The sequence below is a fragment of the Mus caroli genome, unplaced genomic scaffold (genome assembly GCF_978045245.1).
Source record: "Mus caroli unplaced genomic scaffold, Mus_caroli_1 scaffold_11, whole genome shotgun sequence".
Classification (NCBI taxonomy): Eukaryota; Metazoa; Chordata; class Mammalia; order Rodentia; family Muridae; genus Mus; species Mus caroli.
Window position 1 is genome coordinate 97,657,833 of NW_028227266.1, and position 60,948 is coordinate 97,718,780.

At 43.8% G+C, this 60,948-nt stretch overlaps 4 protein-coding genes and 1 pseudogene across 4 annotated transcripts; 4 read left to right on the forward strand and 1 right to left on the reverse strand.

The window, feature by feature from the left end:
• The first annotated feature begins 6,013 nt into the window (after positions 1–6,013).
• LOC147002130 (proline-rich protein 23A3-like) lies at positions 6,014–6,730 on the forward strand. The gene has a single exon (XM_085828322.1). The coding sequence runs from the start codon at positions 6,014–6,016 to the stop codon at positions 6,728–6,730; it is 717 nt and encodes a 238-aa protein (XP_085684448.1).
• A 9,133-nt stretch (positions 6,731–15,863) lies between these two features.
• On the forward strand, positions 15,864–16,580 carry LOC147002131 (proline-rich protein 23A3-like). The gene has a single exon (XM_085828323.1). The coding sequence runs from the start codon at positions 15,864–15,866 to the stop codon at positions 16,578–16,580; it is 717 nt and encodes a 238-aa protein (XP_085684449.1).
• An 8,984-nt stretch (positions 16,581–25,564) lies between these two features.
• LOC147002132 (proline-rich protein 23A3-like) lies at positions 25,565–26,281 on the forward strand. Its single transcript, XM_085828324.1, has one exon. It carries the CDS (start codon positions 25,565–25,567, stop codon positions 26,279–26,281), a length of 717 nt encoding a protein of 238 aa, XP_085684450.1.
• A 22,507-nt stretch (positions 26,282–48,788) lies between these two features.
• Positions 48,789–50,721, forward strand: LOC110302425 (proline-rich protein 23A3-like). The gene is made up of 2 exons (XM_085828325.1): positions 48,789–48,802; positions 49,866–50,721. Exons 1-2 carry the CDS (start codon positions 48,789–48,791, stop codon positions 50,719–50,721), a joined length of 870 nt encoding a protein of 289 aa, XP_085684451.1.
• Positions 50,722–56,245: 5,524 nt separating this feature from the next.
• On the reverse strand, positions 56,246–56,692 carry LOC110302577 (translationally-controlled tumor protein-like; annotated as a pseudogene).
• Positions 56,693–60,948: the final 4,256 nt, after the last annotated feature.

Sequence of the window (60,948 nt, forward strand, 5' to 3'; positions counted from 1 at the left end):
TCTCTAACTGTACTGAAATGCTGATGATAACTTGTAAAATATTCGAAAAACTTTCTTGCCCTTTCCTAGGGTAAAAAGCTGTTGGGTTAGGCAATTGACACCTTACATCAGGGGATTAAGTAATGTGGCCTTTGTTGTATCTCAGCAGGAACTGGGCAGCTCTAACTTTCAGCCTCCCAGTAAGAAAACACAGGAAGATAAAGGAAAACTGAGAAAAGTGATTACAGTGTTTATTACTAAGTTGTAAAAAGTTTCCTATGAAAGCTGTCTAATGGGAAAAGCAGAGACATTCTAAGTGGGGAAAGGGAAAAATACAACCAAAGTAAAATTTCCTCTAGACAAAAAGAAAAGGAAAATTTTCTCTTCTATTCTCTTTGATCTCAATACTTACACATCTTTCAGAATATATAATTAACTATTGCAAAGTTGATCACAAGTTCACACAAAAAATCAAATCATAAATTGAAATAGAAGTTTACAACAAAGAGTGTTTATATGCACATCCATTAGGAGTAATTATCTGCCTAAACATCCATTACCTGTCAAAAGCCCAAGGTTCACTGAAGATTTAAAACCAGAACTAAGTTATCAGTGAAGTTTTGTATAGATAAACTCAGTCAATATTTTGGCTTCTATCCTAGCACCCATAATAAACCATTATATCTCCTTTTAGCACCTTTGGTTAATTGTTTTACAACCTCTTGGAATGTGCTCTGAGTAGGAGTAAGTCTTGGTAAGATTTAAGATTAATTAACTGTTGACACTTGAGAGACTGGCAGAGTTCTCATTGCAGCTTTGACTATCAGAAAAAGACTTAATAGCAGTTCCTAATACAAAAGTCCCTTTTAAGTCTCTATAAAAGAGCATAAAAATCACAGGTATAATTTTAGGAATTCTTATAGGGTCATGATTAAGACTTAAGAAGTCTTAATCTATTTGTCTATATAGCATCACTACAAGACAGTACATCTTTGTGGATCTGTAGAGATACTCTCCAAAGGGGTGTGTTATTAGTTAGTGAATGTTATATATGTTTAATAATAGCAAGAAAAGCATATTAATAGCAAGAATCTATCCTAAAATGAATCCCTTACAGCCATGCATAATAACCCATTGCAGATCATAGAATAATCTGAAGCAGGCCATCTCAGGAAGATCACCTGCTATATTACCTTATCCCATTATGTCTCCTGACACCTGGGTGGCCAAACATGGAATTAAAAATGATCTTTTCAATACCTTGGACCAATTTCAAATCAAGGGATCCTTCTGGGGGCCAGCTGGTAAAGTGGGCTTTTCAGACATGCAGAATCTGGTTAGTTTACCTTTCTGAATAATGACCAAGAGATTCTCCCCCACTTCCTTTAACACCCTTAAAATGACTAAGAAGCAACCCCAAAAGGGTTTAAGGTGTCTGTCCCATGTTCATGTGCCTGTCAAAGTCACTTTGTAACAACAACATCAAAACACACACACAAACACACACACACAAATGCAAGGCAGAGACACACAAACATAACCTTCACTCTCTACTGAGCACAGACAAGAAACAACCAGAAAGTAATACTCATGAAAAAGACCTCACTATAAATAACACCAAAGCACAAATTCAACCTTCTCTCTCTATCAGGAAGAAATGAGAAATCACAGAAAGTGGTGCACACCCACAAGAAAAGAACAATATTGATGGGTGTCTCTCAGCTCCCCTGAGCACAGGCCCACCCCAGACTGAAAATCAGGACATCTCCTGGCCTAACCACAGCCACGGCTTCTAGACACATTTGTCCTAACCAAAAACCAGCCACGGAAACCAATTCCAGGCCTTGTTCCCAAAAGGATGGGATCATTTAGAATCAGTGAACAGAAAAAGGCACAATCAGAAACAAAAACCAATCAAAACCAGAAAAAAGATACAGCCTGCAGTAACAAGAACCAACCAGAAGGTGGCACACACAGACAACGATGTGGTTGCTGTCCCTCAGAATCTGTGAACAGAGACTGCCAGCAACAAAAACAAAAACCAGAAAATGATACAGTAACAAGAACCAGAATGAGACAGTCACACACACATGATAACCCTCAGTACTGCACAAATGTTTGCTAAAACCTGGAAATATCACCATAGCAACATAAGTCATTTATCTTTACACAAGTTTTCATTATGCTTTGTAGATCTCACAAAAAGGTTCTAACATTCAGACAAATTAGCCTCCACACAAATCACAAGCTTTTGCCACTCTCAAGACCTTAACTGCTCAGACCACATAGAAAACTTCTGACACTCCAATTCCTCACCAAGGTTTAAACCTAGAGGAATTACCATGGCAACTGACACCACCAAGTTCTACCCAAATAAATCATCTGAGCATGGCTGAAAGACTTACCACATTTGCCTCTACACAAGCTTGCTTCCATTCCACTCTGCAGATGTAACACAGAAAGCTAAGGCCAATTCAGTCCTCAGACAGCCAAGAAGCAGGAAGTTTAACACAGTGTTACAAACATAAAAACACAAATACCTAGACTAGTTTTGCTGTCATCAAGGACCTCCACATTGATATTCATGAGAGTCATGAGGACTATCCAGACCAACACACCAAAATATAGTGACAGGGAAATGTTAGTGATCCCAACAAAACAAGAGACAGAAGCCAGACTTATGCAAACTCACATCAGGTATTTTATTATATTTGTGATAGCTTGGGTGCCCCCAATGCACCACCATCGTGCAGGATGGTTTTGGTAAGTGTGGGGGGAGGAGGGGAATGAATATCTGTCAAGGTAAGGGTTTATATTATGCAGCAAGCCGGAAATACTTGTGCAAGCATTAAATTGGAAAGCTACAGTGGACTTTAAGATGCTCTGAGTCATACCATAACCTTGATTTCTACTCCGCGTTCCATAGGTAGAGGATAGGAAAAAGGTGGGCTTGAAACTTAGGGGCACAAATTTATTGGCAGAATAAAATTGAGGCACTGGTCTTGTTGATCATGTTGCTGGAGCTAGGCTCAGGATTTGTTCAGAGCAACATGGAAACTAATGATAGGTACCAGAATGTTAATTTACTTGAGTTTAAACTTAGGTCAGGTTCTATAAAATGGAATCTAAACTTAATAGATTTGGCCTCTCATCTGAAGAATGGTTCTCCACCTATGGCTCTCAACCTTCTGTGGTATTGTATGACTCTTGTCACATGATCTCCTATCACATATCCTGGATATCAGATATTTATATTACAATAAAAACAGTAGCAAAATTATCTTATGAAGAAACAATGAAAATACTTTTATGTCTGAGGAGGCTGTGAGTTACCACAAATGAGGAACTGTGTTAATGGGACCCAGCATTAGGAAGGATGAGAACCACTACCTTCAAAGGACTTACTAACTTTGCAGCATTCATATGACTTTTAGCCACCTGTGGATCCGGGTCTGGACACTCTGACACACTCTTCTCTCCAAGGTCTTGCATGCCTACAGGGCATATGAACTGACAAAGACATACTAACAGGCACATAAACAAATACATATATGGTTTTATTTGTAAAGAAATGAGAAAATGAGAAGTTAAAAGGTTTTGACACAGACAGGAATGGTGGCTGTTGTTGCTTATCAGCTTGTCTCCCTGTGGGATTGACAAACACAAAATGGATGTGGTACACCAGTGTGGGATGTTTCATGATTGAATCATTTGAAATGGTAAAACCCTCCCTGAATCCAGTTCTTTAGAGGTGGAACTATCTTGGCATAAGTAATCTAGCCCTTGGCAGAAGAAGAGAAGTCACCCAGAATTTCCAGGTTATACTCAGCTATATTGTATGTTTTAGGCCACCTGGGTTGGTTACATGACATACTTTCAGCAAAAGAAATAAGAAAAGTATTTTCAAAGTCCTAAAAGTAGAGTGGGACATAATTAGGAAAACAAACAGAGCCAGCAAAGAGGACAGGGCAATGGGGCATGAGGAATACCAAGGTCTATGTTACACACATCTGAGAATGACATCAAGAAACTAAAGGAGAAGAGAACAAATGCAGGGGAGTCCTTTGGGAGATATTTTCCAAAATCTTTACTCAGTAGGGCCGACAGAACCATCACAGGACTGTCGTCCTGTCACTGAACATAATTTGCCAAAGGATGTCAAAATATTCTTGCAGTAATTGCATTGATCTAACAATTAAATGGTTAGAAAACTCAATGAAGACACAAATGAAAAAGTATGGTAAACTCACACATCATAGCTCAGGGCTACAGAGCAAGTACATTAGTCACCAGACTACCTTAGCCCAGGACTCTTAAATATAGTCAATAAATAAATAAATAGTAGACATAGCAAAAAAAAACAAGCTATGCTGCCTCCTTGAGCTGAAGAGTTTGTCTAGTATGTGAGAGGATGAGTTCTAACAGGGGAGTGAAGGGACAGAGGAAAGAGAGAGACCCCAGAAAACAATTTCAAGTCTCAGATACATACAAATGCTGAAAAATGCCACTTAGAAATCAAGCAGACCTGAGTTTATCATTTTCAACACAAACATAGGATTTCATTCTGAAAGTTTTTCTCATTCTGAATGGCATGTGGGGATGAACTAATGTTCTCAGACATAATTCAATCAGGCCAGGATACCCTTGAGGTCACTGTGTATCCACACTGGCCTAATTGTCACTTTGTAGCAGGCTGGCCTTGAACTCATAATAGTACTGTTATGGGCTCCCAAACTCTGGGGTTGTGGATGTTCTAAACTATTCACAGGAATACTTTTTTGATGTTTCTGGGGATGCAATCCATTGAGCTCCAGCACTCTAGGAAAATACTCAATCACCCATGTATTTTCCCAGACCAATTATCTCCTTCAGGATAATACAAATTTGAGGTCGATTTTCTAATGGGAAAATAGTCACATAAAAATAACTTAGTTGCCGGGCACTGATGGCACAGGCCTTTAAACCCAGCACTTGGGATTACAGAGGGAGTTCCACGAGAGTCAGGGATACACAGAGAAACCCTGTCCCAACCCACCCACAACCAAATAAGTAAGTAAGTAAGTAAGTAAGTAAGTAAGTAAATAAAATTTGTTACTCGCTTTAAATACCAAGCTTTACCTCCAAGGAACAACAGAAGTTTCATTTTGGTAATTTACGTTTTATTTCATAAATAAAGAGAATTTCTTGGTGGCGATGGGACAAAGAGGTGAGAAAATCCTGATCGGGTGGTAAAATAATGATGCAACAAATAAAGGCAATACAAACCAAAGGGACCTCCAAGGACTGATTCTTTCTCTAAACCAAGAATGGCCAAAATTCCCCTGCCTCACCACCCTACGTGCCTCCAGAAACACACAATCACACACACACACACACACACATACAGAGAGAGGGGGGGGTTCAAAATAGGAGTGGGAGAAAGAATTCATGACAAAAGGGCATGAAATTAATTTTTGCGTGTGATGCCACAAATAAAGGAAAATAAATAAAATAACTGATAGCCTTGTTTTGAACCTGGGAAAGCCCAACACTCATTCCCCTGCCAACACCTCTTCCCCTCCCCTCCCCCAGCATACCTGGTCACTAGGCCCCGCCTTTACTGGGCAGAGCTTTCTTTTTTTTTTTTTTTTTTTTTTTTTTTTTTTGGTTTTTCGAGACAGGGTTTCTCTGTTTAGCCCTGGCTGTCCTGGAACTCACTTTGTAGACCAGGCTGGCCTCGAACTCAGAAATCCGCCTACCTCTGCCTCCCGAGTGCTGGGATTAAAGGCGTGCGCCACCACGCCCGGCTAGGGGCAGAGCTTTCTTAGAAGCCAGACAGACACATATAAAAAACTCAAATCCTTTCCCAGTCAACACTTCTGATCAGCTAGTCCTTCTGATCACACCTGCTCTCTCCCAGAGTGCCCAGAGTCTCCTGTAAAAGCCTCCAGACAACAGTTGTACCTGCAAGAAGTACAGCTCTCAGGACCACCATTTGCATCACACCTTTTTGGGCACGAGCTACCAACTGCCCACATCACCCAACATTGTGGATATGAAGCCCTGCAGCACCAGCACTGACCCTGAACCCAGTTGTGCCGAGTGCCCTCGACTCCACCTAGACCAGCCTGCTCAACACGACCTGGAAATACCTATGGAGACTACCAGCGACGAGTTCACCTCCGAGATATTCCTGGCCTCTGGCTCTGTCCTGCAGCTGCCCCTGGATGACTTCAACATGCACATTGAGCCCCGGCCCAACTCGATCCTGCAATTGTCGCTCCCAGGACACACCAACCTCATGGTTCCCGAGGGCCTCCAGGACTGCACGTGGCCAGGCCAACCTGAGTTCTCCCGTTCCCGCCCGCTTGCATCCCCTCTCCTGAACATGCCCCGGGACCTCATAGTCATCCAGCCAGAATCCTTCAGTGCTTCGGTAAGAGATAGCGAGGGCTTGGAATATGCCTCTCCCTCAGGGATGCCATGGATGAACGCTCCAGATGGCCTGGACCCAGAACTTGATCTCTCATTTTCTTCATTAGATGGCGGGAGTCCTTCAGCCTCTCCTGGTTCAGAGAGTGTTGCTTCGGGGTCCACCTGGAGCCTCCAAAGTAGCATGCTGGAGCAGCTTCCAAACTCACCACTGCAACCTCTCCCTCCATCTCCTCCTCCCAGCCACCAAGAACAGAGCCCTCTGAGTCCCGCGAGCCCTCTGAGTCCCCCCAGACCTAATCGCCCTCCATGCAAGGCCAGGAGACGCCTCCTCTTCTAGGAAAAATTCAGTGCTCCAGCAATACACAGCGAAATGGACAATTAATTGCCTCGAATCCCAGACCTCCTGTGAACACCCAACAACCTAATGTTGAGCCTGTGTGGACACTGTGCTTTCTGCTGCACACTAGAGACAGGAGATAAAGACTTCAAGAAGAGTGGAGACACTACAGCACACCTTGGATGTTTAAAAAGAAAAATCTGCCTTTAAAAACCAGAAGATGGATTGTCAAACTTCAGGCTTCATCTCAAAACCTTCCATTGTCACCTGATGTGCATTGGTGAATCCAATAAGAATCCTGTGAGCCTACCATGTTTCCCGGAAACAAAAAACCACTGGGTTTGCTGCCAGTGTCTGCCTGTGACTGAGGGAAGACTTGTCCTAGTCGGTTCAAGCTGCTCTCCTTGGAAACTGATAATACCATAGGAGGAGAACATGGTCCAGCCCTGAATGAATGATGCTGCTTCACTCCTTCTCATCCATCCCTCTGCCTGCTGGAGTGGTCTTCACCTGTCAGTCTCCTGAGAGGGAGACTTGATGCAGATTGTCACCAGCTGTTTTCAGCAGACACTGGATGGACATTTCTTTTTGACTGAAGTTTCACAGTGACATAACCATTGGAGTCATGGAACGTGTTTGCGTTACTGTTCCCAATTCTATTTTACTTTTAATTTAGCAATAAAATTTTTTCTTCTCTAAACCAAACTTACGTGAAATATTCAGTTGTTATAGAAATTTCATCAAAATGTATGGAAATAGAATATTACTTGTAAAGTTTAAGGCTGTGTGATAATTTGTGTTCTGAAAGCTTTTATCTTTAAGACACCATGTGGGAACAGCTTACAGGTGCACTTGATCACAACATGAAAATAACCCAGAAGCACCAAGGTCTGTCAGCTGAGGATGAAGCTGACACTTGGGAAGCTGAAAGAATGGGTTGGTCCTGCCGGTGGTGGCACACACCTTTAGTCCCAGGACTCAAGAAGCAGAGGCAGGCAGATCTCTGAGTTCTAAGCCAGCCTGGACTCTAGGTTTAGTTCCAGAACAACCAAGGGTCTAAACAACAAAACCCTGTATAGAAATAAAGAAACTAAAGAGAATAGGAGAATGTAAAGGGTTCTTTGGAAAGTCAATTGTGTTGGATGGTGTTTAGCTAAGTCAGACTCATGAAGGAACTTTTCCCAGAATCTGAGGAGAAAGGATGTGCTAAAGGAAGCAAAAGAAAAAACAGGCCTGCCGGGCTTGGTGGCACACGCCTTTAATCCCAGCACTCCGGAGGCAGAGGCAGGTGGATTTCTGAGTTCAAGGCCAGCCTGGTCTACAAAGTGAGTGCCAGGTCAGCCAGGGCTACACAGAGAAACCCTGTCTTGAAAAACCAAAAAAAACAAAAAAACAAAAAACAAAAAAGAAAAAGCAGGCCAGGCAATGGTGGCACACGCCTTTAATCCCAGCACTTGGGAGGCAGAGGCAGGAGGAATTCTGAGTTCAAGGCCAGCCTGATCTACAAAGTGACTTCCAGGACAGCAAGGGCTATACAGAGACACCCTGTCTCGAAATACAAAACAAAAGAAACAAAGAAAGGAAGGAAGGAAGAAAGAAAGAAAGAAAGAAAGAAAGAAAGAAAGAAAGAAAGAAAGAAAGAAAGAAAGAAAGAAAGAAAGGAAGAAAGAAAGGAAGGAAAGAAGGAAAGGAAAAAAGAACACACAATAAAGGATTCTTTCTTAACTGCCAGCAGGTATTGGTCCCCCTTACATTCTGTAGTTAAGCTCCATAGCTTTGTCATAACTCCATAGAGAGAAATGCACAAAAAATAGTTCTGGTGGTGTGCTGCATTTTCTTACCACTTCCAGAGACTCAGGCTGATTGGCAGAGTGAGGTCAGCTGAGACAAACTCACCTGCTGAGGCAAGACACATGCTGATGCAAGGCAAGACTTGTGCTTAAGACAAAACCTGTGGAGGACCCCAGATGTTTGGAAGGAGGGTAAAAGGACTAGACAGACAAACAAACAAACAAAGAGGCTGTTTTTGGCTTGCTTGCATAGCAAAACACTTGTTGGTCTCTCCTCCTCCCTGATCTTTGCTCTGCCATGAGAGGCACAGCTCCTAATATCCCTGGTGGTCCAAATCCCTTCTTCCTGACTGTTCCTGCTAGGTCCTGCCACCTGCTGCTATCCTGTATCTACCAAGCTGGATTGATGGTATATCTGAGAAGTCATTGCCAGTGGGTCTTCCTGCTGCTGTGGACCTGTGAATCAAGCTGCTTCTACTGACCAGTGAACTCAACAACCAATTTCCGTACAACACAGATGACAGTTGCTCCAGAGAACCCTTTTTAAACAGGTCCACTTCCCCAATATCCTGTCTTTTCCACTACCTCTGGTGGGTGCTGGCCTAAAAGGGAGGTTAAAGCATTTCAGAACCAACATTAAAATAAACACTAAAACAATTGAAGATAGAAAAAAGAGAGAGGCCAGTATTCTGCTAGCAGCCTTCAGATGAAGATGTAGCATAGAACTCTCAGCTCCTCCTGCACCATGCTTGCCTGGAGGTTGCCATGCTTCAGCGGACTGAATTTCTTAACCTATAAGTAAGACCCAGTTAAATGTTCTCTTTATAAGAAAAAAGAAAAGAAAAGAAGAGAAGAGATAAGAATGAATTGGTATTTCTCTTTTCCTTCCTCTCCTTTTTCTTTTACAAAGTTTATACCAACCTTCTCATAATCCTTCTATAGCAAAAAAAAACAAAACCTAGGAGACTGCAGAATGTTGGGAATAATGGCATTCAGTAGGAAAGGTTAAAATCAACAAGTGAGTGTGATAGGTCAATTGATTGGTTCTGCATATGAAAAGAAAAAAAACCCGAAATGGATTACTATCCACATTTTCAAACTAAACCTTTAAGTCCAACATACTTAAAAGGCTTAAGTTTACTGGCTGAGGTGGTATTTACCTGTAATTTCAGGGTAAAGCAGAAGGAGCAGAAGCTAAAACAGAATCTCATCTAAATATAAAGTTCAAGGCCAGCATTTGGCTCCATGCACCCCTGGAGAAAAGGAAAGGGGGAAAAAACACACTGGAGGCACCAAGTATGCCAGCAGGTGGGAAAGTGCTCAGAAAGCCCACTCACTAAGGACAGTCAGAAGTCCCTGAAGCATTTAGGACCTACTCACATAGCATTAGGAGGGCGACTTGTGTTGAATTTTAGGTCAGGTTCTCTGAAATGCAGTCTAAAAATAATAAATTTGGCCTCTCATCCTTGCCCCTTTCTTTTGTGACTAGAAGTCAAAATCATGGGACTTCCCGACACTTCTTGAAAACAGTGACAGGGTTGTGGCTTTTTGGTGTCCCTGGGGCATGGGTAGGGCCCATCAGTGGGAGACAGGAAGCTCTCTTGAGCCTGAATTCTCCTCCTGAAGTCCGGGGTCTTCTTCAACTGCACACTGATATGTGGTGGATCCACATTGCAAATCTGAAGCACAAGGACCCCTTCTGGAAAGCTCTAGTGAGTCTAGGCAGTGTCTCTTGACTAGGGCCCAATCTCTGGGCTAAAGTTGGTAGAACCCTGGAGGTGGACCTGTTTTATGTAAATCAAGAAGCTTAAGCCAAAATGTACAAAATGTCATTGTACACCCATGTAATTGTGTAATAATTAGCAATCGTCTATTTCTTTAATAACTTCTGTCAGTAGATGAAACAATCTTAACATTAAAAGAGGTAAGTACCAACTGATATGAGGAATGTTGTACCCTAAATGGCTAAGGAAAGAAGAGTCATTCTGTCATCCTCAGTCTCCAAGGTCAATTTTATTATGGTCCCTTTTAAGATTCTATTAATCGTCTCTGCCTATCCTGAACTCTGGGGCTATTAGCACAATGAAATTTCTAATCAATCCCATGAAGACTAGATAATCTCTAACTTAACTGGGACACAAAGGAAGGTCCATTGTCTGACCCAATAAGCTTAGAAAAAACACACCTTGGAAGAATTTCTTTTAGTAGTTTCTTTGTTACCATCCGCACAGTCTCATGCTTAGTTGGGAAAGCCTCAGTCCATCCTGAAAAGGTATCTATAAACACCAGCAAGTATTTGTATCTGGGAAGTCCACTTCCCAATATTCTCCTGGCTTGGTGCTCAGGGATTCTTCTCATTGGCAAATACATTAGTCAATTAACAGACCTTACATTTTGTGACAATTTCAGTTATTTTCAAATTGGTATCTCTATCTAATGTGGATTGGCAGACTAAGTTCTGCATTCTGCAGGGTCACGTTTTTGAAGAACAAAGGATCTTGTTCTATATGCTTATACCCATTTTCTCTGGTACAAATAGTTGTAGTCAGCTGTCCTTTGTCATCTTTTATGACACTGAGATATGGGCAGGGTTGGTTTGTTTTTCTTTGTTTTTTTTTTGGGGGGGGGCTCAGATCACATTTTCTGTCTAGTCAGAGAGTATGGGATCTCCTCAGCCTAGGGCAATCAAGGATATGAGGAGCCCAGTTTTTTATTTATTTATTTTTATTAGATATTTTCTTTATATACATTTCAAATGCTATCCCAAAAGTTCCCTATACCCTCCCTCTGCCCTGCTCCCTATCCACCCTCTCTTGCTTCTTGGCCCTGGCGTTCCCCTGTACTGGGGCATATAAAGTTGGCAATATCAAGGGGCCTCTCTTCCCAGTGATGGCCGACTAGGCCATCTTCTGATACATATGCAGCTAGAGATATGAGCTCTGGGCGTACTGGTAAGTTCATATTATTTTTCCACCTATAGGGTTGCAGATACCTTCAGGTCCTTCAGTGCTTTCTCTAGCTTCTCCATTGGGGGCCCTGTGTTTCTTCTTATAGATGACTGTGAGCATCCACTTCTGTACATGTCAGGCACTGGCATAGCCTCATATGAGACAGCTATAACAGGGTCCCTTCAGCAAAATCTTTCTGGCATATGCAATGGTGTCTGGGTTTGGTGGCTGATTATGGGATGGTACCCCGGGTGAAGTAGTCTCTGGATACTCCATCTTTTCGTCTTAGCTCAAAACTTTGTCTTTGTAACTCCTTTCAGGGGTACTTTGTTCCCTCTTCTAAGGAGGAATGAAGTATCCACACATTGGTCTTCCCTCTACTTGATTTTCTTATGTTTTGCACATTGTATCTTGGTGTTCTATGTTTCTGGGCTAATATCCACTTATCAACGAGTGCATATCTAATGACTTCTTTTGTGATTGGATTACCTCACTAAGGATGATATGCTCCAGATACATCCATTTGTCAAAGAATTTCATAAATCCATTCCTTTTAATAGCTGAGTAGTACTCCATTGTATGAATGTACCACATTTTCTGTATTCGTTCCTCTGTTGAGGGACATCTGGGTTGTTTCTAGCTTCTGGCTATTATAAATGACGCTGCATCAATGAACATAGTGGAGCATGTGTCCTTATTACATGTTAGAGCATCTTCTGGATAGATGCCTAAGAGTGGTATAGCTGGGTGCTCTCAAGGGCTCATCAAGAACTGCCTGCTATCCCAGCTCCTGAAGATCCAGAGCCCTCTTCAAGCCTCCTAGTGCATACAATTACATACACCGACCCCAAACACAAACACACCAGCATAGCCAGTGTAGCCTGAACACTGGGTTCTCTTCTCTCAAAAAGTTAGAATAAAAAGGGGCGAATATGAATTCAATGTAAAATAAAAATCTCAGAGACAAGAACTAGTATAAATACATCAACTAAGATGTTGTTATTATTGTCATCAGTTCCAAAATCAAATATATAATGATAAGTGTGAAACATCCTAAACAAGTTAATTGTGTGAAATTGCCTCTGCTTACCCATAACTGGAAACAGAATTTCTCTCAAAGCAAAGGAAGGCACCTGCACACATGGGTGACACTCAAACACACACACAATCACACACATGCACAAACACATACAAATCCAGTGAAGATGACTGAGTTCAGTGGAAAAGGCAAACTTTTTAATAACATATAACAAGACCATGCTTTTGTACATGAAAACTGAAATTGAATCACTATCTTGGCTTTACATAATGCATGACTTCCGGATCAAGACGTTAAGTCGATTGGGTGTGGTGGTGCATGCTTGTAGCAAGATCACTGAAGGCACAAAGAGAAGACAACCAAGATTCAAGGCTGCACTGGCTACACTGCTCCTTCCTGAGTGGGAACCACGAGGTGAACTGTGAAAGGTAGCATGTAAAACCACAAGGAAAGGCCCAGTGTGTGGAGCCCCGCTGAGAACACACATGAAGGCCGATGGCTGAAGGCCCAGGGGTCAGGAGGTGCATACACTCTCAGCTACAAAGACCATTCAGAGACAACCAGGGCTACATGAGACAATGGGTCAAAGAAAGTAAAAACAAAGAATTAGGGACTGGAGAGATGATTCAGCCCTTAGAAGAATGGTTCTCTACCTAAGGCTCTCAGTCCCTCTGAGCGTTTGAATGATTCTTGCACATTGATCTCCTATCACATATCCTGGATATCAGATATTTACACACTATATCAATATCAACAGTAGGAAAATTACAGTTATGAAGTAGTAATGAAGACACTTTTATGTCTGGGCAGGGTGTGTGTCACCACAAATGGGGAACTATATTAATGGGACCCAGCATTAGGAAGGATGGGAACCACTACCTTTAAGGGACTTACTAAGTTTTCAGCTTTCATATGACTTTTAGCCACCTGTGGATCCGGGTCTGGACACTCTGACACACTCTTCTCTCCAAGGTCTTGTATGCCTACAGGGCATATGAACTGACAAAGACATACTAACAGGCACATAAACAAATACATATATGGTTTTATTTTTAAAGAAATGGGAAAATGAGAAGTTAAAAGCTTTTGACACAGACAGGAATGGTGGCTGTTGTTGCTTATCAGCTTGTCTCCCTGGGGGATTGACAAACACATAATGGATGTGGTACACCAGTGTGGGATGTTTCATGATTGAATCATTTGAAATGGTAAAACCCTCCCTGAATCCAGTTCTTTAGAGGTGGAACTATCTTGGCATAAGTAATCTAGCCCTTGGCAGATGAAGAGAAGTCACCCAGAAGTTCCAGGTTATACTCAGCTATATTGTATGTTTTAGGCCACCTGGGTTGGTTACATGACATACTTTCAGCAAAAGAAATGATAAAAGTGTTTTCAAAGTCCTAAAAGTAGAGTGGGACATAATTAGGAAAACAAACAGAGCCAGCAAAGAGGACAGGGCAATGGGGCATGAGGAATATCAAGGTCTATGTTACACACATCTGAGAATGACATCAAGAAACTAAAGGAGAAGAGAACAAATGCAGGGGAGGCCTTTGGGAGATACTTTCCAAAACCTTTACTCACTAGGGCCGACAGAACCATCACAGGACTGTCGTCCTGTCACTGAACATAATTTGCCAATGGATGTCAAAATATTCTTGCAGTAATTGCATTGATCTAACAATTAAATGGTTAGAAAACTCAATGAAGACACAAATGAAAAAGTATGGTAAACTCATACATCATAGCTCAGGGCTACAGAGCAAGTACACCAGTCACCAGACTGCCTTGGCCAAGGACTCTTAAATATAGTCAATAAATAAATAAATAGTAGATATAGCAAAAAAAAAAAAAACCCAAAAAACAGGCTGTACTGTGTCATTGAGCTGTAGAGTTGGTCTAGTATGTGAGAGGATGAGCTCTAACAGGGGAGTGAAGGGAGAGAGGAGAGAGAGCCTCGAAACAATTTCAAGTCTCAGACACATATAAATATAACAAATGCTGAAAAATGCCACTTAGAAATCAAGCAGATCTGAGCTTATCATTTTCAACACAAACAAAGGATTTCATTCTGAAAGTTTTTCTCATTCTCAATGACAAGTGGGGATGAACTAATTTTCTCAGACATAATTCAATCAAGCCAGGCTAGCCTTAAGGTCACTGTGTATCCACATTGGCCTAGTTGTCACTTTGTAGCAGGCTGGCCTTGAACTCATAATGGTACTGTTATCGGCTCCCAAACTCTGGGGTTGTGGATGTTCTAAACTATTCACAGGAATACTTTTTTGATGTTTCTAGGGATGCAATCCATTGAGCTCCAGCATTCTAGGAAAATACTCAATCACCCATGTATTTTCCCAGACCAATTATCTCCTTCAGGATAATACAAATAAGAGGTCGATTTTCTAATGGGAAAATAGTCACATAAAAATAACTTAGTTGCGGGGCACGCCTTTAATCCCAGCACTTGGGATTACAGAGGGAATTCCACCAGAGTCAGGGATACACAGAGAAACCCTGTCCCAATCCACCCACAACCTAATAAATATGTAAGTAAGTAAGTAAGTAAATAAATAAATAAAATTTGTTACTCGCTTTAAATACCAAGCTTTAACTCCAAGGAACAACAGAAATTTCATTTTGGTAATTTACATTTTATTTCATAAATAAAGAGAATTTCTTGGTGGGGATGAGATAAAGAGGTGAGAAAATCCTGACTCAGGTGGGAAAATAATGATGCAACAAATAAAGGCAAAACAAACCAAAGATACCTCCAAGGACTGATTCTTTCTCTAATCCACCAGAAGGCCCAAAATTCCCCTGCCTCACCACCCTACGTGCCTCCAGAAACACACAATCACACACAGAGAGAGAGAGAGAGAGAGAGAGAGAGAGAGAGAGAGAGAGAGGTTTCTAAATAGGAGTGGGAGAAAGAATTCATGACAAAAGGGCATGAAAATAATTTTTGCGTGTGATGCCACAAATGAAGGAAAGGTAAACTATAACTGATAGCCTTGTTTTGAACCCAGGAAAGCCCAACACTCATTCCCCTGCCAACACCTCTCCCCCTCCCCTCCCCCAGCATACCTGGTCATTAGGCCCCGCCTTTACTGGGCGGAGCTTTCTTAGAAGCCAGACAGACACATATAAAAAACTCAAATCCTTTCCTAGTCAACACTTCTGATCAGCTAGTCCTTCTGATCACACCTGCTCTCTCCCAGAGTGCCCAGAGTCTCCTGTAAAAGCCTCCAGACAACAGTTGTACCTGCAAGAAGTACAGCTCTCAGGACCACCATTTGCATCACACCTTTTTGGGCACGAGCTACCAACTGCCCACATCACCCAACATTGTGGATATGAAGCCCTGCAGCACCAGCACTGACCCTGAACCCAGTTGTGCCGAGTGCCCTGGACTCCACCTAGACCAGCCTGCTCAACACGACCTGGAAATACCTATGGAGACTACCAGCGACGAGTTCACCTCCGAGGTATTCCTGGCCTCTGGCTCTGTCCTGCAGCTGCCCCTGGATGACTTCAACATGCACATTGAGCCCCAGCCCAACTCGATCCTGCAATTGTCGCTCCCAGGACACACCAACCTCATGGTTCCCGAGGGCCTCCAGGACTGCACGTGGCCAGGCCAACCTGAGTTCTCCTCTTCCCGCCCGCTTGCATCCCCTCTCCTGAACATGCCCCGGGAGCTCATAGTTATCCAGCCAGAATCCTTCAGTGCTTCGGTAAGAGACAGCGAGGGCTTGGAATATGCCTCTCCCTCAGGGATGCCATGGATGAACGCTCCAGATGGCCTGGACCCAGAACTTGATCTCTCATTTTCTTCATCAGATGGCGGGAGTCCTTCAGCCTCTCCTGGTGCAGAGAGTTTTGCTTCGGGGTCCACCTGGAGCCTCCAAAGTAGCATGCTGGAGCCGCTTCCAGACTCACCACTGCAGCCTCTCCCTCCATCTCCTCCTCCCAGCCACCAAGAACAGAGCCCTCTGAGTCCCGCGAGCCCTCTGAGTCCCGCCAGACCTAATCGCCCTCCATGCAAGGCCAGGAGACGCCTCCTCTTCTAGGAAAAATTCAGTGCTCCAGCAATACACAGCGAAATGGACAATTAATTGACTCGAATCCCAGACCTCCTGTGAACACCCAACAACCTAATGTTGAGCCTGTGTGCACACAGGGCTTTCTGCTGCACACTAGAGACAGGAGATAAAGACTTCAAGAAGAGTGGAGACACTACAGCACACCTTGGAAGTTTAAAAAAAAAATCTGCCTTTGAATACCAGAAGATGAATTGTCAAACTTCAGGCTGCATCTCAAAACCTTCCATTGTCACCGGATGTGCATTGGTGAATCCCAGTAAGAATCCTGTGAGCCTACTCTGTTTCCCGGAAACAAAAAAACCACTGAGTTTGCTGCCAGTGTCTGTCTGTGACTGAGGGGAGACTTGTCCTATTTGGTCAAGCTGCTCTCCTTGGAAACTGATAATACCATAGGAGGAGAACATGGTCCAGCCCTGAATGAATGATGCTGCTTCACTCCTTATCATCCATCCCTCTGCCTGCTGGAGTGGCCTACACCTGTCAGTCTCCTCAGAGGGAGACTTGATGCAGATTGTCACCAGCTGTGTTCAGCAGACACTGGATGGACATTTCTTTTTGACTGAAGTTTCACAGTGACATAACCATTGGAGTCATGGAACGTGTTTGTGTTACTGTTCCAAATTCTATTATACTTTTAATTTAGCAATAAATTTTTTTCTTCTCTAAACCAAACTTATGTGAAATATTCAGTCATTATAGAAATTTCATCAAAATGTATGGAAATAGAATATTACTTGTAAAGTTTAAGGCTGTGTGATAATTTGTTTTCTGAAAGCTTTTATCTTTAAGACACCATGTGGGAACAGCTTACAGGTTCACTTGATCACAACATGAAAATAACCCAGAAGCACCAAGGTCTGTCGGCTGAGGATGAAGCTGACACTTGGGAAGCTGAAAGAATGGGTTGGTCCTGCCGGTGGTGGCACACACCTTTAGTCCCAGGACTCAAGAAGCAGCGGCAGGCAGATCTCTGAGTTCTAAACCAGCCTGGACTCTAGGTTTAGTTCCAGACAAACCAAGGGCCTGAACAACGAAACCCTGTATAGAAATAAAGAAACAAAAGAGAATAGGAGAATGTAAAGTGTTCTTTGGAAAGTTAGTTGTGTTGGATGGTGTTTATCTAAGTCAGACTCATGAAGGAACTTTTCCCAGAATCTGAGGAGAAAGGATGTTGTGCTAAAGGAAGCAAAAGAAAAAACATGGTTGGCAATGGTGGCACACGCCTTTAATCCCAGCACTTTGGAGGCAGAGGCTGGAGGAATTCTGAGTTCAAGGCCAGCCTGATCTACAAAGTGAGTTCCAGGACAGCAAGGACTATACAGAGACACCCTGTCTGGAAATACAAAACAAAAGAAACAAAGGAAGGAAGGAAGGAAGGAAGGAAGGAAGGAAGGAAGGAAGGAAGGAAGGAAGGAAGGAAGGAAGAAAGAAAGAAAGAAAGAAAGAAAGAAAGAAAGAAAGAAAGAAAGAAAGAAAGAAAGAAAAGAACACACAATTAAGGAATCTTTCTTAACTGCAAGTAGGTATTGGTCCTCTTTACATTGTGTAGTTGAGCTTAATTTGTCATAACTCCATAGAGAGAAATGCACAAAAAATACTTCTGGTGGTGTGCTGCATTTTCTTACCACTTCCAGAGACTCAGGCTGATTGGCAGAGTGAGGTCAGCTGAGACAAACTCACCTGCTGAGGCAAGACACATGCTGATGCAAGGCAAGACTTGTGCTTAAGACAAAACCTGTGGAGGACCCCAGATGTTTGGAAGGAGGGTAAAAGGACTAGACAGACAAACAAACAAACAAAGAGGCTGTTTTTTGCTTGCTTGCATAGCAAAACACTTGTTGGTCTCTCCTCCTCCCTGATCTTTGCTCTGCCATGAGAGTCACAGCTCCTAATATCCCTGGTGGTCCAAATCCCTTCTTCCTGACTGTTCCTGCTAGGTCCTGCCACCTGCTGCTATCCTGTATCTACCAAGCTGGATTGATGGTATATCTGAGAAGTCATTGCCAGTGGGTCTTCCTGCTGCTGAGGACCTGTGAATCAAGCTGCTGCTGCCTACCTGTGAATCAAGCTGCTTCTACTGACCAGTGAACTCAACAACCAATTTCCGTACAACACAGATGACAGTTGCTCCAGAGAACCCTTTTTAAACAGGTCCACTTCCCCAATATCCTGTCTTTTCCACTACCTCTGGTGGGTGCTGGCCTAAAAGGGAGGTTAAAGCATTTCAGAACCAACATTAAAATAAACACTAAAACAATTGAAGATAGAAAAAAGAGAGAGGCCAGTATTCTGCTAGCAGCCTTCAGATGAAGATGTAGCATAGAACTCTCAGCTCCTCCTGCACCATGCTTGCCTGGAGGTTGCCATGCTTCAGCGGACTGAATTTCTTAACCTATAAGTAAGACCCAGTTAAATGTTCTCTTTATAAGAAATAAAAGAAAAGAAGAGAAGAGATAAGAATGAATTGGTATTTCTCTTTTCCTTCCTCTCCTTTTTCTTTTACAAAGTTTATACCAACCTTCTCATAATCCTTCTATAGCAAAAACAACAAAACCTAGGAGACTGCAGAATGTTGGGAATAATGGCATTCAGTAGGAAAGGCTAAAATCAACAAGTGAGTGTGATAGGTCAATTGATTGGTTCTGCATATGAAAAGAAAAAAAAAACCCGAAATGGATTACTATCCGCATTTTCAAACTAAACCTTTAAGTCCAACATACTTAAAAGGCTTAAGTTTACTGGCTGAGGTGGTATTTACCTGTAATCTCAGGGTAAGGCAGAAGGAGCAGAAGCTAAAGCAGAATCTCATCTAAGTATAAAGTTCAAGGCCAGCATTCGGCTCCATGCACCCCTGGAGAAAAGGAAAGGGGGAAAAAACACACTGGAGGCACCAAGTATGCCAGCAGGTGGGAAAGTGCTCAGAAAGCCCACTCACTAAGGACAGTCAGAAGTCCCTGAAGCATTTAGGACCTACTCACATAGCATTAGGAGGGCGACTTGTGTTGAATTTTAGGTCAGGTTCTCTGAAATGCAGTCTAAAAATAATAAATTTGGCCTCTCATCCTTGCCCCTTTCTTTTGTGACTAGAAGTCAAAATCATGGGACTTCCCGACACTTCTTGAAAACAGTGACAGGGTTGTGGCTTTTTGGTGTCCCTGGGGCATGGGTAGGGCCCATCAGTGGGAGACAGGAAGCTCTCTTGAGCCTGAATTCTCCTCCTGAAGTCCGGGGTCTTCTTCAACTGCACACTGATATGTGGTGGATCCACATTGCAAATCTGAAGCACAAGGACCCCTTCAGGAAAGCTCTAGTGAGTCTAGGCAGTGTCTCTTGACTAGGGCCCAATCTCTGAGCTAAAGTTGGTAGAACCCTGGAGGTGGACCTGTTTTATGTAAATCAATAAGCTTAAGCCAAATTGTACAAAATGTCATTGTACACCCATGAAATTGTGTAATAATTAGCAATCATCTATTTCTGTAATAACTTCTGTCAGTAGATGAACCAATCATAACATTAAAAGAGGTAAGTACCAACTGATATGAGGAATGTTATACCCTAAAGGGCTAAGGAAAGAAGAGTCATTCTATCATCCTCAGTCTCCAAGGTCAATTTTATTATGGTCCCTTTTAAGATTCTATTAATCGTCTCTGCCTATCCTGAACTCTGGGGCTATTAGCACAATGAAATTTCTAATCGATCCCATGAAGACTAGATAATCTCTAACTTAACTGGGACACAAAGGAAGGTCCATTGTCTGACCCAATAAGCTTAGAAAAAACACACCTTGGAAGAATTTCTTTTAGTAGTTTCTTTGTTACCATCCGCACAGTCTCATGCTTAGTTGGGAAAGCCTCAGTCCATCCTGAAAAGGTATCTATAAACACCAGCAAGTATTTGTATCTGGGAAGTCCACTTCCCAATATTCTCCTGGCTTGGTGCTCAGGGATTCTTCTCATTGGCAAATACATTAGTCAATTAACAGACCTTACATTTTGTGACAATTTCAGTTATTTTCAAATTGGTATCTCTATCTAATGTGGATTGGCAGACTAAGTTCTGCATTCTGCAGGGTCACGTTTTTGAAGAACAAAGGATCTTGTTCTATATGCTTATACCCATTTTCTCTGGTACAAATAGTTGTAGTCAGCTGTCCTTTGTCATCTTTTATGACACTGAGATATGGGCAGGGTTGGTTTGTTTTTCTTTGTTTTTTTTTTGGGGGGGGGCGCTCAGATCACATTTTCTGACTAGTCAGAGTGTATGGGATCTCCTCAGCCTAGGGCAATCAAGGATATGAGGAGCCTAGTTTTTTATTTATTTATTTTTATTAGATATTTTCTTTATATACATTTCAAATGCTATCCCAAAAGTTCCCTATACCCTCCCTCTGCCCTGCTCCCTATCCACCCACTCTTGCTTCTTGGCCCTGGCGTACCCCTGTACTGGGGCATATAAAGTTGGCAATATCAAGGGGCCTCTCTTCCCAGTGATGGCCGACTAGGCCATCTTCTGATACATATGCAGCTAGAGATATGAGCTCTGGGCGTACTGGTAAGTTCATATTATTTTTCCACCTATAGGGTTGCAGATACCTTCAGGTCCTTCAGTGCTTTCTCTAGCTTCTCCATTGGGGGCCCTGTGTTTCTTCTTATAGATGACTGTGAGCATCCACTTCTGTACATGTCAGGCACTGGCATAGCCTCATATGAGACAGCTATAACAGGGTCCCTTCAGCAAAATCTTTCTGGCATATGCAATGGTGTCTGGGTTTGGTGGCTGATTATGGGATGGTACCCCGGGTGAAGTAGTCTCTGGAAACTCCATCTTTTCGTCTTAGCTCAAAACTTTGTCTTTGTAACTCCTTTCAGGGGTACTTTGTTCCCTCTTCTAAGGAGGAATGAAGTATTCACCCATTGGTCTTCCCTCTACTTGATTTTCTTATGTTTTGCACATTGTATCTTGGTGTTCTATGTTTCTGGGCTAATATCCACTTATCAACGAGTGCATATCTAATGACTTCTTTTGTGATTGGATTACCTCACTAAGGATGATGTGCTCCAGATACATCCATTTGTCGAAGAATTTCATAAATCCATTCCTTTTAATAGCTGAGTAGTACTCCATTGTATGAATGGACCACATTTTCTATATTCGTTCCTCTGTTGAGGGACATCAGGGTTGTTTCTAGCTTCTGGCTATTATAAATAACGCTGCATCAATGAATATAGTGGAGCATGTGTCCTTATTACATGTTAGAGCATCTTCTGGGTAGATGCCGAAGAGTGGTATAGCTGGGTGCTCTCAAGGGCTCATCAAGAACTGCCTGCTATCCCAGCTCCTGAAGATCCAGCGCCCTCTTCAAGCCTCCTAGTGCATACAATTACATACACCGACCCCAAACACAAACACACCAGCATAGCCAGTGTAGCCTGAACTCTGGGTTCTCTTCTCTCAAAAAGTTAGAATAAAAAGGAGCCAATATGAATTCAATGTAATATAAAAATCTCAGAGACAAGAACTAGTAAAAATACATCAACTAAGATGTTGTTATTATTGTCATCAGTTCCAAAATCAAATATATAATGATAAGTGTGAAACATCCTAAACAAGTTAATTGTGTGAAATTGCCTCTGCTTACCCATAACTGGAAACAGAATTTCTCTCAAAGCAAAGGAAGACACCTGCACACACCAGTGACACTCAAACACACACACAATCACACACATGCACAAACACATACAAATCCAGTGAAGATGACTGAGTTCAGTGGAAAAGGCAAACTTTTTAATAACATATAACAAGACCATGCTTTTGTACATGAAAACTGAAATTGAATCACTATCTTGGCTTTACATAATGCATGACTTCCGGATCAAGACGTTAAGTCGATTGGGTGTGGTGGTGCATGCTTGTAGCAAGATCACTGAAGGCACAAAGAGAAGACAACCAAGATTCAAGGCTGCACTGGCTACACTGCTCCTTCCTGAGTGGGAACCACGAGGTGAACTGTGAAAGGTAGCATGTAAAACCACAAGGAAAGGCCCAGTGTGTGGAGCCCCGCTGAGAACCCACATGAAGGCCGATGGCTGAAGGCCCAAGGGTCAGGAGGTGCATACACTCTCAGCTACAAAGACCATTCAGAGACAACCAGGGCAACATGAGACCATGGATCAAAGAAAGTAAAAACAAAGAATTAGGGACTGGAGAAATGATTCAGCCCTTAGAAGAATGGTTCTCTACCTAAGGCTCTCAGTCCCTCTGAGCGTTTGAATGAATCTTGCACATTGATCTCCTATCACATATCCTGGATATCAGATATTTACACACTATATCAATATCAACAGTAGGAAAATTACAGTTATGAAGTAGTAATGAAGACACTTTTATGTCTGGGCAGGGTGTGTGTCACCACAAATGAGGAACTATATTAATGGGACCCAGCATTAGGAAGGATGAGAACCACTACCTTTAAGGGACTTACTCAGTTTTCAGCATTCATATGACTTTTAGCCACCTTGGATCCAGGTCTGGACACTCTGACACACTCTTCTCTCCAAGGTCTTGCATGCCTACAGGGCATATGAACTGACAAAGACATACTAACAGGCACATAAACAAATACATATATGGTTTTATTTTTAAAGAAATGGAAAAATGAGAAGTTAAAAGGTTTTGACACAGACAGGAATGGTGGCTGTTGTTGCTTATCAGCTTGTCTCCCTGTGGGATTGACAAACACAAAATGGATGTGGTACACCAGTGTGGGATGTTTCATGATTGAATCATTTGAAATGGTAAAACCCTCCCTGAATCCAGTTCTTTAGAGGTGGAACTATCTTGGCATAAGTAATCTAGCCCTTGGCAGATGAAGAGAAGTCACCCAGAAGTTCCAGGTTATACTCAGCTATATTGTATGTTTTAGGCCACCTGGGTTGGTTACATGACATACTTTCAGCAAAAGAAATGATAAAAGTATTTTCAAAGTCCTAAAAGTAGAGTGGGACATAATTAGGAAAACAAACAGAGCCAGCCAAGAAGACAGGGCAATGGGGCATGAGGAATATCAAGGTCTATTTTACACACATCTGAGAATGACATCAAGAAACTAAAGGAGAAGAGAACAAATGTAGGGGAGGCCTTTGGGAGATATTTTCCAAAACCTTTACTCAGTAGGGCTGACAGAACCATCACAGGACTGTCGTCCTGTCACTGAACATAATTTGCCAATGGATGTCAAAATATTCTTGCAGTAATTGCATTGATCTAACAATTAAATGGTTAGAAAACTCAATGAAGACACAAATGAAAAAGTATGGTAAACTCACACATCATAGCTCAGGGCTACAGAGCAAGTACACCAGTCACCAGACTGCCTTGGCCCAGGACTCTTAAATATAGTCAATAAATAAATATATAGTAGATATAGAAAAAAAAACAAAAAACAAAAAACAGGCTGTGCTGTGTCCTTGAGCTGTAGAGTTGGTCTAGTATGTGAGAGGATGAGCTCTAACAGGGGAGTGAAGGGAGAGAGGAGAGAGAGCCTAGAAAACAATTTCAAGTCTCAGACACATATAAATATAACAAATGCTGAAAAATGCCACTTAGAAATCAAGCAGATCTGAGCTTATCATTTTCAACACAAACAAAGGATTTCATTCTGAAAGTTTTTCTCATTCTCAATGACAAGTGGGGATGAACTAATTTTCTCAGACATAATTCAATCAAGCCAGGCTAGCCTTAAGGTCACTGTGTATCCACATTGGCCTAGTTGTCACTTTGTAGCAGGCTGGCCTTGAACTCATAATGGTACTGTTATCGGCTCCCAAACTCTGGGGTTGTGGATGTTCTAAACTATTCACAGGAATACTTTTTTGATGTTTCTAGGGATGCAATCCATTGAGCTCCAGCATTCTAGGAAAATACTCAATCACCCATGTATTTTCCCAGACCAATTATCTCCTTCAGGATAATACAAATTTGAGGTCGATTTTCTAATGGGAAAATAGTCACATAAAAATAACTTAGTTGCCAGCCACTGATGGCACACGCCTTTAATCCCAGCACTTGGGATTACAGAGGGAGTTCCACGAGAGTCAGGGATACACAGAGAAACCCTGTCCCAACTCACCCACAACCTAATAAATATGTAAGTAAGTAAGTAAATAAATAAATAAATAAATAAAATTTGTTACTCACTTTAAATACCAAGCTTTAACTCCAAGGAACAACAGAAGTTTCATTTTGGTAATTTACATTTTATTTCATAAATAAAGAGAATTTCTTGGTGGGGATGAGACAAAGAGGTAAGAAAATCCTGACTCAGGTGGGAAAATAATGATGCAACAAATAAAGGCAAAACAAACCAAAGATACCTCCAAGGACTCATTCTTTCTCTAATCCACCAGAAGGCCCAAAATTCCCCTGCCTCACCACCCTACTTGCCTCCAGAAACACACAATCACACACACACACACAGAGAGAGAGAGAGAGAGAGAGAGAGAGAGAGGTTTCTAAATAGGAGTGGGAGAAAGAATTCATGACAAAAGGGCATGAAAATAATTTTTGCGTGTGATGCCACAAATAAAAAAAAGGTAAACTATAACTGATAGCCTTGTTTTGAACCCAGGAAAGCCCAACACTCCTTCCCCTGCCAACACCTCTCCCCCTCCCCTCCCCCAGCATACCTGGTCATTAGACCCCGCCTTTACTGGGTGGAGCTTTCTTAGAAGCCAGACAGACACATATAAAAAACTCAAATCCTTTAAGTCAACACTTCTGATCAGCTAGTCCTTCTGATCACACCTGCTCTCTCCCAGAGTGCCCAGAGTCTCCTGTAAAAGCCTCCAGACAACAGTTGTACCTGCAAGAAGTACAGCTCTCAGGACCACCATTTGCATCACACCTTTTTGGGCACGAGCTACCAACTGCCCACATCACCCAACGTTGTGGATATGAAGCCCTGCAGCACCAGCACTGACCCTGAACCAGGTTGTGCCGAGTGCCCTGGACTCCACCTAGACCAGCCTGCTCAACACGACCTGGAAATACCTATGGAGACTACTAGCGACGAGTTCACCTCCGAGGTATTCCTGGCCTCTGGATCTGTCCAGCAGCTGCCCCTGGATGACTTCAACATGCATATTGAGCCCCAGCCCAACTCGATCCTGCAATTGTCGCTCCCAGGACACACCAACCTCATGGTTCCCGAGGGCCTCCAGGACTGCACGTGGCCAGGCCAACCTGAGTTCTCCTCTTCCCGCCCGCTTGCATCCCCTCTCCTGAACATGCCCCGGGAGCTCATAGTTATCCAGCCAGAATCCTTCAGTGCTTCGGTAAGAGATAGCGAGGGCTTGGAATATGCCTCTCCCTCAGGGATGCCATGGATGAACGCTCCAGATGGCCTGGACCCAGAACTTGATCTCTCATTTTCTTCATCAGATGGCGGGAGTCCTTCAGCCTCTCCTGGTGCAGAGAGTTTTGCTTCGGGGTCCACCTGGAGCCTCCAAAGTAGCATGCTGGAGCCGCTTCCAGACTCACCACTGCAGCCTCTCCCTCCATCTCCTCCTCCCAGCCACCAAGAACAGAGCCCTCTGAGTCCCGCGAGCCCTCTGAGTCCCGCCAGACCTAATCGCCCTCCATGCAAGGCCAGGAGAAGCCTCCTCTTCTAGGAAAAATTCAGTGCTCCAGCAATACACAGCGAAATGGACAATTGTCTCGAATCCCAGACCTCCTGTGAACACCCAACAACCTAATGTTGATCCTGTGTGCACACAGGGCTTTCTGCTGCACACTAGAGACAGGAGATAAAGACTTCAAGAAGAGTGGAGACACTACAGCACACCTTGGAAGTTTAAAAAAAAAAAATCTGCCTTTGAATACCAGAAGATGGATTGTCAAACTTCAGGCTGCATCTCAAAACCTTCCATTGTCACCGGATGTGCATTGGTGAATCCCAGTAAGAACCCTGTGAGCCTACTCTGTTTCCCGGAAACAAAAAAACCACTGAGTTTGCTGCCAGTGTCTGTCTGTGACTGAGGGGAGATTTGTCCTATTTGGTCAAGCTGCTCTCCTTGGAAACTGATAATACCATAGGAGGAGAACATGGTCCAGCCCTGAATGAATGATGCTGCTTCACTCCTTCTCATCCATCCCTCTGCCTGCTGGAGTGGTCTTCACCTGTCAGTCTCCTCAGAGGGAGACTTGATGCAGATTGTCACCAGCTGTGTTCAGCAGACACTGGATGGACATTTCTTTTTGACTGAAGTTTCACAGTGACATAACCATTGGAGTCATGGAACGTGTTTGTGTTACTGTTCCAAATTCTATTATACTTTTAATTTAGCAATAAATTTTTTTCTTCTCTAAACCAAACTTACGTGAAATATTCAGTTGTTATAGAAATTTCATCAAAATGTATGGAAATAGAATATTACTTGTAAAGTTTAAGGCTGTGTGATAATTTGTTTTCTGAAAGCTTTTATCTTTAAGACACCATGTGGGAACAGCTTACAGGTGCACTTGATCACAACATGAAAATAACCCAGAAGCACCAAGGTCTGTCGGCTGAGGATGAAGCTGACACTTGGGAAGCTGAAAGAATGGCTTGGTCCTGCCGGTGGTGGCACACACCTTTTAGTCCCAGGACTCAAGAAGCAGAGGCAGGCAGATCTCTGAGTTCTAAACCAGCCTGGACTCTAGGTTTAGTTCCAGACAAACCAAGGGCCTGAACAACGAAACCCTGTATAGAAATAAAGAAACAAAAGAGAATAGGAGAATGTAAAGTGTTCTTTGGAAAGTTAGTTGTGTTGGATGGTGTTTATCTAAGTCAGACTCATGAAGGAACTTTTCCCAGAATCTGAGGAGAAAGGATATTGTGCTAAAGGAAGCAAAAGAAAAAACATGGTTGGCAATGGTGGCACACGCCTTTAATCCCAGCACTTTGGAGGCAGAGGCTGGAGGAATTCTGAGTTCAAGACCAGCCTGATCTACAAAGTGAGTTCCAGGACAGCAAGGACTATACAGAGAACCCTGTCTCGAAATACAAAACAAAAGAAACAAAGGAAGGAAGGAAGAAAGAAAGAAAGAAAGAAAGAAAGAAAGAAAGAAAGAAAAGAACACACAATTAAGGATTCTTTCTTAACTGCAAGCAGGTATTGGTCCTCTTTACACTGTGTAGTTGAGCTTAATTTGTCATAACTCCATAGAGAGAAATGCACAAAAAATACTTCTGGTGGTGTGCTGCATATTCTTACCACTTCCAGAGACTCAGGCTGATTGGCAGAGTGAGGTCAGCTGAGACAAACTCACCTGCTGAGGCAAGACACATGCTGATGCAAGGCAAGACTTGTGCTTAAGACAAAACCTGTGGAGGACCCCAGATGTTTGGAAGGAGGGTAAAAGGACTAGACAGACAAACAAACAAACAAAGAGGCTGTTTTTGGCTTGCTTGCATAGCAAAACACTTGTTGGTCTCTCCTCCTCCCTGATCTTTGCTCTGCCATGAGAGGCACAGCTCCTCATATCCCTGGTGGTCCAAATCCCTTTTGCCTGACTGTTCCTGCTAGGCCCTGCCACCTGCTGCTATCCTGTATCTACCAAGCTGGATTGATGGTATATCTGAGAAGTCATTGCCAGTGGGTCTTCCTGCTGCTGTGGACCTGTGAATCAAGCTGCTGCTACTGACCAGTGAACTCAACAACCAATTTCCATACAACACAGATGACAGTTGCTCCAGAGAACCCTTTTTAAACAGGTCCACTTCCCCAATATCCTGTCTTTTCCACTACCTCTGGTGGGTGCTGGCCTAAAAGGGAGGTTAAAGCATTTCAGAACCACCATTAAAATAAACACCAAAACAATTAAAGATAGAGAAAAGAGAGAGGCCAGTATTCTGCTAGCAGCCTTCAGATGAAGATGTAGAATAGAACTCTCAGCTCCTCCTGTGCCATGCCTGCCTGGAAGTTGCCATGCTTCAGCGGACTGAACTTCTTAACCTATAAGCCAGACACAGTTAAATGTTGTCTTTATAAGAAAAAAGAAAAGAAGAGAAGAGAAGAGAAGAGATAAGAATGAATTGGTATTTCTCTTTTCCTTCCTCTCCTTTTTCTTTTACAAAGTTTATACCAACCTTCTCATAATCCTTCTATAGCAAAAACAACAAAACCTAGGAGACTGCAGAATGTTGGGAATAATGGCATTCAGTAGGAAAGGTTAAAATCAACAAGTGAGTGTGATAGGTCAATTGATTGGTTCGGCATATGAAAAGAAAAAAAACCCAAAATGGATTACTATCCGCATTTTCCAACTAAACCTTTAAGTCCAACATACTTAAAAGGCTTAAGTTTACTGGTTGAGGTGGTATTTACCTGTAATCTCAGGGTAAGGCAGAAGGAGCAGAAGCTAAAACAGAATCTCATCTAAGTATAAAGTTCAAGGCCAGCATTCGGCTCCATGCACCCCTGGAGAAAAGGAAAGGGGGGAAAAACACACTGGAGGCACCAAGTATGCCAGCAGGTGGGAAAGTGCTCAGAAAGCCCACTCACTAAGGACAGTCAGAAGTCCCTGAAGCATTTAGGACCTACTCACATAGCATTAGGAGGGCGACTTGTGTTGAATTTTAGGTCAGGTTCTCTGAAATGCAGTCTAAAAGTAATAAATTTGGCCTCTCATCCTTGCCCCTTTCTTTTGTGACTAGAAGTCAAAATCATGGGACTTCCTGACACTTCTTGAAAACAGTGACAGGGTTGTGGCTTTTTGGTGTCCCTGGGGCATGGGTAGGGCCCATCAGTGGGAGACAGGAAGCTCTCTTGAGCCTGAATTCTCCTCCTGAAGTCCGGGGTCTTCTTCAACTGCACACTGATATGTGGTGGATCCACATTGCAAATCTGAAGCACAAGGACCCCTTCAGGAAAGCTCTAGTGAGTCTAGGCAGTGTCTCTTGACTATGGCCCAATCTCTGGACTAACTTTGGTAGAGCCCTGGAGGTGGACCCGTTTTTTGTAAATCAAGAAGCTTAAGCCAAACATGTTTTTGTACCCATTGTACACCCATGAAATTGTGTAATAATTAGCAATCATCTATTTCTGTAATAACTTCTGTCAGTAGGTGAACCAATCTTAACTTTAACAGAGGTAAGTACCCTCTGGTATGAGGAATGGTGTACCCTATAAAGGGCAAAGGAAAGAAGAGTCATTCTGTCATCCTCAGTCTCCAAGGTCAATTTTATTATGGTCCCTTTTAAGATTCTAGTAATTGTCTCTGCCTATCCTGAACTCTGGGGCTGTAAGCACAATGAAGTTTCTAATCAATCCCCAGAAGACTAGCCAATCTCTAACTTACCTGGGACACAAAGGATGGTCCATTGTCTGACCCTATAAGCTTAGAAGAAACACACCTTGGAAGAATTTCTTTTAGTAGTTTCTTTGTTATCATCCGCACAGTCTCATGCTTAGTTGGCAAGTGTCTCAGTCCATCCTGAAAAGGTATCTATAAACACCAGCAAGTATTTGTATCTGGGAAGTCCACTTCCCAAAAGAATCCTGGCTTGGTGCTCAGGGATTCTCATTGGCAAATACATTAGTCAATTAACAGACCCTACAATTTGTGACAATTTCAGTTATTTTCAAATTGGTATCTCTATCTAATGTGGACTGGCAGACTAAGTCCTGCATTCTGCAGGGTCATGTTTTTGAAGTACAAAGGATCTTGTTCTATATGCTTATACCCATTTTCTCTGGTACAAATAGTTGTAGTCAGCTGTCCTTTGTCATCTTTTATGACACTGAGATATGGGCAGGGGTTTTTTTGTTTTTTGTTTTTTGTTTGTTTTTGTTTGTTTTTTGTTTTTTGTTTTTTTGGTTTGTTTTGGGTTTTTTGGCCCAGATCACATTTTCTGACTAGTCAGAGAGTATGGGATCTCCTGGACCTCGGGCAATCAAGGATATAAGGAGCCCAGTTTTTTCAAAATAACTTATTTTTTTATTAGATATTTTCTTTATAGACATTTCAAATGCTATCTCAAAAGTTTCCTATGCCCTCCCTCCGCCCTGCTCCCCTACCCACCCACTCCCACTTCTTGGCCCTGGCTTTCCCCTGTACTGGGGCATATAAAGTTGGCAATATCAAGGGGCCTCTCTTCCCAGTGATGGCCGACTAGGCCATCTTCTGATACATATGCAGCTGGAGACACGAGCTCTGGGGGTACTGGTTAGTTCATATTGTTGTTCCACCTATAGGGTTGCAGATACCTTCAGCTTCTTGGGTGCTTTCTCTAGCTTCTCCATTGGGGGCCCTGTGTTCCATCTTATAGATGACTGTGAGCATCCACTTCTGTATTTGCCAGGCACTGGCATAGCCTCATAGGAGACAGCTATAACAGGTCCCTTCAGCAAAATCTTTCTGGCATATGCAATAGTGTCTGGTTTTGGTAGCTGATTATGGGATGGTACCCCGGGTGGAGTAGTCTCTGGATAGTCCATCCTTTTGTCTTAGCTCCAAACTTTGTGTCTATAACTCCTTTCATGGGTATTTTGTTCCCTATTCTAAGGATGAATGAAGTATCCACCCATTGGTCTTCTCTCTTCTTGATTTTCTTGTGTTTTGCAAATTGTATCTTGGGTGTTATATGTTTCTGGGCTAATATCCACATATCAGTGAGTGCATACCTAAGGACTTCTTTTGTGATTGGGTTACCTCACTAAGGATGATATCCTCCAGATACATCCATTTGTCCAAGAATTTCATAAATCCATTCCTTTTAATAGCTGAGTAGTACTCCATTGTATGAATGGACCACATTTTCTGTATTCGTTCCTCTCTTGAGGGACATCTGGGTTCTTTCCAGCTTCTAGCTATTATAAATAAGGCTGCTATGAACATAGTGAAGCATGTGTTCTTATTACCAGTTGGAACTTCTTCGGGGTATATGGCCAGGAGAGGTATTGCTGGATCTTCTGGTAGTATTATGTCCAATTTTCTGAGGAACCTCCAGACTGTCTTCCAGAGTGGTTTTACAAGCTTGCAATCCCACCAGCAGTGGAGGAGTCTTCCTCTTTCTCCACATCCTCGCCAGCATCTGCTGTCACCTGAATTTTTGATCTTAGTCATTCTGACTGGTGTGAGATGGAATCTCAGGGTTGTTTTGATTTGCATTTCCCTGATGATTAAGGATGTTGAACATTTTTTCAGGTGCTTCTCAGCCATTCAGTATTAGGAGCCCAGTTTTTATGGCCACCCTCTGGGCTATTGTGTTGCACTCTGGAGTTGAGTTTAGACATTCCTTCTACCACCAGAAGGCCTCTCTGCCTATAAATAGCCACATGGATATGAGCAGTAGCAAAGGCAACAGTAGCTATCTGTGTCTCTAATCTTTTCTCAGCTCTAACACCTTGTTCAGAGCTTTCAGCTCAGTTTTCTGGGCTGATCCTTGCCAGGAGTGGCTTTGTCCATATAATCTCGGTGTTTGAGACTACCACTGCCTTATCATACCACTGACCATCCTGCATGAGGCTGTTGCCACTGGTGAGCCATGTTGCCTCTGCATCCATCTGAGCATTCATGCAGAGGCCCTTCAATAGAGGTCAGGGTCAGGCAGCAGGGTATCTAAAAAATAATCATGGAGGTATTCAAGAAGAGAGGCTGGTAATGAGTCATTCAGTACCATCTTTAACCAGGAGGTCATTGCTGCACTGGTGTGTAAACAGGTCGGGGGCCAGCTGCTTCCACTTAGTGACACATTGGCCATTGGCTGATGCCAGGGCCAGAAGTCTGAGTATGCATCACCTGGTCTAGGGAGGTCACATGTAGCTGGTAGAGTAAGGCCTTCTGAGTGGAGGCTCAATAGTCCAAATATTTCAGGGCCTCTAAGGGGTCCTGAGTTTTAGTTTTGTTTCTGTTGCCACCAGGAAGTCATTTATAAACTGATGAAGAGACTTTATCTTTAGGTTTAAGCAAGAAAGAATATTGAACTTCATTATCAACAATAAAAAACCTGGTGGGGTTCCCTTTTACTTTTAGAGTTACCCTGGGTTTGGGGAGGGGACAATTTTGATCTTTAGTGTCCTCCCTTATCGACTTATTTTTTGTTTTAAGCATCTCTTAGGGTCTTCTGGATTGGTCATGGCTGCCAACAGGATCTTTTCCCGTCTCAAGCCTGTTGCTTTTGTCCTTTCATCTGCCTCACTTCTGTAGCCACTCTTCTATTAAATACTCTCTCTGCCACTATCACTAACTCCCTCAGACTCCTTTCTCCTAACCTCTCAACCTTCTGGAGGTTTTTCTTAATATCTGTTTCTGACTGACTAATAAAAGCTAGAGAACTAGCTGCCTTTGCTTCTGGTGATTCAGGGTTCATGGGGGTGTGTTGTTGAAATGTATCAATGACTGTCTCTAAAAACACTTGCAGGGCTTTCATTGTCTCCCTTGAAGCGGCCCTGAAACGTGACAGCAGAGCCTGATGCTAGACCAAGAGTCTCTTCTTAGCTTCAAAGGTGTTAAAATCCCAGTATGGGCAAGTTAGGAAAAAGCAAGTATCAAAAGTTGCTTGATTAATAATGGGCTCCCCTGTGAGGGTAGGATCCAGCCTCCTACCTTCTGTCTGGATCCTTTCCCTCTCCTCTGTGGTAAAGAGGGCCTATAAAAGTTATTGACAGTCATCCCAAGTGTGCTGGTGACTTAAGAGGACTGTCTCTAAGAGATTGATTAGATTTCTAGGGTTGTCTGAAAAGGGAGAATTCTGAGTGTTCCACCTATAAAGGTCACAGGTGGCAAAGAGCTTGTAGTGATAGGGCTGATCCCCTTGGTCATCAACTGGCCCTGCTATGCACACTGTGATTCAGAGGGCATCCCATGTCTGCTCCATGTACCTGAAGTAGGCCTGTGATGGGGCTGCCTGCTGCCCAGTTGCCAGTGGCAGCTGCTATTCCACCCAAGGGGTTAAATAAGGTGGGGGTGGAAAAATAACATCTTCCTCTATCCCTCATTAGCTAACCAGGTAGAGGAGTGGTACAGAAAAGGATGGATGACCTAGTATTTCTTCCTTCGTGTCCTGGACTTCTTGTTAGCCAAGGCAAGGACTTCTGCTGGTTGTCTTGGGAGAAAAGTTTCAGCTAGGAAGGTGGGTCCTCTAGGAGATCTCACCAAACAACCACAGAAGGTATTTTGTCTGGAAGGTCAAACTTGGGTATAAAAATTACCTTTTCAATACCTTGGACCAATTTCAAATCAGAGGGCTCTTCTGGGGACCAGTTGGTGTTGAAAGTGGGCCATTCTGACCTGCAGAATGTGGATAATTTATCTTTCTTAATGAGTCAGAGATTTTCCCCTCATTCCTTTAAAATCCTCAAAGTCACTGAGAAGCAAGTCCAAAGGGATTGAAGGTGTCTGTCCCATGTTAATACACCTGTCAAAGTCACTTTGTAACAACAACAACAAAAACCCTAAATACAATAACAGAGAAACACAAATGTAACCTTCCCTCTCTACCAAGTAGAGACAAGAAACAACCAGAAAGTAATTCTCGTGAAAAAGACCTCTCTAAATCCCAAAACACAAATGAACCTTCTCTTTCTATAAGGCAGAAATGAGAAATAACCAGAAACTGGTGCACACCCACACAAAAAAGAACCATATTGGTGGGTGTCTCTCAGCTCCCCTGAGCCAATGTCCACCCCATACTAAGACTCAGAATGTCTCCTGGCCCAGACTTAGCCATAGCTCCCAGACTCATCTGTCCTAACTGGAAACCAGCCACAGAAACCAATTCAAGGCCTTGTTCCCAGAAGGATGGGGTCATTTAGAATCAATGAACAGAAAAAGGCACAACCAGAAACAAAAATTGACCAAAACCAGAAAAAGATACTGTCTGCAGTAACAAGAACCAACCAGAAGGTGGCACGCACAGAAGACAATGTGGTGTCACTCAGAATCTGTGAAAAGAGACAACTAGCAACAAAGACCAAAACCAGAAAAAGATACAGCCCACAGTAACAAAAACCAACCACAAGTTGGTGCTCACACAAATGACAACCCTCAGTAATGCACAGATGTTTACTCCAACATGGAAAAATCACCATGGCAACATAAGTCACTTATCTTTACACACACTTTTGTTATGCTCTGTAGATCTCACAAAAGTTTTAACATTCAGACAAATTAGCCACCACACAAATCACAAGGTTTTTGTGCCAAGGCACAAGCACTCACGTGCTCAGACTACATAGAAAACTTCCTACACTCAAATTCCTCAGCAGAGCTCAAACCTAGAAGAATTACTATGGCAACAGAAGCCACACCTCAGCAGAAATAAATCACCTCAGCAGGGCTGGAAAAGTTATCACATTTACATTACACAAGCTTGTGTCCACTCTGCAGATCTCACACAGAAAGCTCAGACCAATTCAGTGCTCAGACAATCAAGAAGCAGGAATCTCAACACTGTTGCAAACATAAAAACACAAATACCTAGACTAGTTGTATTGGTTTCAATATCCTCCAGACTGATACTCCTGTAAGACATGAGGAACTTCCTAACCAAGTGTTAGTGATCCCCAAGAAAACCAGACAGGAGCCAGCCAGTCTGATGCAACTCACAGCACGATCTTTTTTTTTTTTTTTAAACATTTCAAAATTTATCCCCTTTCCCAGTTCTTCATACTCCCCCCAAAACCCCATCCCATCCCCCTCCCCCTGCTTTTATGAAGGTGTTTCCCCACCCACTCCCAACTCCCCACCATCCCATTCCCCTCCACTGGGGCATCAAGCCTTCACAGGACCGAGGACTTCTTCTCCCATTGATGCCCAACAAGGCCATCCTCTGCTACATACGAGGCTGGAGCCATGGGTCTCTTCACGTATACTCTTTGGTTAGTGATTTAGTCCCTGGGAGATCTGGAGAGTCTGGTTGTTTGATCTTGTTGTTCTTCCTTTAGGGTTGCAAACCCCTTCAGCTCCTTCAGTCCTTTTTCTAACTTCTCCATTGGGGACCCACTGCTCAGTCCAATGGTTAGCTGAGAGAGCATCTGCTTCTGTATTTGACAGGCTCTGACAGAGCCTCTTTGGAGAAAGCTATATCAGGATCCTGTCGGCATGCACTTCTTCTTAGCAGTCACAATACTGTCTGCATTTGGTGACTGTATATGGAATGAATCCCTAGGTGGGGCAGTCTTTGGATGGCCTTTCCTTCAGTCTCTGCTCCACATTTGTCTTTGTATTTGCTCCCAAGAGTATTTTGTTTTCCCTTCTAAGAAGAAGTGAATCATTCACATTTTGGTCTTCCTTCTTGATCTCCATGTGGTCTATGAATTGTATCTTGGATATTCCAAGCTTTGGAGCTAATATCCACTTATCAGTGAGTGCATAGCATGTGTGTTCTTCTGTGATTGGGTTAACTTACTCAGGATGATATTTTCTAGTTCCATCCATTTGCCAAAGAATTTTATGAAGTCATTTTTTTAATAGCAGAGTAGTACTCCACTGTGTAAATGTATCACATTTTCGGTATCCATACTTCTGTTGAGAGATATCTGGGTTCTTTCCAGCATATTGTAAATAAGGATTCTATGAACACAGTGGGGCATGTGTCCTTGTTACATGTTGGAGCATCTTTTGGGTATATGCCCAGGAGTAGTGTAGCTGAGCCCACTATGTTCATAGCAGCCTGATTTATAGTAGTCACCTGAATTTTTTATCTTAGCCATTCTGACTGGTGTGGGGTGGAAACTCACGATTGTTTCGCTTTTCATTTCCCTGATGACTAAGGATGTTGAACATTTCTTTAGGTGCTTCTCGGCCATTTGATATTCTTCAGTTGAGAATTCTTTGTTTACCTCTGTACCCCATTTTTAATATGGTTATTTGATTCTCTAAAGGCTAACTTCTTGAGTTATTTGTATATATTGAATATTAGCCCTTTCTTGGATGTAGGATTGGTAAAGATCCTTTCCCAATCTGTTGGTTGCCATTTTGTACTATGGACCATGCCCTTTGCCTTACAGAAGCTTTGCAATTTTAAGAGGTCCCATTTTTCTATTGTTGATCTTAGAGGAGAAGCCATTGGTGTTCTGTTCAGGAATTTTTTCCCTGTGCCCATGTATTTGAGGCTTTCCCCTTCTTTCTCTCCCATTAGTTTCAGTGTATCTGGTTTCATGTAGAGATCCTTGATACACTTGGACTTGAGTATTGTACAAGGAGATAAGAATAGATCGATTTACATTCTTCTACATGCTGACTGCCAATTGAACCAGCACCATTTGTTGAAAATGCTGTCTTTTTTCCACTGGATGGTTTTAGCTCCTTTGACCAAGATCAGTGACCATAGGTGTATGGGTTCATTTCTGGGTCTTCAATTCTATTCCATTGATCTTCCTGCCTGCCTCAGTACCAATACCCTACAGTTTTTAATCACTATTGCTTTGTAATACAGCTTGTGGTCAGGGATTGTGATTCCCCCAGAAGTTCTTTTATTATTGAGAATAGTTTTCGATATACTTGAGTTTTTGTTATTCAAAATAAATTTGCAAATTGCTCTTTCCAACTCTATAAAGAATTGAGTTGGAATTCTGATGGGGACTGCACTGAAGCTATAGATTGCTTTCAGCAAGGTGACCATTTTTACTATATTAATCCTGCCAATCCATGAGCAGGGGAGGTCTTTCCATCTTCTGAGATCTTTGATTTCTTTCTTCAGAGCCTTGAAGTTCTTGTCATAAAGATCTTTCACTTGCTTGGTTAGAGTCACACCAAGGTATTTTATACTGTTTGTGACTATAGTGAAGGGAATCATTTCCCTAATTTCTTTTTCAGCCTGTTTATTCTTTGAGAAGAAGAAGGCTACTGATTTGTTTGAGTTAATTTCATATATCAGCACATTGGTGAAGTTGTTTAGCAGTTTTAGGAGTTCTCTGGTGGAATTTTTAGGGTCACTTATATATACTATCATATCATCTGCAAATAGTGATATTTTTACTTCTTCGTTTCCAATTTGTATCCCTTTGACCTCGTTTTGTTGCCTAATTGCTCTGGCTAGGACTTCAAGTACTATATTGAATAGGCAAGGAGAGAGTTAACAGCCTTCTATTCAAGCTAGATCAGCCCACCCGCCAATGCACCACCATCACACAGGACAGTTTTGGTCGGGAGGGAGCCCTGAATATCTATCTGGGCAAGGCTTTATAGTAAGCAGCAAGCAAGGGATAAGTATGCAAGCATTTAATTGGAAAGCTACTGTAGCCTTTAACATAATTGGCTAATGCTGGGTGTCATATAATTTGATTTCTGCTTCCCTATGCATTGGTGATAGGTAGGCAGGAAGTAGGCTTGTAACCTGGGGGTGCAGGTTTGTTAGAGGAATAACCTGGCCTTCTTGGAAGTGTAACCTGGAAACTCTAGTCTTATTGGGGATTAGCCTAGAGACTGGAGCTAGGCTCAGGTTTTGTTGGGGGACAACTTAAAAACTAATGCTAGGTATCAGCCTGTTAGTTTATTTGAGTTCAAACTTAGGTCAGGTTCTATAAAATGGGGTCTGAACGTATAAGATTTGACCTCTCATCAGAAGAGTGGTTCCCCACCTATACCCTTCAGAGCTTTTCAATGACTCTTGCCAGGTGATCTCCTATCAGACATCCTGCATATCAGATATTTACTTTATTCTAACAGTAGCAAAATTACATTAGTAAGTAGCAATGAAAATACTTTTATGTCTGAGGAGGATGGGGATCACCACAACATGAGGAACTATATTAAAGGGTCCCAGGATCAGAAAGGTGAGAACTACTGCCTTAAAAGGACTTACAACTTTTGCAGCATTCACAAGACTCTTAGCCACCTGTGACTCCAAATCTAGACTACCTGACCCCCTCTTCTCTCTTGCATGCCTGAAGGGCCTATGAACTAGCAAAGGCAAACTAACAGGTACATAAACCAATAAATATATGGGTTTAAAAAATGAGAAAATGAGAAGTTAAAAATTTTTTGACACAGGGAGCACCTGGTGGCTATGGTAGGTTAACAGTTTGTCTCCATGTGGGATTGACAAACACACAGGGATGTAGTCCACCTGTGAGGGGTTGTTCTTGATTGAATTGTTTGAAGTGGGAAAACCTACCCTGAATCCCGTTCTTTGGAGGAGGAAATATCTTGCACAAGTAATCCAGCCCTTGGGAGGTGGAGAGAAGTCACTAGAAGTTTGAGGCTATCCTCAACTATACAGCTTTTTAGGCGAATCAGGTTGGTTACATGGCACTGTGTCTTTAAAAAAAAAAAAAGAAAGAAAAAGAAAAAAAAAAGAAATGCTAAATGGTTTATTTTGTTTTGGGTTTTTTGGGGGGGTTGTTTTTTTGTTTTGTTTTGTTTGGTTTGGTTTGGTTTTTTGGTTTTGGTTTTTTGAGACAGGGTTTCTCTGTATAGCTCTGACTGTCCTGGAACTCACTTTGTAGACCAGGCTGGCCTCCAACTCAGAAATCTGCCTGCCTCTGCCTCCTGAGTGCTGGGATTAAAGGCGTGCGCCACCACACCCGGCTGCTAAATGTATTTTTAAAGTCATAAAATTACAGTGGCACATACTTAGGAAAATGAACAAAGCCGATGAAGAGGACAGGGCAATGGGGCATGAGTCATGCCAAAGTCTGTCTTACACATGCAGAGAATGGCATCACGAAACCAAAGGCAAAATGAACATATTTGGGGAGGCCTATGGGAGACATTTTCCAAAATGCTTACTCAGCATGGCAGAGAGTATCTTGACAGGGCTGTCTTCCTGTCACTTAACCTTTATCACCAATAGATGTCAATATATTCCCATAGTAACTGCATTGATCTAACATTTAAGTGGCTACTCAGTAGAAATGCAAATAAAAGTGTGGTAAACTCACCCATCAGAGAGCAGGGCTACATAGCAAGTACACCAGACACTACATTGACTTAGCCGAGGCCTCTAAAATATAGTCAATAAATAAGAAAATAATAAACATAGCAAAAGAAGTGCCCAGGCTGTGTCCCTGAGCTGTTGTGCTTGTCTGGTGTGTGTGAAGATGATCTCTAACAGAGGACTGAAGGGGGAGAGGAGAGAGAGAGCCTAAAAATGGTTTCAAGTCCCAGATATATGTAAATAGAACAAATGCCCAAAAAATGCCACTTAGAAATTATACAGATCTGATCATTTTCAACACAAACAAAGGATTTAATTCTGAAAAAAATTTTCCCACCCGTAATGACTTGTAAGGATGAACTAATTTCTCAGATATGATTCAAGCAGTCCAGGCTAGCCTTGAGGTCACTGTGTATCCAGACTGCCCTAGTTGTCACTATGTAGGAAGCTGACCTTGAACTCATAATCTTGCTGATCCTGTCTCCCAACTTGTGGTTGTGGATGCTCTAAACTATTCACAGGAATACTTTTTTGATATTTCTGGGGATCAAATCCATTGACCTCCAGCATGCTAGGCAATTATTCAATCACTTATATATTTTCCCAGATCAATTATGTCCTTCAATTTAATACAAATTTGGGTCAATTATCTAATTGAAAAATAGGCAAATACAAATGTCTTAGTTATTGGAGTTAAGTACCAAGCTTGATCTCCAAGGAACAATGGAAGTTTCTTTTTAGTAATTTCCATTTCAATTTTGTTTTGTGGATAAAATTTCTAGGTGGGAATGGACAAAGAGTTCATGTCAACGTGCCAGGAGGTGAAAAAATAGTTTTCCTGTATGTGATGCCACAAATAAAGGCAATGTAAACTATAGGGACACCCAGGAGCAAATTCCTTTTCTAAACCCCCAAATCTCCCAACATTCCCTTGCCACACCCCACCTGCACCTCCAGAAACAAACACACCCACATATGAACATGCACACACACACAAACACACATTTCTAGGTAGAGATGGGACAGAGTTCATGACAACCCGGCAGGGGTTGGGAAAATAATTTTCCTCTGTGTGATGTCAATAAAGGCATAAGGACATTCAAAGGCTGATTTCCTTCTCTGAAACCCAGATATTCCCAACAATCCTCCTCCCTGCCACAGCCTCTGAGGGCCTGATTTCTAGGCTCCACCTTACCTAGGTGGAGCTTCCTACATAAAGAACCAAGGTCCTCTCCCAGGCAACACTCCAGATGAGCTAGTCCTTCTGATAAAAATCTGCTCTCTCCCAGAGAGCCCACTGATTCTCTTGAAAAAGCCTGCTAGACAAGAGTTGTACCTGAAAGAGGTCCATCACCAGTATCGCACCTCTTTAGGCACCACCCACCAAGTGCAAACAAAATCACAACATGGAGGGAGTGAGGCCCAGCAGCACCAGCGCTGACCTCGGGCCCACTCCTGCCAAGCACCCTCGCCTCCAACTACAGCAGCCTGCTCAGTGGGACCTGGAACGGCCTATCCAGCCCTCGACCTGGCAAGGACAGGCTGAGATCTCGCCCACCAGCCCGCTTGGGTCAACTCTCCTGGACATGCGCTGGGAACTCATACACAGCCAGACGGGATCCTTCAGTTCTTCAGTAAGAGACAGCAAGGGCTTGGAATACGCCTCTCCCTCAGGGATGCCGTGGATGAACGCTCCAGATGGCCTGGACCCAGGCCTTCATCTCTCATCTTCTTCACTAGGTGGTCAAGTCCCAGATGGCTGGAGTCCTTCAGCCTCTCCTGCTGCTGAGAGTTATGCTCTGTGGTCCACCTGGAATCTCAAAGGCAGCATGCTGAAGCCTCTTCCAGACTCGCCTCTGCAGCCTCTCCCTCCATCTCCTCCTCCTAGTCACCAAGAACAGTGCCCTCTGAGTCCTGTGAGACCTACTTGCCCTCCATGCAAGGCCAGGAGGCGCCTCCTCTTCTAGGAAAAATGGACAGCTCCAGCAACACACACCAACATGAACAATTAATTACCCGGACTCCCAGACCTCCTGTGGACACCCAACAACCTAATGTTGAGCCTGTGTGCACACAGTGCTTTCTGCTGCACACTAGAGACAGGAGATAAAGTCTTCAAGAAGTGTGGAGACACTACATCATAGCTTGGAAGTTTAAAAAAAAAAATCTGCCTTTGACAACCAGAAGATGGATTGACAAACTTGGAGCTTTATCTCAAAACCTTCCATTTCCCCATCCTTGGTGGTTCCCGGTAAGAAACCTGACAGCTCTACTGTTTCTCCCAAAGCAAGAAACCACTGGGTTTGCTCTGCTGCCAGTGTCTGTCCTTACTGTTTTTCCGTGGCTGAATAAAGACTTATCCAGGTTGGTTCAAGCTGCTCTCCTCAGAAACTGACAATACCATAGGAGGAGAAGATGGTTCCAGCCCTGAATGGATGATGTCTTCCCTTCTTCTCATCCATCCCTCTGCCTGCTGGAGTGGTCTTCACCTGTCAGTCTCCTCAGAGGGAGACTTGATGCAGATTGTCACCAGCTGTGTTCAGTATTCACTGGATGGATCGCTCTTTTCGACTTTAGCATTAGATTCATGGAAAGTGTTTGGGGTTAGTGTTCTTCCAAATTGTTTTATATTTTTAACTTAGTAAAATTTTTTTATCTCCAGTAAACTTGTATGAAATGTTCAGTCATTGTTGAATTTGCCTCATCGTGTATGGAAATAAAATATTACCTGTAAAGTTTAAGCCTATGCCATAATTTTGTTTTCTTGAAGCTTTAAGACACCGTGGGGAACAGCTTACAGGTGCACATAATCACAAAATGAAAATAACACAGAAGCAGCAAGGTCTGTCAGCTGATGTTGGAGCTGACATGATATAGGGGCTGAAAGAATGGGTTGGGCCTGGTGGTGTTGGTACATGCTGTTGGTCTCAGTACTCACAAAGCAGAGACAGGCAGATCCCTGAATTTGAGGCTAGCTGGGCCCACAAAAGCCCTGTCTTACAAAAATGAGAGAGAGACAGAGGGAGGGGGGAGGGAGGGAGGGAGAGAGAGAGAGAGAGAGAGAGAGAGAGAGAGAGAGAGGAAACCTAAGATTTGTTTGGAAAGTCAGTTGCATTGTATAGATTTTTTTTGTAACACAGACTCATGAAGAAACTTTTCCCAGCAGCAGACAAAGGAGAAAGGATGCTCTGCTGAAGCAAGCAGGTGGAAGGACGTGTGATGAAGGGGACTTCACTAACTACAAGCAGGTATTAATTAGTCTGCCTTATGCTGCATAGTTGAGCTAAATTTGTCAGGACTCCAAGGAAAGAATCAGACCAAAATATTTCTGGTGGTGTGTTGCAGTTTCTTGCCACTTCCACAGACTCAGGCTGATTGGCAGAGTGAGGTCAGCTGAGACAGATCCGCCTGCTGAGGCAAGACACATGCTGAGGCAAGGCAAGGCCATTGGAGAACAAGCGATATCTGGAGGGAGTGTAAAGGGGACTCACTGCCAGGGAAAGAGGCTGCTCTTGGCTTGCTTACATAGCGAAACACTTGTTGGTCTCTCCTGGACCCTGATCTTTGCTCTGTCATGAGAGGCACAGCTCCTAGCACCCATATTTGTCAGAATCCCTCCTGCCTGGACGTTCCTATTAGGTCCTGCCACCGGAAGCTATCCTGTCTCTTCTAAACTGGAATGATGTTACATCGGAGAAGTGTTTGCAAGTGGATCTAGCTGCTGCTGCCAACCTGTGACCTCAACTGCCAATTTCCAGACAACACAGATAGCAGTTGCTCCAAACAACCATTTGTAAACAGGTCCACTTCCCTAGTATCCTGACTTTTCTACTACCTCTGGCGGGTGGTGGCTAAAAGTGTAGTTAAAGCATTGAGGAACCATCATTAAAATAGGCATTGAAATAATTAAAGTTAGAGAGAAAGACAGAAAGAGAAAATAAATTGGTATTTTTCTTTTCCTTCCTCTGTCTCTCCTTTTACCAAATTCACACCAACCTCCTTGTAATCCTACTATAGGGAAACACAGCATAAAAGCAGGAGACTACGTAATGTTGGAAATACTGCCAATTAGTAGGAAAGGTTAAAGTTTTCAATAAAGTGTAGTAGGACAATTTATTGGATCTGCATATGAGAAAAACTGAAATGGATCACTATCTGCATTTTCAAACTAAACCTTTATGTCGAGTACACTTAAACAGCTCATTTGTGCCAGGGATGGTGGCTCACACCTTTAATCCCAGCACTTTGGAGGCAGAGGCAGGCAGATTTCTGAGTTCGAGGCCAGCCTGGTCTACAAAGTGAGTGCCAGGACAGCCAGGGCTACACAGAGAAACCCTGTCTCGAAAAACAAAAACAAAAACAAAAACAAACAAAAAAGCTTATTTGCGCTGGTTGAAGTGGTATTTAACTGTAATTTCAGGGTAATGCAGAATGAGCAGAAGATAAAACACAGTCTCAACTACAGAGCAAGTTCAAGGTCAGCTTGGGTTCCACAGGACCATGGGGGAAAAGGAGGGAAAAACAAAAAACAAAAACAGGAGGCACCATTTATACCAGCAGATGGACAATTGCTTAGAAATCCAGGTCACTAAGTGCAGTAAGACAGAGCCTTTACAACACACAGTATTAGGACAGGTACTTAAGAAGAGCAAAAACCTATACACACAGTATTAGGACAGGTACTTAAGAAGCCTTCAGTGGGGTTGGGGAGATGGCACAGAGGTTAGGAACACTGAATGTTCTTCCAGAGTTCCTGAGTTCAATTCATAGGAGTCACATGGTGACTCATAACCATCTGGAATAAATGAAAAACAAAGGAAGAAGAAGCCTTGCAGGGCAGTGGGGAGGCAGAGGCAGGCAGATCTCTGTTGAGTCCTGTCTGGTCCAGAGATCAAATTCCAGGTCAGGCAGAGCTACACAGAGAAACTCTGCCTCAAAAACAAACAAATGAACAAACAGAAAATCTGCTTAAGCAGGAAATGTGGACCAGGCAGGCTGTCAGGGGCAGGCAGGCTGTCAGGGGCCATTCGTTCCTGAGCTCTTGAGGGGTAGAAGGGAGTGATTTCTGTGTGTTCAAGTTTGCACTCCAACAAATAGCAACAGTTCCATTTCTTACTTTTAAAATGACTATACCAAGCTGGGCGTAGTGGTGCATGCCTTTAATCCCAGCACTCGGGAGGCAGAGGCAGGTGGATTTCTGAGTTCGAGGCCAGCCTGGTCTACATAATGAGTTCCAGGACAGCCAGGGCTACACAGAGAAACCCTGTCTCGAAAAGCCAGAAGAAGGAGGAGGAGGAGGAGGAGGAGGAAGACTATACCAAAGCAAAGTTTGCACATCAAACTCCACTCATAAACTAATAAAATGTATATATCAAAATAGATGAGGGTGGGAAAAGGAGCTTAAGAGAGAAAGAACAAATCATGTACACGCTATTGTAATTCTGTAGTATGGGGGAACGATAGTGCAGGCTTTAATTCCAGCACTCACAGAAGCAGATGCTAAACAGTAGATTTTGAATTCAAGGCCATTGGGTCTGCATTGTGATTTCCAGGCTGACCAGAGCAAAATAATGAGACCCTGTTAAAGGAAAATAAAACTGTGCCTTAGAGTTCAGAATTACTAAAAGAGAAATTTTAAATGTTTTCACCACAAAATGATTTGGACGTGAGGTGAAAAGCAGGCTCATTAGGTTTGTAACAGGGCCCCAGACCTTAGCACAACTGGCTCCATGATGGAAGTACCACCACTCAGGTGTTAAAAGTCAACAAGTGGATAGCAACACATCCAAAACAAAGACCTAATCCATCAAAGACTACTGTTCTGGGCAAGTCTCTAAATGTGATTTTGACAGACCAGATCTTTTGGGTTCACACTCCGTCTTAGAGAGCCTGACCTAACAAGCCCATACCTACCACCAGTTTCCAGGATACCTCCCAACAAGACCTGTGTCTAGTACCAGTTTCCAGGATATTCCCCAACAGCTCTGCACCCCCCAGGTTACAAGCCTGCCCCTGAAACTTCACTTCCTAACAACCACCAACCAGAAGGAAAGCAGAAATTAAGTTTATGATTAGGCTCCCAGCACCAGCCAAATATGTTGAAGGCCATAAAGACCTTCTAGAAACTTAAACTCGTGTATGTGCAGGCTTCTCTTAAATACCACACAACAGCCTCATTTAATCATTAATGATCTATACATCACAGGACTTTATATAAATGAATACAAACAGTCACTACTTACAATTGAGAAATAAAGTCATTAGGACAAGTATGGTGTAAGAGAGAACAGGGTTCTCTTTTTTCCTTTTTTTTTTTAAATTGGATATTTTCTTTATTTACATTTCAATGTTTTCTCCTTTACAGGTCTCCCCTTCAAAAACCCTCTATCCCATCCCTCCTCCCCTTGCCTCTATGAGGATGTTCACCCACCTATCCACCTCATCGTGTCTTCCTGCCTGGCATTCCCTTACACTGGGGAGCATTGAATAACTTCAGGCCCAAAGGCCTTTCCTCCCACAGATGTCCAACAAGGCCATCCTCTGCCACATATTCAGCCAGCACCACGGGTCTCTCTATGTGTCCTCTTTGGTTTGTGGTCCAGTCCCCAGGAGCTCCATCCATGGGGCTGAAAACCGCCTCAGCTCCTTAGGACCTTTCTCTAACTCCTCCATCAGGGACCTCTTGCTCAGTCCAATGGTTGGCTGTGAGCATCCACCTCTGTATTTGCCAGGCTCTGGCAGAGCCTCTCAGGAGACAGCTACATCAGGCTTCTATCACCAAGCACTTCCCAGCATCCACAATAACATCTGGGTTTGGTGTCTGTATGTGGGATGGATCCCCCAAGTGGGCCAGTCTCTGGATGGCCTTTCCTTCAGTCTCTGCACCACACATTATCTGCATGTTTCCTCCTGTGAGTGTTTTGTTCACTCTTCTAATTAAGAAGCACTAAAGCATACCCTAAAGCATACACATTTTGGACTTCCTTCTTCTTAGGCTTCACATGGTCTGTAAATTGAATCTTGGTTATTCCAAACTTTTGGGCTAATATCCACTTAACAGTGAGTACATACCCTGTGTGTTCTTCTGTGACTGAGTTACCTCACTCAGAATGATATTTTCAAGTTCCATCCATTTGCCTGCAAATTTCATGAAGTCATTGTTTTTCACGGATGAGTAGTACTCCATTGACTAAATGTACCACATTTTCTGTATCTGTTCCTCTCTTAAGGGACATCTGGGTTCTTTCCAGCTTCTGCCTATTATAAATGAGGCTGCATCAATGAACACAGTGGAGCATGTGTCCTTATTACATGTTAGAGCATCTTCTGGATAGATGCCTAAGAGTGGTATAGCTGGGTGCTCTCAAGGGCTCATCAAGAACTGCCTGCTATCCCAGCTCCTGGAGATCCAGAGCCCTCTTCAGGCCTCCAAGTGCATACAATTACATACACAGACCCCAAACACAAACACACCAGCATAGCTAGTGTAGCCTGAAGTCTAGGTTCTCTTCTCTCAAAAAGTTAAAATAAAAGGAGCCAATATGAATTCAATGTAAAATAAAAATCTCAGAGACAAGAACTAGTAAAAAATACATCAACATAAGATGTTATTATTGGCATCAGTTCCAAAATCAAATATTAATGATAAGTGTGAAACATCCTAAACAAGTTAATTGTGTGAAATTGCCTCTGCTTACCCATAACTGGAAACAGAATTTCTCTCAAAACAAAGGAAGGCACCTCACACACCAGTGACACTCAAACACACACAATCACACACATGCACAAACACATACAAATCCAGTGAAGATGACTGAGTTCAGTGGAAAAGGCAAACTTTTTAATAACATATAACAAGACCATGCTTTTGTACATGAAAACTGAAATTGAATCACTATCTTGGCTTTACATAATGCATGACTTCCGGATCAAGATGTTAAGTCAACTGGTTGTGGTGGTGCATGCTTTTAGCAAGATCACTGAGGGCACAAAGAGAAGACAACCAAGATTCAAGGCTGCACTGGCTACACTGCTCCTTCCTGAGTGGGAACCACGAGGTGAACTGTGAAAGGTAGCATGTAAAACCACAAGGAAAGGCCCAGTGTGTGGAGCCCCGCTGAGAACCCACGTGAAGGCCGATGGCTGAAGGCCCAAGGGTCAGGAGGTGCATACACTCTCAGCTACAAAGAGCATTCAGAGACAACCAGGGCTACATGAGACCATGGGTCAAAGAAAGTAAAAACGAAGAATGAAGGACCGGAGAGATGATTCAGCCCTTAGAAGAATGGTTCTCTACCTAAGGCTCTCAGTCCCTCTGAGCATTTGAGTGAATCTTGCACTTTGATCACCTATCGCATATCATGGGTATCAGATATTTACACACTATATCAACAGTAGGAAAATTACAGTTATGAAGTAGCAATGAAGATACTTTTATGTCTGGGGAGGGTAAGTAAGGAACTGTATTAATGGGACCCAGCATTAGGAAGGATGAGAACCACTGCCTTCAAAGGACTTACAATGCTGTTTGCAGCATTCATGTGACTTTTAGCCACCTGTGGATCCAAGTGCGGACACTCTGACACCCTCTTCTCTCCAAGATCTTGCATGCCTATAGGGCGTATGAACTGACAAAGGCATACTATCAGGCACATAAACAAATAAATACTTATTTTAAAAGAATGAGAAAATTTGAAGGTAACACTTTTGACACAGGGAGTGCCTGGTGCCTGTGGTTGGTTATCAGCTTGTCTCCACGTGAGATTGACAAAACCCCAAGGGATCTAGTCCACCTGTGAAGAGTTGTTCTTGATTGACTCATTTACATTGGGAGGGACCACCCAGAATCCAGTTCTTTGGAGGTGTAAAAAACGTTGGTACATGTGTTCCAACCTTGGGAGGTGGAGAGAAGTCACCCAGAAGTTGGAGGATTTCCTCAACTACAACTGTGTTTTAGGCGAATTGGGTTGGTTATGTGGCACTCTGTCTTAAAAGAGAGATGCCAAGTGTGTTTTTAAAGTCACTACATAACAGTGGTGCATAATTAGGAAAGTGGACAAACCTAAGGAAGAAGAGTTATGCCAACATCTATCTTACACGTGTCCAAAGATGTCATCACAAAACTGAAGGAGAAGAGAACAAACGTAGAGGGGGCCTTTGGGAGGCGGTTTCCAAAATCCTTACTCCGCAGAGCAGACAGAATCATCGCAGGACTGTCATCCTGTCGCTGAACCTAACTTGCCAATGATTATCAGCATCCTCGACTAGTAGTGGCATTGATCTAACATTTAAATGGTTAGAAGAACTCAAGGGAGATGCAAATGAAAAAGTATGGTACACTCACCCATCAGAGTATGCCAGACACACACTGACTTACCCGGGGCCTCTAAAATAGAGTCAATAAGTAAACAAATAAGAAATCTAGGGAAAAAAGGACCCAGGCTGTGCCCTTGAGCTGTGTGCTTGTCTGGTATGTGTGAGGATGACCTCTTACAGGGGACTGAAGGGAGAGAGACTGCAAAATGGTTTCAAGTCTCAGACACATAGAACTGTAGCAAAATGTTCAACAATGCCACTTAGAAATCAAGCAGATCAGAGCTTCATTATCATTTTCAACACAAACAAAGCATTTAATAATGGAACTCTTTCATCCCACTCTTGATGGCTTGTGAGGAGGAACTAATTTTCTCAGACACAATTCAATCAGGCCAGGCTAAGCCTTGAGTTAACTATGTACCCAGACTGGCCTAGTTGTCATCATGAAGCAGGCTGGCCTCGGACTCAATCTTGCTCTTATCGTCTCCCACTCTCTGGTTCTAAAGTACTCACAGGAATACATTTTTGATGTTTCTGAGGATCAAATCCATTGACCTCCAGCATGCTAGGCAATACTCAAATCACCCATGGATTTTCCCAGATCAGTTTATGTACTTCAGTGTAATACAAATTTGAGGCCATTTTTCTAATAGAAAAATAGGCACCTAAAAATATTTTAGTTACTGTCGTTAAGTTCCAAGCTTGGTCTCCAAAGAACAACTGAAGTTTCACTTTGATAATTTGCATTTCCATTTTCTTTTGCGAATGAAGAGACTTTCTAGGATGGGACAAAGACTTCAGGACAACCTGGATCGGGGTGGCAAGATAACGTTTCTGTGTGTAATGCCACAAAATTCAGGCGTTTTTTTCTCTTGATCCCAGATATCCCCAACACTCATTACCCCTGCAACCTCATCCTGCCCCACCCAGTCCACCCCTCCAGGGCCTATGCCCTAGGCCCCGCCCTACCTGGGCGGAGCTTCCTTGGGAGCCAGGAATATATAAAGACCTCAGGTCTTCTCCCAGCCAACACTTTGGATCAGCTAGTCCTTCCTATCATATCTGCTCTCTCCCAGAGAGCCTACAAAGTCTCTTGGAAAAGCCGGCCAAACAATAGTTGTACCTGCAAGAGGTACAGCTCACAGGTCCAGCATCAACATCGCATCTCTTTGGGCACGAACTACCAACTACCCACATCACCACAACATAGTGGGAGTGAGGCCCCGCAGCACCAGCGCTGACCCTGGACCCAATCCTCCCAAGCACCCTCAACTCTACCTAGACCAGCCTGCTCAACACGACCTGGAAGGGAGTATGGAGACTTCCAGCGACTGCCTCACCTCCGTGGTGTTCCTGACCTCTGGCTCTGCCCTGCAACTGCCCCTGGACGACTTCTACCTGCACATTGAGCCCCAGCCCAACTCGATCCTGCAATTGTCGCTCCCAGGACACACCATCCTCGTGGTTCCCGAGGGCCTCCAGGACTCAACTTGGCCAGGACATCCTGAGTTCTCCCCTTCACGCCCGCTTGCATCCCCTCTCCTGAACATGCCCCGGGACCTCATAGTCATCCAGCCAGAATCCTTCAGTGCTTCGGTAAGAGACAGCGAGGGCTTGGAATACGCCTCTCCTTCAGGGATGCCATGGATGAACGCTCCAGATGGCCTGGACCCAGAACTTGATCTCTCATTTTCTTCATCAGATGGCGGGAGTCCTTCAGCCTCTCCTGGTGCAGAGAGTTTTGCTTCGGGGTCCACCTGGAGCCTCCAAAGTAGCATGCTGGAGCCGCTTCCAGACTCACCACTGCAGCCTCTCCCTCCATCTCCTCCTCCCAGCCACCAAGAACAGAGCCCTCTGAGTCCCACGAGCCCTCTGAGTCCCCCCAGACCTAATCGCCCTCCATGCAAGGCCAGGAGACGCCTCCTCTTCTAGGAAAACTTCAGTGCTCCAGCAATACACAGCGAAATGGACAATTAATTGCCTCGAATCCCAGACCTCCTGTGAACACCCAACAACCTAATGTTGAGCCTGTGTGCACACAGGGCTTTCTGCTGCACACTAGAGACAGGAGATAAAGACTTCAAGAAGAGTGGAGACACTACAGCACACCTTGGAAGTTTTTTAAAAATCTGTCTTTGAAAACCAGAAGATGAACTGTCAAACTTCAGGCTCCATCTCAAAACCTTCCATTGTCACCTGATGGGCATTGGTAGATCCCAGTAAGAACCCTGTGAGCCTCCCCTGTTTCCTGGAAACAAAAACCACTCGGTTTGCTGCCCGTGTCTGTCCTTGACTGAGTGAAGACTTGTCCTAGTCGGTTCAAGCTGCTCTCCTTGGAAACTGACTATACCATAGGAGGAGAAGATGGTTCCAGCCCTGAATGGATGATGCTACTTCACTCCTTCTCATCCATCCCTCTGCCTGCTGGAGTGGCCTACACCTGTCAGTCTCCTGAGAGGGAGACTTGATGCAGATTGTCACCAGCTGCTTTCAGTATTCACTGGATGGACCCCTCTTCTGACTGACATTCTCACAGTGACTTTAGCATGAGACTCACGGGAAGAGTTTGGGTAACTGGTCTTCCAAATTGTTTAATTTGGTTTTTTTTTTCCTCCTGTAAACTTGTATGAAAGGTTCAGTCATTATTGAATCTGCCTCAGCATGTGTGGGAATAAAATATTACCTGTAAAGTTTAAGCCTATGAGATAATTTTGTTTTTCTAAAGCTTTTACCTTTTAAGACACCACAGGGGAAAATGTACAGATGCACTTAATGACTACTTCCTTAAAGAGGAGTTCTGGGAGTGACTCGCCAGCTGCCTGGTTCTGGATGGGAGGCCGGGGCCAGACTCAGAAGCCTGTTATTGGAGTAGAATCTTGAACAAATGCTATGTGTCCCTGAGGCCCAAGTCACAGCTAAGGTTTGGAAGGGGACATGGAGATGCTGGAAAGGACAGTGTGGGGGGAGAGTGGTTGGTGGTGCCTCTGCAGTTCTGTCCCATACCAGTTCACCCTCCAACAGTCAGCCAACCCAACTGTAGTGTCAGCAGGGGCTTCCCCTGCCTTGATAGGAGCTTCCAAGTCCTTTGGGGGGCTCTCCCACTTCAGTGGTTTGAATCCCCATGGTCCCCGTAGGTTCTTGTATTTAAATGCTTGGTTATTAGGAAGTGGTGTTACTTAAGAGGGGTTAAGAGGTATGGCCTTGTTGGAGGAAGTGTGCCACTGAGGGTGGGCCTTGGGGTTTCAAGAGCTCAAGCCACCCCTCGGATCCTGATGAAGAATTCTTACCTTCCTCTCCAGTGAAATGTCTTCCTGTGTCCCATCATGACAATAAAGTAAGCTCTGAAAGTATGCAAGTCCCAATTGAACTCTTTCTTTGATAAGAATTGCTTCCGTGGTATCTCTTCACAGCAACAGAACACGGACTAAGACACCTCCTTCCATCCAAGTTTTCACTAAATGACTTTAGTTCTCCACATGGCCTACGAGGGCAGGGACAAGTTTTGGTCAGAGTAGCCAGTGATAGCCCTGGGCCTGGCAAATACACTTGGGAAATACTAATCAATGCAGGCATGGATGAATGATAACAGAGAGGACATTCTGGAAGCCTGCCAGAGGCCAAGTATTCCTTTGAGGGCTCCTTGGAGTACAACTGACTGATGTTAGGTGGTCTGGTCCCGATTGACTCTTGACTTCCACATTGATTTTTGCAATTGGCTCCTGATCCAACTCACACTTCAAGCAAGAGTGACTCCCAGTGATCCCAGTGAGCCAAGCTGGGATGAGGAGGAAGAAGAAGAAGAAGAAGAAGAAGAAGAAGAAGAAGAAGAAGAAGAAGAAGAAGAAGAAGAAGAAGAAGAAGAAGAAGAAGAAGAAGAAGAGAGGAGGAGGAGGAGGAGGAGGAGGAGGAGGAGGAGGAGGAGGAGGAGGAGGAGGAGGAGGAACCTGTGGCTAAGTGATCAGGGAGCTGCCCATCCCAGCTCGTTACCCATCCCAGCAACCCAGATGAGCTGCAATTTTCCTCCAGTTCACACGTGAAGCCAAAACATCCCAGGCCTGGTTTTACTTTCCCTCCTAAGCCCTTACACTTCCCCAACTGGGGTCTTTCTGAAATCCTAGCTGTCTGTCCCCCAAGTGGAATGTGCCATACAGAGCCTGAAGTGGGATTATGGTAGAAATAAATAAAAGATTAGCTTCCGAGATCCAGGACTAAATAAAGGATTGGGTTCTTGGTGGTTGGGAGATAAAAGAAATTTGAGGGCTGGTTCATGGATGAACCCATTCAGAAGTAGTTTGTGGCAGGGTAGGATCAGAAGCTCAGCTTTCCCTGGGTCACTCCAAGCCACATTCACTGCCCACCCCAGTCATCTGGTTTCACTTGTGAGAAAGGAAACACAGGCTAAGGCAGTAAGGAGCCCATAGGGATTCTGAAGGGAGTGTGGGGAAAGCTAGGTAGTGACTGTAGGAGACACTTCCAGGTGCGCCATCCAGGTAACACTTCCCTTCACAAGAACACTCCAGAACATCCCTCGCCACCTAAGACCAAGCAAAAGCAGTCATGTGACTCAGGCTAGGCCTACTCTAGCCCAAATATAATAGTGTCCTGCTTGTCCTAGGTCCTGGTAGACTTGTTATAGCTTAGAAGAGTCTATGAGACTGATGCAGTGGAGTACCTAGATGAGGGGAGAGAGCGCCATAGAAGAACTCAGGGAGAAAATGAAAACAAGATACCATCACTGGGGATGGAAGAAAGGTCATGCGGTCATCTGGTGAGTCTGTGTTCAGTGTCAGGAGACCAGAGGAATGGCAGGCTGGGCCCACTAAGCCCTGTTTCCAAAAGCAGAGAGTTGATGTGGGTCCCTGTGATAGGAGCCTTCTCCACACAAACTGCATTACCACGCACTGAATCACAAGGTTGAGAGACTTCCATTTCTAGCACATGAGGCTTTGCAAAGATCTCTATGTTCACTGAATGGAGAGAGGGAGAAAAAAGCCCAAACATTACATTTGCTCTTTTACTTTCTACTTCTTGTTTTAGGAGCCACACACACACACACACACACACACACACACCAATCAGTTTCATATTTATTGCTTCTTCTTAAGGAATATGATTTAGGCTCAAGTTGAGGAGAATTACATAAGATCCTCACAAGACAGCTGAGAATGAGTTGCATGGATAGTTTAGACCCTAAACATGCCCTAACCTTTCTGAGCCTGCCTTACAGCCCAGAGTGTAACAGCCAAGAGCATCTGTCAGCTGGAGACCTGTGACTCAGGTAGCCAGCAGAGTGTGGGAATCAGGCTCAGCCACCCTTCCCTGTACCTCTCTCCCTGGTGCAAAGGCACTCATAACTCCAAAAACACTGCCTGATCCTGGAAAGCCATGGGCACAAAGGGAGTCCTCCGGGGTGTTAATTTCCACCTAATCCTGAGCCCTGCTTCCCACAGAGTAGATAACAGACAGCCTGCAGCAGGATTCCCAGGATGGCCTGCAGAAAATAGGATACCCGGGCCCCACCCATCCATCTGGTTGATCTCCTTAAAGCCCTGGAATGTACACGCTGAAAAGACTCCAGTCCCTTATATTCCATAAGGACTGAGTACCACTCCTCTAGACATTCTGCACGGGTTTGTAGTTCCCTCTGTTTCTGCAGATTCAAACATTCTACTGTGCTGCTCTGGGTCAGGCTCTATTCTAAATGCAAAGGGTGCAGCTGTGATGAGAACCCAGGCCCCGCCTACAAGAACACCACAGTGATTTCAGTCTCACAGCAATGCCGAGAAAGAAAGCATGGGCTGAAACTCCCATTCTTCAAATTAAAAAAATAGAGCTTAGCGGATGGAAGCCTATTGTCCAAGGTCACAGAGCTGCTAGATACACCCGTGGCTAGAATCAGCCCAAAACCTGCCCTCAGAGCACCACCGGGGATGGTGATGGAGCCTCAGTGGCTGAGCTAAAAGGGTTGTTAGACAGCAAATAGCTCCAGAAATATCCAAGAGGATAACTGTCATGTCAGCTCCAAGCAGTTGACAGTGATTGCCTCCATGTGTGAGGGAGGACTCTGTGCCACATTCAGGATCACGGACGAAGATGCTGCAATTGATTAATCATGGTCTACGGTGGATGTAAAACCAGGAAGTGGCTGCATGTGCACCACATATGCACATTAGCCCTGTGTGTGGACAGCTCTCCGGTCTCACTGAAGAGGAAACTGAGGACTCAGGGCAGGGCCTCCTAAATTCTAGTGCAAGGCTCTTACACTAAAGAGCATTACCTTTTCTGTGCAGCCTAGCTGATTAAACAAAGAAATAAAACACCAGGATCAAGGAACTCCCAATGTTAACACAAAAGTTGTTTGTTTGTTTGTTTGTTTGTTTGTTTGGGGGGGAGAGCTGAAAGGAAGAAGAGGCTTAAAAGGTAGAGGGTGTAGCCAGAAAGGCGATCGCTCCTATTTCCTCCCTTCCAAACCAAAAGGGAGACCCACATTCTGAACCTTCATCTGTCTCAGCACTGTACTAAGTACACCAACATACTCATTCCATCCTTTCCACTACCCAGTGGAAAGGCTCCGGGTGAGACGGCTCCCCTCTGCAGATTAGAAAACAGGGTTAGAGAGGCTTACTGACCGAGTGTGGCTAAGCTGGGCTCTCAGGTCTGTGGCTCCATAGCTTGCCCTCCAGGGCTGTACCAGTGCCAGTAGGGGGTGGTAGAACACGGGCTTTAAAGTCCAACTTTAAAGACTTTATTTTTTAATTCCAACTCTACTAAAAAAGCAAAAAAAAAAAAAAAAATGGCTTCAGTTCTTGAGCTTTAATGTTCTCCATGCCTTGATTTCTTTTTTTGTTGTTTGTTTTGTTTTTTCGAGACAGGGTTTCTCTGTATAGCTCTGGCTGTCCTAGAACTCACTTTGTAGACCAGGCTGGCCTCGAACTCAAAAATCTGCTTTTGCCTCCCAAGTGCTGGGATTAAAGGTGTGCGCCACCATGCCTGGCGATTTCTTTATCTATAAACAGGGAAAACAGGCCAGGTGTGGAGGCACACACTTTTTTTTTTTTTTTTTTTTTTTTTTTTTTTGGTTTTTCAAGACACGGTTTCTCTGTATAGCCCTGGCTGTCCTGGAACTCACTTTGTAGACCAGGCTAACCTCAAACTCAGAAATCCGCCTGCCTCTGCCTCCTGAGTGCTGGGATTAAAGGTGTGCGCCACCACGCCCGGCTTTTTTTTTTTAAGTGAATTTAAATGTACTTTATTTTTAGACAACTCACATGACATGTTTTTTTTTTCTTTCTTTCTTTAAAAAAAAAAAAAAAAAAAAAAGCAATGTCACTACTCCAAATAAATCAAAGTCAAAATAAAAGCTGGAGATGACATCGGTCCCATCTGTCCTAAGTCCTGGTGTTGTGTGGCTGGTAAACAGCAGCCAATTATGGTGACAGGTGATAGAACCAATTTGCTAACATTTTTCCATGTCTAAGCCATCTTTAAAGAAAATCATGGAGTCATACCATCTTCACGGTAGTCCAGAAGAGTGACCATACCGTCTGGATTCGTGTCTTCACCAGTTAAAAAACTGGTAGTTATTGATATCAGCAAGGATGTGCTTAATCTGCTCTGCAGCTCCAGCCATAAAAGGCTCGACTCTTTCTGGTTTCTGTCCTTCAAGTTTGCCTTTGAGTGATTTCATGTAGTCTTTGATGTGCTTTTTGTAGGCCTCTTTTGCCTCAGTACCTGTGCCATCCGGACCTTCTGCGGAGGCATTTCCACCAATGAGCAAGTCAACAATGGCACCCTCTCTTCTACTGACCATCTTGCCCTCCACCTCCAGGCACAGCCTGTCCAAGATCTTGTAGATGTCAGAGAACAGCTAGTCATGGCTGATGAGGTCCGGGTAGATGATCATGGTGACGCTGGGGACAGCAGCACTAGCCTGACAGGGCAGAGCGAGAGCGGTGCAGCCTGAGCGGCTCTGGGCGGGCGGGGGTGGGTGGAGGAACAGGCGGAAAAGCGGAGGCACACACCTTTAATCCAAGCACTTGGGAGACAGAAACAGGCACATGTCTGTGAGTTCAAGGCCAACCTGGTGTACATATCAAGTTCTAAGCTAGCTAAGGCTACATAGTAAGAGCCTGTTAAAAGGGGGGGAGGGAGTAAAAGAGCTGGGTATAGCTTAGTTGGTTGCTGTTAGGTTTAAATAGAGTCATATATGAGAAGTGTTCAGCCACATACATAAGTGATAACCCTCGCTCACTGCCTCAGATACATCACCCAGTCACCCTGCAACTCCTGCTTGCCTGAATGACCTGTGTGGAGGAGCACACAGGAGCACTACCCTAGAGATGTCTTGTCCATTCTTCTTTCCCTTCAGAGGAAGTTAAGACCCGAAGCCCCACATATCAAAACATACATGTGCTGTGTAAGACACCAAGGAGGAGTGTCTTCAGACATCAGGACTGGCAGGCCACTGGACTAGGAGCACCTATAGAGTCCTAGGGCACCAAATCGACTGGGCTCCCTTAATTGAGGCTCTGCAGGGCTTCTCAGCCAGCCTGTATCTCCTTAGTCATATTCACACCAGGCACACAGCAACCCTTCAGGGCAGGATGCTGCCTCTGCTCTGCTGACCTCATTAGAGGTCATCTGTGATGGGAGTTTCAGCCCAAGAATAAGGAAGGCTTCCTGTTCTTTTGGTGACCAAGAACAATCGACAAGCGCCCCCCCCCTCCATTAACATGCATCTCTGATGGAGTCCCAAAGAAAGTAGGTATGGTGGTGTACAAAATTACAGACACTCGGGAGGCTAAGACAGGCAGGTCATGAGTTCCAAGCCATTTGAGACAATTTAATAATTCTCTGCCTCAGAAGAAACAAAAACCAGGAAGCTGGGATGTAACACAGTGGTAGAGAATTCACCTAGCATGGTAAGGTCCTGGGCTTGACCCCCTAGTTAGTGTGTGTGTGTGTGTGTGTGTGTATGCTTAAACAAACAAACTTAAATAAAGTGCTAGTAAAAGAGACAAATAACATCCCAAATGAGTACAAATAAGAAATAAGGGGCTTCGGGCGAGGGGCACTGTGCTCTGGCTCCTGGCTCCTGATGATATTAAATCTGCAGATATCTGAGTTCTAAACTGGGGACTTGTTTTACAAGATGGCAGGAAAGGACAATTAGTCTCTACTTTCTTTCTTTTTTTTTTTTTTTTTTTTTTTTTTTTGGTTTTTCGAGACAGGGCTTCTCTGTATAGCCCTGGCTGTCCTGGAACTCACTCTGTAGACCAGGCTGGCCTCAAACTCAGGAATCCGCCTGCCTCTGCCTCCTGAGTGCTGGGATTAAAAGTGTGCGCCACCACTGCCCAGCTTAGTCTCTATTCTCTATTGTTGAGCTAAATGGGTAGTGACCCTGGAAGGCCTGAGAACTTACGTCCAGTGGATTCCGGTGTGCACAAGCATCTTTCCTGACCCTGAATCCAAGGAGGAGGACCCCACCCCATGCATCCATCCCACAACCAAACATTTCTGGTACGTCTCCTGTTGCTAGGGACTGAACCATTGGGTCCAGCTCACCAAACCTTATATAGCAACATTCATAGCATATCCAGCAAAATCCTCAGAGGTGAAAAAACAAGCTAAAGGTTATTAAGGAAGTTGCCCCCAAATTCTCATCGGGGAGGTGGCAGATCCAGGAAGTAAACTTAAGTTTCTCTAATCCCAGACTTGATGCCTAACAGCTTTTGGCCATGTTCTCTGCCCTCACCAAGCAAGTGTGAGCACCCTACAGGCCAGGCAGATAACAGGTGTGGAAAGCCTACGTTTCTGCCTTAGGGAAACTTGGCTTCTACTTAATGGCAGGAAAAGCAATCTGTTGTCACCATGAAGCTGAGTGGTTTCCTTGGAGATGCATCTTGAGATAGGAAGATCTGCAAGAGGGCCTGGTGTCAAGAGCCCTTCCCTCTGCGTCGTTCCTATCACCCACTCCACCAGAATCCCAGAGAGGGCCCCTTCTGATGACTTTTCCCTGGAAGAGAGGATGTGCTAAGGCTGGTCTGTTCCCATGACAGAAACAGCACAATGTAACACTGGCTTGACCTTGATGGCTACCCACAATGTCCTGGTCCAGAGGAAACGCCATCTGTCACCTCCGGCAGGAGCCGATATGAAGTAGGTTTAGAATCATCAGGTTTCTCCCTGTGAACCACTCTGACCAAGAGATGCACTTTCAAAGGGCAGTTGATGAAAAGGCTACTTTTTATTTTCCTTTTGCCAGAAAGCCAGACATTGTCAAATTGGTTTTCCTTTTTGTTAGCCCCATGATTGCAGACATAGAGGGGAGCTGGTTTTATAACTAATTCCCCACACAAGGAACCCTACCAAGTAAGTAAACAAAAGCATCCCAGGCACACACAAGTGTGTGTACACCGCTGTGGGACAGGGTCTCCTCTCAGAGTTATCTGGTCCCCTCAGACCTCCTTGTTCAGCCTTTATAGACAAATGCCTAGACCACAGGGAACACACGCTCACCCGAGCGTGCCTCCAATTTCAGCTTAAAAGCAGCAGTCCGTATTGTAGAAATTATCATGTCAATGACCCTCAAATCAACTGAGAGTGTAAAATAGAGTCCTGTAATCAGCACGCAGTTACTAAGTGTGAGGTAAGATGCTGAGAATACAAAACTGGCAGCCCCTTCCCTTACACAGGATATAAACTAATGGAGTGACAGACATAAGTCATCGCGTGAGCATGAATGAACTGCCAAAAATATAAATAAATAAATTACCAAAGGTGGGACACCTTTGGGTGGGTCAAATGGCCCCCTCACAGGATCAAATATCAGATATCCTTCATATTGATATTTACACTATGATTCCTAACAGTAACAAATTTACAGTTATGAAGTAGCAATGAAAATAATTTTGTGATTGGGGGTCACAACAACATGAGGCACTGTATTAAAGGGTCACAGCATGAACCACTGGGTTAAGCAAAGAACCAGGTACAGAACTGAGCCTCAGCAAACTGGTGGTGACCAGGCTACTGTTGGTATCCCTGTTAACATAATATCCCAATCTATTCCACCCATTGGTGCCGTGGTTCCCAGCCCTGCCATCGACTTGTAAACATCTGAACCAGACATATAGTCTCACAGATCCTTTTGTTAGCATTTGATCTCTCCCCATTTGCCACCTTCCCACCCAGGCATAATATATCCACTGCTTCCAATCCATGCCACGCTTCACCTGCTCTGACCTGAACAGACTTTCAGTGCCAGCTGGTTCTCTTATGAGGATTCCCAAGCCTAGGTGCTCTTTGCACCAACCACAGTGTTGAAGATGATACTGGCGCCCTGGCCGCATCTGGAGATGCTGATGAAATGGATCTGGGTGGCCTACGTGTTGGGGTATTCTCCAAGCTCTCCTGTCATGTACCTGGGTAACAGGGTTCACAATCACACGTTTATAGCAAGGAAAGATGGAGTCACAAAAATTGGCCACAGGTTTCCCTGACTTTGTACACAACCCTGTGCCAGAAAGGACCTCTCCAATTAGCAGCTCCAGCCAGAGCAGAATCTTCCCAGAAAGGCATTCATGTTGCAAAACCTTAGGAGAAGGGCATCTCTTGCCTCAGAACTGGAGATCTGTGAGGGGCTGAGAGAGGCCGTGGTATCCAGCAACCTTGGGTTTGGACCATCGCTGAACCGCCCCGAGCTTCATTTCCTTTCTTTATGGTGTAGCGTTACTGTCACAGGAGGTACTTGCTGCAGTCTCCACACACAATACCTCCTGCTCATAGGAAACCATCAATAAATTGTTACAATTAGAAGGGTTTTTTTTTTAAGATTTATTTATTTTTAGTTTGTGTATATGGATGTTTCACCTGCAAATATGTTTGTGTACCGAATGCATGCAGTGCCTCCAGAGGCCAGCAGAGGGCATCAGATGACCTGGAATGGGAATTGCAGATGGTTGTTAGCTACCATGTGGGTGCTGGAAGCTGAACCCTGATCTGCAGGAGCAACGGGTGCTCTTAACTGCAGAACTATCTCTCTAGGCCCACAAATAGAATTTTTTTCAGCATCAAGGTTCCCCCCACCTGCTATGGGCTTCCTTTCTTCTCTGGACACTCCTTGTCCGTCCTCCCACAATGTTGAATAAGAAGCAAACA

Coding starts and splice junctions, on each gene's coding strand:
- LOC147002130 (XM_085828322.1), top strand. CDS start 6,014: ATGAAGCCCTGCAGCACCAGCACTGACCCTGAACCCAGTTGTGCCGAG.
- LOC147002131 (XM_085828323.1), top strand. CDS start 15,864: ATGAAGCCCTGCAGCACCAGCACTGACCCTGAACCCAGTTGTGCCGAG.
- LOC147002132 (XM_085828324.1), top strand. CDS start 25,565: ATGAAGCCCTGCAGCACCAGCACTGACCCTGAACCAGGTTGTGCCGAG.